Raw genomic sequence first — 71,628 nt, 5'->3', positions numbered from 1 at the left:
AGAGAGAATACAGAGCACAGACGAGAATACCAAAAAATTCAGAATACTCTTGTTTCTTAAACCAGAGCCAGATGTTTTAACTAAAACGAAGTCCTAGCAGGCAAGTCGTTATCATCCTGGGTTTTGATTCTGTGTGAAGGCAACTCAGATCAAGAAGCACATGTTAAAATCTTTGTTCAAGGTTACCAAGATGAAAAAAGAGTTTTAAAAGATCCATTCTGGTCCTACTTATTTATAATCTTCATGGAAAAGAAAAGTGACAAAGCAACCTCACTGATCTTCGATGTTTCGTTTAACATGTAGTCTTCAGGCTGGAGAGAAAGTACAGCAGGTAAGGCTGTCATTCTGAAATTAGCGGAGGCTGGAGAAGTAGTCCAGTGGGTAGGGCCCTTGCCTTGCACCAGGCTGACCCGAGTTGGATCTCTGACATCCCATAGGGTCTCCCATGCTACAGGAGTAACCCCTGAGCATCACCAGGTGTGGCCCCAAAGCAGGAAAAGAGAAAAAATGTAATATTTGTTTGCTCAACAAATATTTATTATGTTGCTCTTTAATGGCAAGCAGTAGTCTAGAAGTTGGAGACAGCTGGGTGAACAGCATCTGTTCCCTTAAGGCTAGTGACCGATCGATACAGGAAATATACAAAGAGAGGTGTGTGTTGTGCACGGGAAGAAAAATGTAGCAAACTAGAGTAGGACACGGGGAGTTAAACCAGACATCTGTGGACCAGAGGCAACACTTGATGGAAACAAGAAAACAGACCTTGTAGATCTCCAGGGGCAGATGTTCCAGAGAGGTCAAGTCAAAGTCAATCCCTGAATTGGACCCTGTCCCCATAGCAATATCAATGCCACTGAAGCCAGAGAAGTAGACCAGCCGAAAGAGCTAATAAAACCTCATTGGAGCATGGCAGAGGTGATTCAATCATGGGCTTTCTAAGTTAATCTTAAGAATCTTGGCTTTCATTTGCTCCTCCCCTTCTCTCTCTCTTTCTCTCTTTTTTTGGGTTTTGTTGGGGGGCCCTAAGCAGCAGTGCTCAGGGTTTACTTCTGGCTCTGCATTTAGGGGTCACTCCTGGCGGGCTTGGGGGACCATATGGAGTGCTGGGAATCGAATCCGGGTCTGCTGTACTACCTCTCCAGCCTCCCTCCCCTTCTCTCTGTCTTCCTTGCAGTGTCTGATGCTCTTAAGGATTTCTTATTTTGGTTTTGGGGGCACACCTTGCGGTGCTCAGGGCTTACTCCTGGATCTGCACTCAGATCCCTCTTGCCTGGGCTACACTGCAGTGTGGATCTGGGGCTCAAACCTGGGTTAGCCATGGTGTAAGACGAGTGCCCTATCTACTGTACTATTGCTCCAGCCCACTTCAAGCAAGAGTTCAAGCAAGAGTTTAAACACTCGCTTGTGATGCTGTCTTACATTATCTTGCTGTTTGCCAGAGGTCACAATCATACCCTTGTTATGCTGCCAGGGAATCCTAATGACAGTGCCACTGGGGATGGCACTAGGCATGTGGGGTGGTGCTGGGGATCGAATTTATGGCTTCTAGTCTGCAAGGCAGACTTTGGTACCTGAACTTCCCTTTCACAGGATTTTGGAAGCCACTGGTGGTTTCCAATGAAAGAAGTCCCCTGATCTGAATTAGGTCTGAAATAATTGCTCTGGTTACTGAGGTGAGGATAGACCGGAAGCAGGAAGACTGCACTGGAGGTCAGTGCAGGCATTCAGGGGGAGGCTGGACCAGAATGGGAGCAGTGGACCAGAATCGCTGGTGATAAGTGGACAGAGGCTGAACGTTATTTTGAGAGTAGAACCAATAGGATGCGCTTCTTGACAATACATGGAGGGAGAAAGTAAGGCACTGAGGATCATAACCCAAGACTGTGGTCAGAGCAGCTGGAAACGTGGAGTTGTGAATTGGAAGGGGAGAACAGTGGGGGCTCCGGGTTAGTGGTGGAAACTAGGAACTTGAATGAGACCGACATCTGGCTTGCCTGCTAGAGAACACGGGAATACACCCAGAGACATTTTAAGGGAACCATTTTTCCCCCTTACCATCTCCCCACCTTCTCCCGCTAAGGCCCCAAAAGAAAAACTTTATCAGCTGCTATGCTCTTCCCTTCCACTAAGACCCAAGAGCCACTAAGAGTTGACTTGCTTATGAGTCAGTTACTGGTACCTACTGGGTACTTTGGGTTTGTCATTAGGATGAGAGAGAGACTAGGACAAAACCAAAAAGAAAACCAAGGAAATTGACATTCTCTGCACAGGTTTAGTAAAACCAGCAGGAGGGGGAGATGGAGCAGGAAAAGAGGTAAGAAGGAATGAAAGAAAAAAGGATTTAAGTGTCAGGAGGTAGATGCTGTTTGCTCTGTGATTCAGATTTCTGCAACTTTAATGTTTGGTTTCTTTTACTAACTAGAACCCATTTATTCTTTAGTTTGCAACACACAAGGCTGTAATCACCAGGATGTTTTATAGTTTTTCAGTTTTAAGTATCTCCAGTTACTGAAAAGTTGCAAAAATACAATAAATAATTCAGACTCAGGGATCACAGGGCGGGGGGGGGGGTTCAGGGGAACATATGAGAGTGCTGGGGATTGAACTAGGGCCAAACACATATAAGGCAAGGGTCTTACTCCCTGAATTATCTCTCCAGCCCCATGTTTGCCACATTTTCCCATCATTATATAGCTATTCATCTGTCTTTCTAAACCACTTAGAGCAAATTGCCTATGGCACCATCTTAGCACCAATACCCAGAGTGCATTTACACGGGGCATTCTCTGACACGTCACCACAGTAGAATGATTTTCTGGAAAATTCCATACACCAAAGTACTGTTATCTAATCTATAGACCTGATTCAAATTGTGCCTCTTAGTATGTCTTTCCAACAGCCCCCCCCGCCCCCGCCCGTGCACGTTTCAATTCAGGATCATATCCTCTCAATAACCCTATTTAGTTTTAGGATGCTCATTTTACAGATGGAAAAACTGAGGCACCGGAGAGTCCAGCTGATAAGTGGTCAGGCAGAGATTGTATCCAGATCTTTGTGATTCTGAAGTCTGGACTCTTGGGCCCTCTTTTCTGATCCAGGATTAACACAAGAGGTTGCAAGAGTCGCTTTCAAATGCCAATCAAACAAGGAGGCCCTCTCTGGATTTTAAGATGCACCAACATATCTGAGGTTGGTCAGAATGCAGGAGAGGACACATCACGTTTTGCCCAGAGAATAATAAGAAGAGAAGCTAGACTCCATAAAGGAGCATATTAATGAGAAGATTAGTTAAACACTGGATAGAATACCCAAATAATGGAAAATTATGTAGCCATTAGAAAAGTATTGAGCAGATGTATTTTTGATGCTGTGAAAGAATGTCTGGGAAAAAAAAGGGGGGAAGAAAAAAAAGAAAGAATGTTCAAATACCTCTCAAGTGGAAAAAAATTTTCATAAATATTATAGTATCTCCCTGTGTAATAAGAAAGTGAGGCATGTAGAGACCATTTCAGAAGGGAATTTTGAGAACTATGGATAGAGATGATCTCTGGAGAGGGGCACTAACTAGTCCTTGACCAATTACATTTTTGCCAGAAGCAAGAATGACTTTTGTGGGGACTGGAGTGATAGCATAGTGGGTAGGGCGTTTGCCTTGCACACGGCCAACCCGGGGTCAATTCCCAGCATCCCATATGGTCCCCTGAGTACTGCCAGGAGTAATTCCTGAGTGAAGAGCCAAGAGTAAACCCTGTTCATCGCCGGGTGTGCCCCAAAAAGCAAAAAAAAAATGACTTTAGTATGTTTAAATATTTAAACTATTAAACTATTATTTTATGTGTTCCTCTCATTTATACATTTAATAATCTATCTGTTGATAATGGGGTCATGCATATGTGGAGTATATGGGAACTATTTGTACCTTCCTTTGAATTTCTGTGAGCCTCAGATAGCTCTAAAAACAGTCTGTTAGAACATTTAAAATACAAATGGAGACAAATGTATATGTGTACTTCTAATTAGTCTGTTTTCATGCCCAAGAAACATCACAAAAGGTACCCAAAGCTTTTGAGTGGGTGCCTTTGGAAGAAATAGAATGTAACGGTGCACTTGGGTTTCTTTAGAAAAAAAACAACTCTGAAAGGAAGTGAAATGTACAATCAAGACAGAGTAGAGGCACTTCCTGCTTACTTGCAATTGAAGGAACTCCTGTTCTTAAAGGGGCAGGAGGGCAACTACCACCGTGATCTGTGATCTATTGATTGCCCTTAAATCAAATTGACAATAGCCAATTATAACTAGAGCACAGGCCCAGGTCAGAGCTACTGTTCAAGGCTACGTGTGCGTGCCGCATTCGCTTTGGCTGAGTTGAGCCATGTTTTCAGAGAGCAGGAAGCTGGGATCATATAAAGGTGTGTTATTTGCTGAAGACTCATGTGCTGTGTTACGGATTGTGTGCTGGGGCCAGGTTGAACCCCTACAAGAGCCAATGTTTGCGAGGTGCTTTCTTGGCCAACACTCTCATCATCTTGCGTCCGCTGTTCCATTCTTGCTCCTGGCAGGGCAGCAGCTGTCCCTCCTGTAAACGAAGAAATGACCCACCTGTGAGCGCCTTGCCCTGAGGCCAGAAGTGGGTCCCAAGCCTCGCAGGTTGGCTCGTGGCCTGCCACCCTGTGGGGGAGGACCTGGGGTTTCCCGAGGTTTCATCATCCACCTGTCAGTTTATGTGGAAGTAACTTTCCACTGACTTCTCCTGTGTCCCGACTGGAGCATAAGTGCCGCGCGCCGACGGGGAGCCGAGGTGGGGGCGGCCCGGGGAGGAGGGGTGGAGAAGGAGGGGTGGGAGAGATCCAGAGCATGGCCACAGCCCCGGTGCTTCATCCTCTCCAGTGGCCACTTTCCCACAGGAACTACGGGATCATCGCCTCCATGGAAGCCGGGCAGAGCAGCTGCTCCCACAGTCTCTCCAAGGACCCTCGTCTGCCTTCACTGGCCTGGCGCTGCGAGGGCTCACCCCAGACGTTTGCTTCCCAGGGAGGCCCAAGGGGGTGAAAGTGTCATCCTCTCTCCCCTAGCCCAGCCCACCACACCCAGAGGTCGAGATGCTTAGGCGGAGAGACACTGCCCAGAGACACAAATGCCCAGCTACGCTGGGATGTCCCGTGACTAGCCAACCGCTCTCTCTGAAGGAATGAGTTCTTGAAACTCCATCTGAAACTCCATCTCCAGGGCCGGAGAGATAGTATCATGGGTAGGGTGTTGGCCTTGCACGCGGCCAGCCCGAGTTCAATCCGCCGCATCCCGTAAGGTCCCCTGAGCACTGCCAGCAGTGATTTCTGAGTGCAGAGCCAGAAGCCCCTGAGCATCGCTGAGTGTGACCCAAAAAGAAAAAAAAAAAGAAAATCCATCTTGATTGGCATCCCATCTATTCCCTGGCCAATTCTACCTGGGGGAGGCACTTAGACCTTTTCAAGACTGAGCATCACTTTGGCTCTCTGTCCTTACACACACACACACACACACACACACACACACACACACACACACACACACACACAGTCCTCTTAGTTCTTTGCCTAGGGTCTCCAGCCTACTCCTGGGGCCTGTGATTAGAGAGGGGAGGGAGAGAGGAAGGGGGGCCAGAGGGACAGTCCGAGGAAGGCAGCTTGCGGAGGGAGATAGCCAAGAGAAGTGAGAGGCGCCAGTATGATAAGTGAGCCCTGGAGGCCGCAGCCCACCCGCCAATCAAGGCCACGTTCAGCCGGGGAGCGCCGGTGTTGAAGTCTGCTCTGAGCTCCCCAAGGCCGGGTCCGTGGCAGGGCCGGAGCCATGCATTGAGCAGAGGCTCCTCCCCCACGGCGCTTGGCTTCAGCCACACAAAGGCCGGATTCAGAACCCAAGCCGAGAGAAAGCAACCGAGCGCTTAGCACTCCCCCCCCTCTGCCCGGTGCCACCACGGCCGGGCGTCAGCCCTGCCAACTCTTGGGTGCCTTCCACCTGCTTGAAGCCAAGCGCACCGAAAGCAAAGTGCGTGCATCGGACGTGTCTGTTTGGGGATGCTGACGGCATGTGTGACAGCCGTTGAGCTGGGCAATATTTTCACCAGAAAGCTCCCCGTCAGCCATTTTAGAGGCTCCTGCTTCACGAACGCTGCCTCTCCTGGGGGAACGCAGCCCTCGCGACCCTTGCCTGAGAAAGCCTCCCAGTGAGGGGGGTGGTGGTGGTGGAGGGTGTGTGTGTGTCTGCTGTTCTCAGTCTTCTGTGAGTGTGTGTCTGCTGTTTTCAGTCTCCTGTGTATGTGTGTGTCTGCTGTTCTCAGTCTTCTCTGAGTGTGTGTGTGTCTGCTGTTCTCAGTCTTTTGTGTGTGTGTCTGCTGTCCTCAGTCTTGTGTGTGTGTGTGTGTCTGCTGTTCTCAGTCTTCTGTGAGTGTGTGTATGTGTGTGTCTGCTGTTCTCAGTCTTCTGTGTATGTGTGTGTGTGTCTGCTGTTCTCAGTCTTCTGTGTATGTGTGTGTGTGTCTGCTGTTCTCAGTCTTCTGTGTATGTGTGTGTGTGTCTGCTGTTCTCAGTCTTCTGTGTATGTGTGTGTGTCTGCTGTTCTCAGTCTTCTGTGTATGTGTGTGTGTGTGTGTCTGCTGTTCTCAGTCTTCTTGCCCCTCAGGGTGCTCGAGGGATCTGGGCCCTTGGGGTTTTATTGTTAGCTTTATTGCAGCAGTGGCCCTGAGGGATTGAGGTCTGTAAACTACCCTTGGGGGCAGGGCTAGGAAGGGGGGGAAGGCGCCTCGCTCAAGGCCAACCTCACCACCAATAATCTGAGCACCCCCACCAGTGCCTTCCACACCAAACAAAAGCAAAAGGAGCAGAGCACCCCAGCGGGGAAGTAGGTGAAGGTTATTCTTCCGGAAGCTGCTCCTCCCAAGCCTGTATGGGTGTGGGTGAGCGGTCCCCTCTTTTCTCAGGCTTTCCGCCAGTTCCTGGGATTCTCTCAAGGGTCCCTGATTGGCAGAAGCCGGTGTGGGAGGAAGCAGGAAGCGCCCACAAGCCTTCTCGGGGCCCTGGGGGGGGCGGGCAGCAAAAGCAGCCTCGGAGCCTCAGCCCCTGAACCTTCCATTAGCATTTCCATGAAATCCAAATGCTAATAGGCTAGCTCGAAGAAAATGCTTGTGATTGTAATGCTTATGGAGTGATCTTTTGCTCGGGGCTACTCCCAGCCCAGTGCTGAGGCAGGTGGTTGGGGGAAGGTCACTCCCTGTGGTGGTCAGGGCTGCCGGTGTTTCCAGGGACTGGACCCAGGCCTCCTGCGTGCATGCAGAGTGATGTCTCAGGTCCGATGTTTCTGATTTTTTTTTTTTGCTTTTTGGGTCACACCCAACGATGCACAGGGGTTATTTCTGGCTCATGCACTCAGGAATTCCTCCCAGTGGTGCTCGGGGGACCACATGGGATGCTGGGAATCGAACCCGGGTCGGCCGCGTGCAAGGCAAAGGCGCTACCCGCTGTGCTATTGCTCCAGCCCCTCCGATGTTTCTGATTTTATTATTTATTTATTTATTTTTGCTTTTTTGGGTCACACCCGGCGATGCACAGGGGACACTCCTGGCTCATGCACTCAGGAATCACCCTGGCGGTGCTCAGGGGACCAATGGGATGCTGGGATTCGAACCCGGGTCGGCCGTGTGCAAGGCAAATGGCCTACCCGCTGTGCTATCACTCTAGCCCCTGTTTCTGATTTTAAATGCCAATCAGGATCGTGGGAAGACAGCTGGCGCGTGTACTGATAATGGACTTTCAGGACGTTTGCTTGTCTCGGTGCGTGTCATTTGGTGTCCGGAACAAGGGAAAATGGCAGGCACACTCCTCCGTGAACTAAAGCTGTTACCCACCCCTTTTACGGAGCTTGGGACCTTGTTCGTTTTGCCTCAAGGCTAGTCCTCAGAAGCTGGGATTTGAACCCCATCTGCGGGGTGTAGCATTTCTCAGGCCATCTCTGACAAGGAATCTGGGAGATTGGAAAAACTCACAAAGTTTTCTTTTGGCTGATCTGATTTTGTTGTTCTTGGAATTAAAACGAATGGAATTTAGACTTATTATTATGTTATAGAATCCCATGCCAGGAACATAGGCAGAGAATTGCCATCCTGTGAACGCTGCCAGGGAATATGGGTGTGTGTGTGTGGGGGGGGAAGGTACCCAAATGGAGGAATAAATGAATTAGCCTGAAACACCTGGGTTTTGTTTGTTTTCAGGAAAGTCAATTGATTTTCTTTTCTCCAAGAGTTGCTACTTTTGGAAGAAATCACAGGCTCTGTGTAGCCAATGAAGCCCCCAAGAGACACCTAATGGACCCCCAGCAAGGAATCAGCCTAGCAGGCACTGGAAACTTTTCCTCCCGGTCACAGCCTGCTCCAGTTGTGACCAGAATCTGGCGGTGCATTTCCCTGGGCACCGCCTCGCACCCCTGCCTCGGGGCAGGCACCCCCTTGTGCCCCTGCTCTGCTTCCCTCTGCCTCCTACAGTCACTTCCCTACGTCGGGGGCCCCTCCCCGCCCAGCCAGAGCGGGTCCCTCTAGATCCCCCGTTTAGAGGTGCCTCCGCTTCCAGTGTGCCCTCCGGGAGTGCCTCATGTCACCGCCAGCCTTGCAGCCACCTAGGAGACACCATGGGAGCGGGGCCGGCGGGCGGGCTCAGGAGGGCCCCCGCTTGCTTCCCTTGCCCGGCTGCGGTCCCCGGGGGAGGGGGGCAGGGGGGGCCCTCGGCGCCTTGGAAGGAGAGGCCCGGCCGGCGTCGGGGTGCAGGGCTCTGCTGAGTAAACAGGCGCAGGCGGCGGGCTCCCACGGCGTCACGTGACGGGAACGGGCTGTGATTCACTTTCACTTCCCGTGTGAATGTGAACTTGGCTGCGTAGCCCATGCTGCCCAGCACGTGCCGCCCTGCCCGCAGCCGTCACTGGCGGCCGTTTGCTCGTCTTTTGCACAAGGCGAGGCAGGAAGCGGAGGGGGCCAGAGCTGGGTTTGCTCTCGTCGGAAAAAAAGGAGGACAAAGGAGGGGAGGGCCCTGCTCAAGGGTCCTCAGCCGGTTCCCAAGGGCGCCTGGAGCCATCCATCACGCCTGTTCCTCTTCCTCCTCGCGCGCCGGCCAGGCAGTGGGAAGGCCAGCGGGCCGGGCCTGTCCTGTGGCTCCGGGCCGGCCGCGAGCCCCTCCACACGTGCAGTTTCTTCTGTCCCTCCATTTAGATGGCCTTTGGGCCCAGCAGTGCAGTGGACGGATTTGGTCACTGCTCACCGGGGCTTGCTCGCTCCTGGGGGGTGGGGCCGTTTGCATGCTTTCTGGGATGTTAACGTGTTCAGTGTTCAGTCCTACCTGGCAATTCACAGGGGGTACACCTAGTGGACCGGGGGGGGGGGGGGCGTCCCAGGCAGCCCAGCTGCTAGGATGGGGGCTCGTGCTACATACATGGCCATGGACCTTTGCCATTGACTAAGCTGTCTCCGAGCCCCCCAGAGCTGCCGCCTCTCTCCCTCCCACGCCCCTCTTTCCTCTGCGGGCCCCTCCCCTCTTCTCTCTGGCTCCTGCTGTGATTCCCCGGGCTGAAGAGCTGCCGCTAACGTCCAGGTCTCACCCTTGCTACCGGTCCCCTGCTCTGGGCTGCGGGGCAGAAGCGGGCTGGCAGACAGCGGTGCACAAGCGACAAGGACACGGCTGTCTCCCTTAGGCATCAGGGACAGGAGTGCCAAGAATTATAACGTGCTGGGCAAGGCGGAAAGCCAGGCATTCAGGACCTCAGCGAAGAAGGCAGGCGGCAGGAAGGGCGAGACAAAGCGAGCGCCAAAGGCCTGCCAGCGCCTAGCTGCTGTGAGCGAGCAGCCGGGCCGGCCACACCTCTGCACAGGCCTCGCAGCTCCCCTGCTCGCGGCTGCCCCTGTCCCGCTTCTCTCCTGCACCTGGAAGGAGCTGGGTGACCACACATGCCCCATCTCTAGACTCCTGGACGTAAGGCCACTTGACCGGCGGTCTCAACTCCAGCCGCAGACTTAAACTCCTTCTCAGGGCCAGGGAGAGACTTCCAAGGAATCTCAACCCCCCAAGTTTGAGCCCCAGTCCCACACACGTATCTGCCGAGCACTGCCAGGATGAGTACTGCCTGCTGGACCCCTGGGCCCACAAGCACGGCTGGAGAGACAGTAGAGGGCTAAAGCATTCGCCTCGCATGCAGTTGGCCCTGGCTCCGTCCCCTGCACCACACATGTTCTCCTGAGCACCGGGAGGAGTGATCCTTGAGCACTGGGCCAGGAGTCAATTCCGAGCACCACTGGCTGTGACCCAAAAGCCTAAACTCCTTCCCTGTCACTCGGTAACTTAACACTCTTGCGGGTTCAAGGGACTGTTGTAGGGGCATCACGGGACAGGACCGTGCTCCCGACTGTGTCCGTTTTGTAGGTGATTTGCTGCGTGGCCTTGCGCGATTTACTCGGGTCTCTGAGCCCGAGGCTTATGGTCAGGAAAATGTGGAACGAACACCCACGCCGCCCACTGACGGTGTGGCGCCAAGTCCCATGACAACATAGAAGTTCCCAGTTGGGGGTCGGGGGAGAGGGGGAGCCCCTCCAGGCGTAGCTGGTCCCCTGGGCCGCTACTCTGAGGTGGCCCGTCCTCGCCGAGCTCTTGGTCTCTGGAAGTCAACCGTGTGGGTATCTCCACGCTGGACATGGCCACATGGCCGCAGCACGGCTTGTCCCGATTGGCACGTCCCAAGCCACACGTCAATTGATCTCTCCAAGCAAGTCCCAAGGCAGTTTTTCAACATGTACCAGATGTGACCATTCCCCTAAGGTCGCGGACGGCCATTTGGGGCTGCGGCCCTGAGCTTTGCCGGGGTGCACGGAGTCACTGCCCACAGCGGCAGCCCCTCCAGGAGGACACGCCCACTGATTGGATCTAGAGGGCTGGCAGCCTCGCAGTCCAGAGCGGAGACGGCAAGAGGGGAAACTGAGTCATCTCCCGGATCCCCTGCCGAGGCAGGGAGGGAGAGGTTCCTCCAAAGTCACGTGGCCACGCGGCTTCCGTTCTGACAACCTGGAAGCATTGGAAGGTCAGCAAATAGAAGCACGGCCTTGGGAGATGAATGAGGTCACATGCCGGTTATCTTCGGGAGCCCTGAACGGTGGCGCTTGGACAGAGGAGCAAGCAGGAGCCGGGAGTGTGTTTTCGGCTCCGTTTGAAGCCGCTTCCTTGCTGTGCCCGTGACCCTGGGCTGTCTCACCGAGTTCTGGCTTTTATTGGAAGTGTGCTGTGGGAATCTAAACGAGCGGGATGTAATGAAACCTACGAGCATCATGGGATCTCTCCACACCCCAGCTGCACCCGGACCAGATATGAGCACCTCTGCGGGGAGCGAGGTCGGGGGGGGGGGACCTAGCAGCCCCCCCTGGAAATTCCCAGGTGCTGCCTAGGTTAGGCCGCGGTCGTCATGCCCTGGCACAGACGCTCCCCGTAACTCCCACTCGCCCTTGCTATTTCTCAGGTTTTCTCTGGCTTCGGAAGAGTCTCTGGGAAAAGCTTAGTATCCAGTTACAGCGGGAGGCCTGGCTCCAGGAGCAGCAGGGCCCGGGGTGTTTTCTAGAAGATGTTCCACGGAAGAAAGAAATCCCACACCTGGAAAACCAGTTCTCCCAGCCTCTGGGGGGTGACATCACCGGGAGCCAATAAAAAACTCCACTGGCGTTTACCCGTTACTGTCTGAACGGGTGAACCGTGCGCAGGCTGGACGGGCTCTGCAGGGCGAGAAGCCCCCCGACGGCACTCGGCCTGAGTGGTCCCCTAGCTGATGGCAGCAGTCTCAGCCTCAAGCATCCCTCTGGCGCAGGCCCTGGCGGGAGGAGGCCTTAGACAGGTGGGAAGGCGGCGTGCGGGGCAAACAATAGAATCCCACACCTTGAGCCCCGGGATTGATTTAGACAGACTGTTGCTGCCATCTGCTGACCTAGCTGGGTATTAACGCTTAAGAGGGAGTCTCACGCCCTCTGGTGGTGGAAAATGCCAGCTGGCCCCATCGCTTGGCAGTTGCTCCCCTATTTCGCTCAGTGCCCCATGCAGCATGGACGCTCCCTCTAAGTAGGTCACACGGGGGACGAAGACTAAGGAGATGAACTAATCAGATCGTTTGCATTCTCTTTGGACTGCGTGTGACCATCCTGGGGAGGGGACATAGCGGCCACATCGGGCTGTGCTCAGAGATCACTCCTGGTGAGGCCATCTGGGATGCCGGGGATCGAACCTGGGTCGGCAAGATGCAAGTCAAGTGCCTTAACTGCCGTGCTGTCTCTCCAGCCCTAAACTGCTCTGTTGAGAGCACACCCGCTGCTTCGTGCCTGTTGTCCTCGATCTCTGTTTCCAGCGTTTGCTTCAAGGTTCTTGACGTATTGGTAGGGGGAGGAGCAGAGTCTGCAGGCAGATGCTGAGCCCGGTTTCATGGAGGAGTGGGATTCCCACCTTCATGGTATTTGGGGTCTTGTTTGGGATGGGGCAAGCAGGCCTAAGGCCACCAACTGTGACCAATGCACAGCTAAGAAGGGCCATGGTTGTCAGAATGCACAAGGGAGTCTGTGAATTGGAGCAGAGTCCTGGGGCGCCTGCTTAGGCCAAGAGCTTCTCATCTCTCGTCCCCGGCCAGCATCAGCACCATGTCCCGGGAAGGTTCTGGAGCTGCCAAGGGCCAGGCTTGTTGCAGACTATTTTCACAGGCCCCTCAGGGGAAGTGTGGCAACCATTGCTGCTGGAGAGGAGAGGATAGAGGAGAGGAGAGGAGAGGATAGAGGAGAGGATAGAGAAGAGGAGAGGAGAGGAGAGGAGAGGAGAGGAGAGGAGAGGAGAGGAGAGGAGAGGAGAGGAGAGGAGAGGAGAGGAGAGGAGAGGAGAGGATAGAGGAGAAGAGAGGGGAGGGGAGGAGAGGAGAGGAGAGGAGAGGAGAGGAGAGGAGAGGATAGAGGAGAGGGGAGGGGAGGGGAGGGGAGGGGAGGAGAGGAGAGGAGAGGAGAGGGGAGGGGAGGGGAGGGGAGGGGAGGGGAGGAGAGGAGAGGAGAGGAGAGGAGAGGAGAGGAGAGGAGAGGAGAGGAGAGGAGGAAGGAGGAGTTGGAAGGACAGAAGCTTTTCCCTGCATAATCAGTCCAAGGTTTCGAAGGATTTTGTTTGGTTTGTCTCAGGGCCACATTTGGCTGTGCCCAGAGCTTCCTCCTGGTTCTGCACTCAAGAGTCAGACCCTCACCACTGTGCTCGCTCCCTGGCCCACACCTAGGGTTTTTGTATGCGTGGGCCAGGCGTTGAGCCCAATCCTCCCTGATGTTAGTATGTGAATCATACATCATGCCCTAACAGACCTGACCTTTCCAACATAAGGATATGCGACAGAGAAGGTCACCGGAAATGTTAAGTCTGGGTGTGAGGAGAGTTGGGATTCACCTCACTGACACAGAGCCGGGTGTGCTGGGCAAGTACCCCAACCCTCTCAGAGCCTGGTCTGTCACTGCGGGCATTTGCACAGGGTGCCATTGCTCGCCAAAGGGCTGGACTTTCTAGATGTTCATTTTAGAAACTCTAATGGCCTGTGAGGCAAGTCTAGGTAGCCGTGAAGCTGGATTCAGATGCGCTCCTAAATGTCAAGGCTCAGGGCTGGAATGATAGCACAGCGGGTAGGGTATTTGCCTTGTACACAGTCGACCCGAGTTTGATTCTCAGCATCCCCAGGGTCCCCTGAGCACTGTCATGAGTAATTCCTGAGTGCAAGAGTAATTCATGAGTGCAGAACTAGGAGTAACCCCTGCGCATCTCCAGGTGTGACCCAAGAAACAAACAAACAAAAAGTCAAAAAAGTCATAATGCCCAAAAGTAGAGAGAGGGTATGGGGGAAATTGTCTGCCATAGAAGCAGGGGGTGGGTTGCGATGGGGGAGGGAATACTGGGGACATTGGTGGTGGGGACTGTGCACTGGTGGACGGATGGGTGTTCGATCATTGTATGATTGAAACTCAAACATGAAAGCTTTGAAACTGTATCTCATGGTGATTCCGTTAAAAAATGTCAAGATTCCTGACTGGTTTCTTTCTTCTGGAGGCTTCTCCATGGGTGGGAGCTCTCCAAAGGCCTTCTGGCGGCTAACAGGTTAGAGGTCTGGGCTTACCGTTTCTAACGTGGCAGAGATACCACTGATTGCACGTGAAAACTGGAAGCCACTGAGGCAGGGCAAGAACAGAAGAAATTGAAAGCTGGGAAGTGTCGCCAGGTCTTGGTGGCACAAAGGCACCAGTCTGATTTTCCCTCAGTTAAACTTCGGAGGAACAGATACATAAACCCTCTTCTGTTCCGAGTTTAAGGGGGGGAAGTGATGGACTTAAAAAATGATAGCCATTGGACAATCCTAGTTGGAAATGATCTCTTTGGACAAGAACTGAGTGTTGAAAGCAGGTAAAGGGATCTACAAGATAACCTTTCAGTATCTGTTTTGCAAACCATAACGCCTAAAGTGAGAGAGAGCAGTATCTGTACTGCAAACTGTGATTTCTGAAGGAGAGAGAAAGCAAGAAGGAAGGTGCCTACCACAGAGACAGGGGGTAGGATAGGATGGGGTGGCCGGAGGGATACTAGGGACATTGGTGGTTGGAAATGTGCAATGGTGGAGGGATGGGTACTCGACTATTGTATGACTGAAATTCAATCAACTATTGTATGACTGAAATTCAATCATGAAAGCTTTGAAACTGTATCTCACGGTGATTCAATAAAAATTAAGATAACTACCTGCCAAGTAAAAAAAATATGAGAGAGAAAAAGAAAGAGAGAAGAGAGGTGTCTGCCATAGAGGCAGGCAGGGGTGGGAGGGAAACTGGGGACACTGGTGCTGGGAAATTGCACTAGTGGAGGGATGGGTGTTGGAACATTGTATGACTGAAATGCAATCATAAACAGTTCTGTAATGTTCTATCTCAAGGTGATTCGCTTAAAAACAATTAAAAAATGCTAACCATTGGGTAGATAGACTTGCACTCTGAGAATTGCGGAAGCTTTTCCTTTATGCATGTAGCATACCAACTAGGCAGGAAGAGCTGCTGACATGTATTGGATCGAGACTCGGGGTGCGCTGGGTATGCAGTGAGGATGAGAAACGTTCGGAGCTAAGCCTCACCCAAGACTCCTTGAACATGTGAGCATTTGTTTGTTTGTTCGTTTGTTTGGTGGAAGACTTACTGACATGGGATGGCATGGATTTCGCTTTGGGGAAATTCTGCTTTGAATGGTGCTGTCGAACCTGGCAAAGCACCCTATGCTGATGCAGTTCGACCCTGGATTTAGATTCACTGTGAAGATGGGTTGGTTTATGGACAGTCACGGCTTCCCTAGTCAGAGGCACTCAACTCAGTAATTTCTTTTTTTTTTTTTGCTTTTTGGATCACACCCAGTGATGCTCAGGGGTTACTCCTAGCTCTGTACTCAGGAATTACCCCTGGCAGTGCTTGCAGTCCATATGGGATTCTGGGGTTTGAACTTGGGTCGACCACGTGCAAGGCAAACGCCCTACCTGCTGTACTATCACTCCGGGCCTACAGTTCTATTTCATAACACCTACCTTGCCTCCTTCATCATTTCTCCTTCACTAGCCCTGGCATAACTCAACAACAGATCAGAATGCAAGTGAGGGTCTCGACAGATAGCACAGGGGTTAAGGTGCTTGCCTTGCATGTGACTGGCCCACACAATGTCCCCTGAGCACTAACAGAAGTGATCCCTGAGCACAGAGCCAGGCGTAAGCCCAGAACACTGCCAGGCATGCACCCCACCTCACCAAAAAATGTAACTGATTCTTGCCCTATCTCAGAGCCTTCTGGAATAAGCATACTGGCATCAAAATTTAGTGGTGCTGTATGTTACCTGGGAGCGGGCCGGGATGTTTGCTACCAGGCATGGCAAAGGGTAGGGGGAGGGAGAGGAAGTCCTACTGTTTAGAGGGCCAGAGTATGACACTGACTGTGGTCTTAATGGTGAGCAGAATCTCCGCCTCTGCTCTGTCACTCACTTGAAAAGTGTTCAGTAAGATTATTGTGGATCAGGCAGGGTCATGAGTATTGGCGATGGAGTGACGGGCAAGGAAGGCCCTTTTCCTGATCTTCAGTCTGATAGAAGACCATGTCTCCAAAGCACTCACTTCCATTCTGTGTCATCTGCTGAAACACACGCGTGACAAGCATGGACGTGATAGGACAAGGGCAGCTCAGGGAGATTCGGAAGTTGAGGGAAGTCTCTGGAGGAAACATCTAAGCTCTCCCTTCCTGCCCTGCAGGACTGCACCAGGGCAGCCTGGAGGAAGCAGTACGTTGTGCAGGAGCACAGGTGTAGGCCCTGAGGTGAGGGCTGAGTGGGTTGCATGTGTTTGTAGGAGCACCTGGCAGGGAAACAGAGCCCTGCCCACGCTTCAAACAGGCTAACAGCAGAGGGCCAGGAGCTGCCAAGGGACAGCTGAGTCCGGGTGATGTGATGCCCCCACGGAGTTCATTTGAGCTATCCTTGAGATGGACACAGTCTTGCTTTGTAACCAGGGTGCCCTTGGCCTTGAGATTGTCCTGCCATTGCTTCGCAGATAACATACTTTTCTGTTTCTGTACTCCCCTGCCAGCTGCCTGACAATGCCCACCCCCCGCATCTGATGCTCTGTGAAATGAAACTTCTTTTTTTTGCACTTCTTCAACACTCTTTTATTTATTTACTGAACTCTGTTTGAACTGGTACCCAGCGGTGTGAGCTGTGCTCTCCCACCCCAAACCCCGCACATGGAAAACAGAGAAACTGGCAAGACTCCATGGACCTCATCTGATGTGTTTACGTTGCCCTTCTTCTTTTTTTTTAATTAGTGAATCACCGTGAGGGTACAGTTACAGATTTATACATTTTTGTGCTCATGTTTCCCCCACACAAAGTTCGAGAACCCATCCCTTCACCAGTGCCCATTCTCCACCACCAGTAAACCCAGCAACTCTCCCACCCTCCCCAGTCCTGTCTCCCCCCACCCCACACTGCCACTGTGGCAGGGTATTCCCTTTTGTTCTCTCTCTCTGATTAGGTGTTGTGGTTTGCAATAAAGGTGTTGAGTGGCCATTGTGTTCAGTCTCTAGTCTACATTCGGCCCGCATCACCCTTTCCCCGCATGACCTCCGACCACATTTTACTTGGTGTTCCCTTCTCTGAGTTGCCCAGAATGAGAGACCAGCCTCCAAGCCATGGAGTCAACCTCCTGGTACTTATGAAATGAAACTTCTAATCTTGCTCGGGGCCCGGTCTTTTGGGGTCGCTGGCCCAATAGTCGTGAGTTCTCTTCCGAGCGTTGCCTCAGAGGGTGCTGCTCATCTCTTTTCACTGGTTCACAGTGAGCGTTTCTGCAATGTGACCCAAAGGCTCATGATGGGTGACTGACAACAGGCAAAGAGGAACCCTGGGGGGCTCATGGACCTTCTTCTGGGAGATGAAGCTTTAAATTCTAGTAGGAAGCCACAGTTTCATCAAGAAACACTGTCACTGCTGGAGGTGTGTGATCGGAGGGCCCAGAGCAGACGCCTGGAAATCCATGAAGGATTCTGGGAGCGTAGAGAGTGGAGATAGAGGATGGACAAGAGAGATTTTTAGGTCAGATCCAGAGTTCTGCATGATGGGCATGAGGGAGTAAGGGGAGCGGGGTGGGTCAACTCTGAGCCTCTGCTGCTGGCTGGGGAACTAAGTAACTAACTAGCTAACTAACTAGCTGACTAACTAACCTCAGAGGTCTCTCTGATCCATCCAGACATAACTCTGTTTTGTTCTGGGACTTTTGTTTTGTTTTGGGACCACACCCAGTGGTGCTCAGGGCTTACCCCCATCTCTGTCTCTGTGCTCAGGGATCACTCCTGGCCATGCTCAGGGGCCCATATGCAGTGCCGGGACAGAACCTGGTTGTCACGAGCAAATGCCCTGCCACTGTACTGTCTCCCAGGGCCCAGGCATGACTCTTGATCAGCATGGGTTCTAACTTCATCATTATGGAACTTCATTACTGAGATTTGAGGGAATTAGCCTTTGCACCATGAACAGAGAGGAAGACTTGGAGGATTGGCAGAGGGGTGTTTTCTTGCACAGATGCCAAGTTCACGAGAGAAGAGCCCCAAAGACTCTGAAAAGAAACCACTTCCAAATGGTAGCATTCTGCTGTTCGCTGAGGGGTTTGTGGAACCCCTCCGTCAGGGATTTCTGAGCACACACCGAAATCTCATTTGTCAAGAGCATTTTCCTTTCGGGGTCCCTGGCAAGTCCTGAGGTGTCCCTTCACATTCGCGGCACAGTTCCCCCTTGCCTTGTTCATCTAAGACACAATCCCTGGTTAAGCATCTCCCTGGTTTCCCGAGAGCCCTAAGGCATAAAGGAAGGGCACGAGATGGTATGAGCTTCTCTCGTACTCATTGGAAATAATGGACACCATTATGGATTTCAGTTCTACGATAAGGATGTCAGAAACCTGTGCTTCTGACTCTAATGGCTCAATAATAGCTGAGTGGAAACTTGACTTTATTCTTCCCAGCATTGACCTAAATCAGTAGTGGAGAATTCTTCTGAGGGAGAGAGACTCCACTTGACCAGAAAATATTCCCGCAGTATAGAGGAGGATCCGTCCGGGTCGACTCCTGGGTTGCTGATAAAATGCCATTCTGAGAGCTTCCCACAAAGAAACATTCCACACTTCCTTTGCCAAGGACAGCAGGGAGCACCTGGATTAGCTGGGCGTTCAAATAGGGAGGTAGATTTCAGGATCAAGAAACCCTAGCATTTCTCTGAACAGATATCAGATTTCTAACAGCAGAGGGGAAGTGTGTTTGTGTGTATCTCAGGTGCTGCATCTATTCATTTTTTTTCGGTTTTTGGGTCACACCCGGCGATGCACAGAGGTTACTCCTGGCTCATGCACTCAGGAATTACTCCTGGCGGGGCTCGGGGAACCATATGGGATGCTGGGAATCGAACCCAGGTCGGCCGCGTGCAAGGCAAACGCCCTACCCGCTGTGCTATTGCTCCAGCCCCTCTATTCATTTTTTTAAAAATAGGGGTCACACCCTGCAGACTTCAGGGACTGCCAGGGTCATACTCAGAGGTAATGGCGCAGGGGGTATGTGGGGAATGTTATGTGATCACACATAACATGCTTTACACTTTCGGGGCATGTGCTCTGCTACTTGACCTGTCTCCCCATCCATGCGGTCGTTCTTTCATTTTCTTTTTTTTTATTTTTTAAAATTTTTTATTAGAGAATCACTGTGATGTACAGTTTCAAACTTATGTAAAATAAGGACCGCTTCACCAATTTGCATGTCATCCTTGCGCAGGGGCCATGCTAATCTTCTCTGTATCGTTCCAATTTTAGTATACGTGCTGCCGAAGCGAGCACTGCATTCGTTCTTTCGGTGGGTCAGAGATCATAGGTAAAACCTGAAGAGCTGAAGTGACAGCATGTCACAGGCCACATGTCAGATCCCCCTACCACACAGCTGTCGCTCTTCCCATTAATCAGTTGATTAATCACATCAAACTGAGCAAAGCTGGTTTGGTGACTGTGACGTGCCGCCTCTCCGTGCTGTTCCTCCCTCTTCCTTCTTTGGGTCTCATCAGGCAACAGCGCTGTAGCGCTGTAGCACGGTCGTCCTGTCAGTCATTGATTTGCTCCAGCGGGCACCAGTAACATCTCCATTGCGAGACTTGTTGTTACTGTTTTGGCATATCGAATACGCCAGGCTCTGCGTGCGGACAGGATACTCTCGGTAGCTTGCCGGGCTCTCTGAGAGGCACTAGCATTGTATGATATTTTTCCTGCTGTAGTTTCTTTCTGAGGATAGTAAATGTGCTTTTCTAGCTCTGGCCTTCATGTCCCCGCCAGCCCCACCCTCCCAAGAGGGCTCTAGATTTTGGCATCTCCAGTGCTTGGAGTGTGTTCTGATTAGCAGGCCAAATCCAGGCCAAATTGATCCTTTCTTCTCAGGCCTTGAGAAGGAGCCTTAAGACTAACTCTGCACCAGGTGAATTTATTTGGGGGAGAGGACAACCATGAACTTGCTTTGAAAACTTTATTTTTTTTTGTTTTTTTGCTTTTTGGGTCACACCCAGCAATGCTCAGGGGTTACTCCTGGCTTTGCACTCAGGAATTACTCCTGGCGGTGCTTGGGGGACCATATGGGATGCCGGGGATCGAACCCGGGTCAGCTGCGTGCAAGGCAAACGCCCTACCCGCTGTGCTATCGCTCCAGCCCCCGAACTTGCTTTGAAATTATAATTCTCAACATATTCACGCTACAGCTCTTGGTAGAAGGAGCAAACCGTCTGCAGAAAAGTTGGGCAGTATTTCAAAGCATTTGATATGCATCAGGCTAAATAATTATACTTTTAGGCCAATACTTCTCAAACTGTTGTGGCAAAAGGTGAGATTTTACAAAAATTCTAACCTGTCACATACAAGTCACTGGTCATAGTTATTATGACCTTGTCAAATCGGAAACTGTATTAATCTCAGCACAAACCAGTATTATCTAGCCACAGGCAGAATTAATCTGAAGACCCTTTTAAGTATCTCTGTACTAAAATTTCATCTCATCAAAATATGTATATGTGACCAACCCGGGTTTAATTCCCAGCATCCCATATGGTCCCCTGAGCATTGCCAGGAGTAATTCCTGGGTGCAGAGCCAGGAGTGACCCCTGTACATCGCCGAATGTGACCCCAAAAGCAAAAAAAAAGAGATATGTATATGTGAACAGAGAACTAAGTGTAACAAAATTATTTATAGTGGCAAAAACCCAGAATCAACAATAGTCAGCAATAAAGGCATAAAACAAAAGAAGACACCTTAGTCACATTCGTAAAAAGAAGTATGATACAGTCATTAAGAGCAGGAAAGGTATTTTCTGAGATATTTTAAGTGAAGGAACAAAATATAGAGCTCTTTTTCAGAAAAAGAGCAATTAGAAGCACACTAGAAGCTTGTTGGAGTTGCGGCAGAGCCGTCTACCCATTTCTTCTCCCTGTTCTCTGTGGCTGCAGACTTTTCTAGCAGAAGTTTTCACTTATGTGAGCAAAAACAGCTCCCCGTGGATGGTAGGTGAGCAGATGTGAGCCGCAGTTGAGTCTGTTCTCTTCCTTGTTTGTGCCCTTGGCTGCAGTTGGAACCCAGCTGTAGTGCTGATCTAGCCTGGCCCACACGGGCAATGCCAGAGCAAGGGTCGGAAGGAGCCCGAGGTCTTGCGCGACGTGTAGAGCAGAACTGTTCTTTCTGGAAGTGTTCTTGGAATCTCGGGCTGTCCGGGCTGCTATCATGAAATGCCAGAGACGACTGGGGGTTTTATCGACAGGAGACAAGACTTTCTTACAATTTGGTTGGTTGGGAAGTCTAAGATCCTGGTGCTGGTAGATTTGGTATCTGGTCGGATCCTGCTTCCTAGAAAGCATCTTCTCCCGTGTCTTCACATGGCAGAAGGGGGCAAAGGAGTTCTCTGGGGGGTACTTTTATGAGCCACAAAATCACCCCAATGAGGGCTCCATCCTGATGCTCTCATCACCTCCCAATTCCATACCTCTGGTCATGCTGTATGAATTCTGGGAGTTGTTCAAAACTTTAAACCATAAGAATATGGGCTCAAAAAATAAACTTCTGGGGGCTGGAGCAATAGTCCAGCAGGTAGGGCATTTGTCATGCACGTAACTGACCCGGATTCGATCTCCGGCATCCCTTATGGTCTCCTGAGTAAATCCTGAATGCAAAGCCAAGAGTAACCCCTGAGCAATTAGTTTTTGGTGTAGCCCCCAAACCAAACCAAAATAAAACAAACAGACACTTCTGTGTTCTTGGCTATTTGTGGGGACACCCCTGTGGTGTTCAGGAGACCATGCATTGCTGGAAATCAGGTACTCCAGCAAAGTATGCACTTTAGCCCCTGAAGCTATTGTAAACCTATGTGTATGTTGTCTTTTTGTTACACCTCTAATACAGAAGGCTGCACAAGATTTTTTAATAGTAGTTGTCCTTAGGAAGCAAAAGTACATTGGACTGGAGATTAAAATTTCCTATACATCCTTTTGTAAAATTTGAATTTTAAACATTTATATGCATATAGTAGCATGCATTCATTTAAAAATAATTATAAAAGACGAAAAATGCTCACTTAAAATTTTTTATTGAGTCATCATGAGATATAGAGTTACAAAGTTTTCAGGTTTGATCAGGTTTCAGTCATACAGTGTTCCAACACCCATCTCTTCACCAGTGTACAAAAAATGACCACTTTTAAGATTGCAAAATGGACAGAGTACAGAGTACAGGGCACTTGACTTTATGTGTCTGACCTTGGTTCAATACCTGGCACCATATACGGTTCCCTGAACACAATGTAATCCCTGAGCACAGCTGGGTGTGGCCCCCAAACAGAAAAACAAAAACAAGAACAAAAGTTAAGTCCACGTTGGCCAGGCTTCAGGGTTATTCTGAACTCAGTGCTTGGGATTCACTCCCGGCAGTGCTCAGGAGGCCATGCTGTATGAAAGTTGTGTTCTAGGCCAATGAGTTCTCTCTGGCCCAATGCTGACTTTCTATTTAACACATTTTTGGTCTGGTTTGTCATATCAAAATATTAGTGAGGAAAAAATGAGATTCAGAAATAAACTGTTTATAATCCATTAAGTTCACAATGTTCACTTTCTAAAGATATTTGCTCAGAAGAAGCTTGAGCCTGTTTGTGACTTTCATTAACTTTTAGCTAAGGTGTGTCAACTTAGCACAAATACTTGATTACTAATGTTAATTCTTAAAATCTACATTTTTGTTTATTCAAAACTGTCAGGGGACATAGGAATGAGCCAAACAACAAATTAACATGCCATGTTATTTTGCTGTTTGTTATTAATTAACAAATTAACATGCCATGGTTTTAGGGTTTCCCTTTGTGAATGATCCTGCCTTTAAATATTTGTCCCCAGGTCTCAGTAAACAGAAACACAAATTTCTTTCTGTAAATATCAATATCACAAAAACAGGTTTCAGTGTGACAAAACTGAAATGGTCTTTGGCAAATGTATTGCTTCTACTTTGTCCATATTTAATAACTTCCATTTTGTTCAGCTCCTTAGAAACACAGTTTTCAAATTTCACTGTTTTAACTGTCTTATAATTTCATGACGGATTGTCAGAGGGTTAGCTTCAAACCTTTATGTAATTATCACTACTTGCACACCCAAAGTTCCAGGGTCATCCAACCCACAAAAGACCTCTGCTCATTCCTCCTACCCTGTCCTTTTTTGGAAAACACCAGAATTTTCACCAGGAGTTGACCTTGTTGTTGGAAACACATAAAGATAATTCTTTCTGGGGCTGGAGCGATAGCACAGCGGGTAGGGCATGTGCCTTGCATGAGGCCAACCCGGGTTCAATTCTCAGCAACCCATATGTTCCCCTGAGCACCGCCAGGAGTAATTCCTGAGTGCAGAGCCAGGAATGACCCCTGTGCATCGCCAGGTGTGACCCAAAAAGCAAAAAAAAATGATAATTCCTTCTGGAAGACTATCTTAGAGATTTACTTAAGGAAGAATTGTGTATTGCAGATTTTCCTACTTTACATCCTGAAAGAACTTTGCTTTCTTATGTTTGAATACTTTCAAGTTGCTTTCAGTTCAATTTTATAAAATGCCTCTTGGAGACTCAGACCCCCGTTGGAGAGAGGATGCTATGGATTGATATGAAGAACCCAGGGGAGTGTAAATGGTAAGGGGGTATGGGCCAGAATTGGGACATTTCAAAAGGTTACCAATAGGTATGACTTCTCACTGGGAAGAATTGGCAGAACAAGATTCTCTACTAATAATCTTAATGTTTGAAATTCATGAGATCTCCTTTCCTTTTGGTTTCTAGTGAGGAGTTGTGGAAGTATTCTAAAAATAAACTAAGTGTAGAAAATGATTTATTTTCTCTGATAGATCTATCTCTTCTCTGTACATCTATCATTTATATGCTCATCATGTAAAGTTAAGCATTTTAAGTATATATATATATACATATATGCACAATATTTTGGGGGACACACATTGCAATATTCAGGGCTTACTACTGGCTCTGTGCTCAGGGATCACGCCTGGTGGTGCTGGGGATCAAACTCCAGTTAACAGCATGTAAAGCCAGTGCCCTACCTTCTGCATTATCTCTCTGACATGAAGTGAAACATTTTATAACATCCATTCAAGATTTTCAGCCATGGCAATTGACAGATAAACCCAGTGTTTCTAATTTAGTTGCATACTTAAAAGAGAAGTCAAAAAACACTTGGAAACATATCCATTTAGCTCTAGAAATGAAGCATTAAAGACTTAGAAAACAAATTTTAAGGCCTGCCTTGGCCAAAGTAATTATAAAGGAAAGATGAATGCAGATACAACTTGATGTAACTGTGTTTCCAAGGAGAGATGATAAAGTTAAACAGCAGCATCACGTCAAGACTATAAGTTACAGCTGCAAAAGATGTAGTTAGCTAACTGCTAACTGGCTGTAGTTAGCTAACTGGCTCATGATAACCGTTGCCTGCTTTTTCACAGTCTACAACCATGATGACCAGCAGAGAACATCTGATACCCCTCCTCAGTCATAGATAAGTCTCCCCGAGCTGGGGAGACCTGTGACTGATTTACAACCAATAGAATTATGGGATGGGTTATCGCTTCCTTGATTGGGTCATACAATATAGTGACTTCCATCTTGCCAGCCATGGCTCTTATGGGGGTTTGGAGGAGGAAGCCAAATATAGTGTGGAAGAATTCCATCTGACAGAAATGAAGATGGTCTTTGGCCAGCAGCTCAGATACCATATGAGTGTGAACTATGAAGTGGATCCTAATTCCAGGAGATGCCTGTAACCCAACCTGATCCCTAGTGTGCAGGGTCTCTGAGGGAGTCTGAACAGAGGACATTGAGCCTAGACCTGGATTTCTGACTCACAGGGCCAGAGAGATAACAAACGGGCATCAGATGCAAGCCACTCAATCTGGGGGTCATTTGCTACCCAGCAATAGGGAACTGAGACACATGGGTAATTGCTCTGCATTTTATTATGCGGGTGAACTGTGACAACATCAGTTAATATTGCTTAATGGAATTCACATACAAATTATTGTATCGGGAATCATTTTCTGTTAAGACCACATTTTTCAGACTTTGCCAAAACAGACCTTCCGCCTTGGGGTTGTCAGGCCACTGGAGGATGGAACTCTTGCAGATCCGCTGCCGTAGCCTCAGATACTGAGAATGCTGCAGCACAGGCTCCAGCAAGATAAAAATAATCACGTCCATGTTCTCATCCATGAGTCTCTGCAAGGCCAAGTAGAACGCTGTTTTAAAGTTCCAGTTTCTTGCATAGTTTTTGGTTAAGACAAATATCGTTTTCTTGCTTTGGTTAATGCTCTGCATGACGTTATCGATGATGGCCAATCCTGGGTCCCAATCCCTCTCCTCCAAACAGAGGAGCACACTTTTTTCTTCACTCTCTTCAAGATGAAAGCGCAGTTCGTTGATCACCCAGTCAGTAACAGAAGCATCTTTGGTGTCATAGGAAACATAAGCATCATAGAAAGTTTGGGATGTAGAAAGAGACCGATAGCCTTTCACCTTAGCCAAAAACATGTGGTAGACGAACCAGACATCCCAGTAAAACCAGTGGTGAGCCAGGGCAGCCAGTATCACCGCGATGGTGATAAAGGATGTGAAGAGACACAGTGTGGCTGCAATGGTGTCCGAAACACAGGTTGTTAGCTCAAGACTCATAATGCTCTGTCCATGTTGATCTCCAGGACTGGCACAGGTGACATCTGCCAATCTTGGAATTCTGACCTTCGTGTTTTCATCAATCCACATGCGAAAGTCTCCAATGTCACAGGTACAGTCGAAAGGGTTTCCACCAAGATCCAAAATCTTTAACTTGGCACCGTCCTTAGTTTGAAGTGTGGATTTATTGATCATCTTTATCGAGTTGTGACTTAAATCAAGGTATGTCAGACTGCTGGCTTCGGCAAGAAAGCTGGAGGGCAGTTGGGAAATCCTGTTTTGTCTCAGTAGCAGTGTCTTAAGAGATGTGGATTCAGACAGGCTACCGTTTAAAAAGGAGAGCTTATTTCTACTTAAGTCAAGCACTTGGAGATTAGGAAAGTGCTGGAGTACTGTGCAGTTAAAGAAATGTAATCTGTTGTCATTTAGAAAAAGTTGGGTAAGACGAGGGGGCAAGTTATAGAACACTTCATCCGGGATATTCTGGAGGTTATTAAGGGATAAATCCAGCCTCGTCAGGTTTTTCAGATGCTGGAAAAGTTGCCTGTATCTGCTATCATCAGCATTCCACAAAAGGTCCAGGCGGTTGCCACTGAAAACTAATTCTTCCAGGGATGTGCTGTTCAGCTGGTACTCTGTCAGTGTGAAAATGCTGTTATGGCTCAAGTTTAAAACTTTTAGATGTGTTAGATTTTGGATGAAACCGAGACGGTGCGTCACTCCTGCAATCCGGAAATAGTGTGCATTGTAGCTGAGATCTAGGACTTCTAACTCGGTCAGTTCACTGAGTGCAGAGTCATCGGCAAAGTCTAGCCAATTGTTTGTCAGATCTAAATACTTGATGTGAGGCACAGCTTTAAATTCAGTCCCATGGAGCACTTGACCGTTGCCATTTGAAGATAGATTTAAGCAGGCAATGTCACTGAAAGCTTCAAATTGCTTTTCCCCAATAAAGAAAATATTGTTTAAGCTCAAATCTAAGACTTTCCCATAATCTGAGCACTGTGGCTTTACTAAAGGGTTGGTGTTATGATAAAAATTGGAATGAGGGTCAAATTCAAGATTTGTGAAGCGTGGCTTGCGGATGTGACTTTGGAAAGAATTCTGCCTGATGTTATTCACCAAAGGTGATATCCTATTTTCTGACAAATAAATGATGCTCAGGTTGGAGAGATTTTGGAAAATAGTAAAATCAATTTGCTTGATAAAGTTAACACCCAAGTTGATAGTCGTTAAATTTGGGAGACTCATCACAGGCTGGAAATCCTCTTTTCTGAGTTCCTGAAAGACATACCCTCGAAAATGCAGTATCCGGAGGGCTGTCAGATAAGAGAAGTTTCTGGAAATATTAACATATGTTGGATATTCCGTCTTCTTATAGTTATAAGATAAATCAAGTATTTCTAAGTTAGACAATTTTGTGAAAAAATCACCTGAGGCGATCTCTGGCAACAAATAGTTGAATTCTAGATGGAGCAACTTTAGGTGAGTCATATTTTCAAACCAGGTAGCAGGAATGTTGCGGAGGGACGTGCTGGAGAGGTTTAGGTAGCGAAGTTGGTTCAGGGTTTGAAAAGCCAAAGGATGTATTTGAATGGACGCATCTTGGGCACAAGGTGTACAAGGAAACGGGGCATTGAAGCACCTCGGACAGTTCCCGCTTAGATCCAGGACTCTCAAATTTCTCAGTTCCATGAAGTCTTCCTGACCGATCTTCTGGATCTTGGTGTTACTGAGATAAAGTTCTTCGAGCGTGTTGGGCAGTTTCGGGGGCACGTGGTAAAGGTTGTTAAAAGACAATGATAGCAGACTCAGTGTTTTAAGGTTTTCAAATGTCTTGTTTTTAATATCCAATGTTTTATTACAAATATTGCCAAAATAACAGTTCCAATCCAGAAAGAGAACTTTCAGTTTCTCGAGACCTGAAGTGTCATTTTCCGTCAGTGAAATAATGTTGTTCTGAGTGAGTCGCAGGCGCCTCAAAGAACCTGGCAAGGATGCAGGGATGTGCTGGAGTTGGTTATCTTCCAGCCATAGTTCCTGGAGATTTGGTAGATGGAGGAATGCTCCATCTGTGATATTCATGCCTTTCCTGTTCATCCTGGGGTTCTCACTCTGGCTGTGGAGCTTGACGTTGTGGTTTAGATTGATCTTCGTTAGGTTCAGCAGCCCTTGAAATGAGGTATTCGTTATGTGTGCGATGAAATTCTCAGACAAGTCCAATTCTGTCACATTATGGCTCAGTCTTTGGGGAACTTCTTTTAGTCGACGACTGTTGCACTCAGCTATAATAGAGTTATTTAGCATGACCTCATCGCAAGGATAGCTTCGCAAAAGAACCGGTTCAATGATGAACTCACAGGAGGTGAAGATGGGCAGGAAAAGGCAGGTCTGAAGCAAACGTTGAAGGACCATGTTTGCCTAAAGAGAAGCAGAAGTGGAGGGTGAGTGTTAAGGGCGGGGTATCCTTTGTCAGGACCTGGCAGGGCCTGGCTGCTTGGGTAGGTGGCATGAAGTGTGAGTTCTCTTCACAAGGCTTCAAATTCAGAAACAAACAACAAAAAAGAGGTTAGGGGCTGGAGTAATAGCACAGCGGGTAGGGCGTTTGCCTTGCATGCGGCCGACCCGGGTTCAATTTCCAGCATCCCATGTGGTCCCCCAAGCAAGGCCAGGAGTAATTCCTGAGTGCAGAGCCAGGAGTAACCCCTGCCCATCGCCGGGTGTGACCCAAAAATCAAAAGAAAAACAAACAAACAAACAAACAAACAAACAAAAACAAGGCTTCAAATTCAGTCAGGAACGGTTTTTAAGTTCTTAGCTCACTTGGCGTTAAATAAGAGGCTCTCTGAGATTCTGATGAGAAATCCTGGGGAGGGGGTGCTGGAGCACCCCTATGATTCATGCCAGTCCCCAATCCAGCCAGTGATGCATCTAGGGCTTTATTCTGCTAGCTTAGTTCTCCTTGAAACTGGGGCCAGTCCCAAGGAGAGCTATGACCTAGCTTCTGTGTCTGTCCCTCTAATGACTGCGCTTATTTGTGGAATATAAAATAACATAGTACAAGACTAAAACCCAAGGACAGTAGAGGCAAGGGCCAGGAGGATTTCTTCACAGTTTGGAGCCTGCCTCAAGAGCTGGCGGAGAAGGTAGCTGAGAAAGAGAAGGGAACACTAAGTCAGTGATAGCTGGAGGGATTGCTCGGGATGGGAGATGTGTGCTGAAAGTAGATAAACGACCGAACATGATGGCCTCTCAGTGTCTGTATTGCAAACCATAATGCCCCAAAGTAGAGAGAGTAAGAAGATACATAGCTGCCACATAGGCAGGGGGTGGGGTGGGGTAGGGGTGGTGGGAGGAGTATGGGGGACATTGGTGGTGGAAAATGTACACTGGTGGAGGGGTGGGTGTTTGATCATTGTATGACTGAAACTCAATCATGAAAGCATTGTAGCTTCTGTTCTGTCATCATGCAGCATATCCAAGTACGGCTATCTGTCCTCTCTACACAACTGTATTTCTTATGGGTGTTTCCTGCCATTGTCCAATGTCTCTGTGAATGTCTCTCATCTCCCTACTTGCCAAGAAAGTGGACATCTTGTATTTATAACAATAACAAAGTGTCAGGTATTGTGCCAAACAGAATCATATTCTCACCCAAGTGAGTGCTGAGCACAACACAGAGAGACAGACTCTTACTCTCCTTATTTGTTAATAAAGAAACCAACGCAGGAACTTACTGAGGGCTGATACATTGCTAAGCTGGGAAACAAGTCAATCTTTTTAAATAGCACATGCTGAGCGGGTAGGGTGTTTGCCTTGCATGTGGCCGACCTGGGTTCGATCCTTGCCTTGCATGTGGCCGACCCGGGTTCGATCCCCGGCATCCCATATGGTCCCCCAAGCACCGCCAGGAGTAATTTCTGAGTGCAAAGCCAGGAGTAACCCCTGAGAATCGCTGGGTGTGACCAAAAAAGCAAAAAAAAAGTCTCTTGTTCACAATAGCCAAAATATGGAAACGACCTGAGTGCCCTAAAACAGATGACTGGTTAAAGAAACGTCAGTACATCTACACGATAGAATACTATGCAGCTGTTAGGAGAGATGAAGTCATGAAAGTTGCTTATAAATGGATAAACATGGAGAGTATTGTGCTAAGTGAAATGAGTCAGAAAGAGAAGGACAGACATAGAGGGACTGCACTCATTTGTGGAGTGTAGGGTACATCACATGAGGCTGACACCCAAGGACGGTAGATACAAGGGCCAGGGGGATTGCCCCATAGCTGGAAGACTGCTTCATAAGCTGAGGGGAAAAGGCAGATGAGATATAGAAGGGATCACTAAGAAAATGATGGCTGGAGGAACACATTGGGATGGGAGATGCATGCCGAAAGTAGATAATGGACCAAACATGATGACCTCTCAGTGTCTGTGTTGCAAGCTATAATGCCCAAAAGTAGAGAGGGAGTATGTGGAATATTGTCTGCCTTAGAGGCAGGGGGAGGGTGGGAAAGGGGGGGATATACTGGGGATATTGGTGGTGGGGAATGTGCACTGGTGGAGGGATGGGTGTTTGATCATTGTGGGATTGTAACCCAAACATGAAAGCTTGTATCTATCTCACGGTGATCAATAAAATTAAAAAAATTAAAAAATAAATAAATCGCATGTGCTGATTTTAAAAAAATAGTATTATTATTTTTTGGTGTTTGGGCCACACCCAGCTATGCTCAGGGCTTACTTCTTACTCTGCACTCATGACTTACTCCTGATACTGCTTGAGAGACAATATGGAATGCCCAGGATTGAACCTGGGTTGGCTACGTGAAAGGCCAATGCCCTACCTGCTGAACTGTCACTCCAGCCCTGACATAGCATGTTTTTAATTACTGCTCATTGGGCTTCACAATCTCACTTTGCAATCTCAGAATTGGTGCTTCAAATGTGGGGTGTGGTCACATTTTATTTTGCACATAGGCTAGTACTCTCAAGTCCCTTGTCATCTGACCATTTAATTAATAGCTATTCTTTTGCTAATATTTTAACTTACATAGGAAACACATGATTTATATATTGATATAAGTCGTCTGTAACATTTATTAGAGTGCCTCTCTATGACTTTTTTAGAAAAGGACTACATATATTCCTTTTGGTCTAAAGATATATTCCTTTTGGGTTTATATATATGTATTTTCCCCAGGGCCCCTCGGAGGGGATGGGCTCCAGCTTTCCTCCCCACCCCGAGCAGAGCTCCCGGCGGCCGAAGACCACCGGAACCTAGCTACAGCCATGCCTGAGGCCCCTCTCCACACGTTCGGACAGGCCTCATGCATGAAGGTACTGGCAGAGGAACCCAGGTGTGTGCAATTCCATCAACAGCCAATATTCAGAGACTTAAAAGCAAGCTCCCAGAAGCACACGGCCGCTTTGCGACTGCGCGATATCTTGTAGCCTACTTCTCCCTCTAGGAGAAACTGGCAAGCTTCTGAGAGTTTCCTGCCCACATGGGACAGCCTTGCAAGCTTCCCATGGTGTATTCATATGCTAAAATCCAGTAACAAGCTGGATCTCATTCCCCTGACCCTGAAAGAATCTCCAGTGCGACATTGTTGGGAGGGCCAAGTTGAGAGAGACTTCTAAGATCTCAGGGAAAGGACGAATGAAAAGGTTACTGAGCCCACTCGAGAAATCGACCATAAAATGGGATGGGAATTTCGTGATTCGTGATATATATATATATATACACACACATATATATATATAATGTTACTACTGACACAATGAAGTAAACAGATTAATGTGATCAGATTGATCAACAGTTGTGTTATGAACACTTAAACTCTTACTGCACAGGGCATGGAGACTAACGTTTACTAAAGTGCATGTTTCACTAACCCTTAACTGCTTGTTGTGAGTTCAACCTAGTCTGTGTTTTCCGTTTAAATTCCTCTATAATTAAGAGTTGGGAGCTAAGAATTATGCTGCTACCCTTACTATGTAAGTTTTTATGTAGACGTTGATTATTTGGAGAATACATCATTTTTGCTCATCTGAAACACCCATAGGAAATAAAAATGGAGCAGAACTTCCAGAAAAGAGTTCTCAGTGAGAGATAAAAGACTTAGCCAGAGCAGTCAGAGCTCTGAGTGAGAATACTCAACATAGCCATAAGTGATCTTTCATACTTCAATTATTTCAACAGTAATTTTCTCTTTTTTGGGTTTTTTTTTTTGGGTCACACCTGGCAGCACTCAGGGGTTGCTCCTGACTCTGAACTCAGGAATCACTCCTGGCAGTGCTCAGGAGACCACATGCAATGCTGGACATCGAACCTGGGTTGGCCGCATACAAGGCAAATGCCCTCTCTGTTGTACTACCACTCTGGTCCAACAGTAATTTTCTTATCTTTTCTTCTAGTAGCTTTGCGATTTTATTCATTTATTTATTTTGGCTTTCGGGCCATACCCAGCAGTGCTAAGGGCTTCCTCCTGGCTCTGCACTCAGGGATCACTCCCGGGAGTGCTCTGGGATTACATGGAGTGCTAGGGTACCCTCTGCACTATCTCTCTGCACTGTCTCTCCAGCCCCTGTGATTTCATTTTATTTCTCTGAAATATTTTACACATTGGAATTGTTATGGCATAAAATGGCACAATTTCTAAATTGAGATCCAGTTCCCTCCCTCCACATTATTAACTGAAGGTTTTTTTTCCTTGATAGGAAATGTGCCTATATTGTCTACTAACTTACCTGTATACTCACATTTAATTCTAGACCCTGTTCTGCTATTTATTCATTATCTATGTGCTAGTCCTGGACAATTACAGTACTTGTGGATGCTAGTATCTTATAGTACCCTGCTTATGCTTGTTCATTTTTGAGTTATCTTTTATAGCCATAACTTAGGAAAAATACTTGAAATTCACCTCACAAGTATGAGAGTAATATATTTGACATCTAAAAATATTTTATGTGTAATCGAGAAGTAACACAACAGAAAAATGCCCAAAATATATTAACAAGATAGTTCACATAAAAAGGGAACATAGATTTTAGATGTGATAAAGATACTCAACATTGGGGACTGGAGAGATAGTACAGTGGGGAGAGCATTTGCCTTGCACATGTCTGACCAGGGTTCGATCCCTGGCATCCCATATCATCCCCCGAACACTGCCAGGAGTAATTCCTGAGTGCAGAGCAAGGAGTAACCCCTGAGCATCGCTGGGTGTGACCCAAAAAGCAAAAAAACAAAAAGATACTCAACATAGTAAAAATAATATACTGATGTACCATTTTCACCAATTCTGCTGCTCACACTTTGCTGGTAGGCATTTAAGCTCACACAGCATCTGAGACAGAGAACAATGTGTAATGCCTTATCTAAATGGAAACCTATCCATAAACTCAGCAACCTCATTTCCAGGAGTAGAGTCTAGGGATTGATCCTCATGTAAGCAGCATATACCAGGGTGACCGGCAAAGGGCTGTGAGCACTAAAAGGCTACGAGTGATGGAATTGCCTCTGAGGAGAGGTCTGGTTATTTGAACGACGGTGTGTTCATTCCTTTGATGCTATCTACCATTACGTAGACACAGGCCACTCTCTGCGCGGTTATGCCTTCAGGGAGTACTTCGTGAGCTCAGGAACTGTTTCCAGGTGGGCAATCCAGCAGGGATCAAAACAGATATAAATACCTGCTTATTTGGAGATTCCATCTCATTTGGAGATGATGAGAAATCTGTTTGAGATGCCCGTTTGGAGACAACGTTGCCCATGTAGAGATAGCACTAGGCAGTGGAAAGGGTTATGGGGATAAAGACGGATGGGAAGAGGGATGCTTATGTAGGGTATGTCACAGTTGGCGTTCGTCTGATGGGTTTTTTTTGCTTTTGGGGTCACACCCAGCGATGCTCAGGGGTTACTCCTGGTTCTGCACTCAGGAATTACTCCTAGCAGTGCTTGGGGGACCCTATGGGATGCTGGGGATTGAACCCGGGTCGGGCGCGTGCAAGGCAAATGCCCTACCCGCTGCACTATCACTCCAGCCCCATTTGCCTGATATTTTGGTCATGATTAGCCTGGCATAGTGGGTTGGGAAGAGGAAGACATCATGGATAAAGTGCCACTGTGGTCCTGGCATGCCAACACACATATTAGCAGTGTGACTTCCTCTGCTGATGCACGCTTGGGCCACCTGGTTGCCGACTGAAATGCTTGTCAGGTTCCTCGAATTTTTCACTCAAAGGTACAAGACAAGTTTGTTTTTTCAAAGGCTCATGGAGAGCACTTGGCAGGGTGAGGCCAGATTCCAGACTGTTCCCTGAGCACGGTAAGCAGCTGTGCTGACAGGGGGTGCCTGGGACGGGTCCTGAGGGCAAGGACTCCTGTGTGGCCTCTCAGACTTCAGGACGGGCCCTTTGCGTTCCAAGCTCAGCTCCAGCCAACACCGAGCGAAGGGGAGAAAGGCCGCCAGAGGATGCAGGGAGGCGGCGGCGGAGCCTGGCGAAATGTACTGAGTTTCCTGGACAGAAACAAGGCAAGAGTCTGAGGCTGCTTGAAGGAAAGGTCGGGACAGGACAGGAATGTTCGGTGGGGCATCATGAGTAAGGAATTGGAGGTTCCCAGTTCCACCTTCTCGAGAGAGTCCCTGGGAGAGACCAAGAGCTGACCAGTTCCCGAGTCTCTGAGGAGAGAAGTAGGGACGGGCCTAGGAGCAGGGAGGGCCACGCAGAGACCCCTCACGGTTCTAGCCTTGCAAAGAGGGACAGCCAGGCTTTGTCTGTACCCCGGGCACAGGCTCTAGGGGTCAGGCACTCCTCCGGCACTTCCTCTTGGCACCACAGGCCCCAAAGGCCTCAAATTTAGGCAGGGACAGAAGGTGAAAGGGAAGCAGAAGTGAGAAGGGGACCCGGAGCATTTACCGAGAAAGCGCCCAGCCGCCCAACCACTACCTGTGCACTAGAGACAACGAAGGAGAAAAACGCCCCATGCACCAACCACGTGGTGAACCCCGGAAGTGAATACTAGAGCGCAGACCCAAAGCAGTGATTGTCCAAGCAGAGAGAAAGTGCCAGAAGGCAGAGCCAAAGGCCATCCAGAGAGTGACGTGTCCTGCCAGCAGAGGGCTGCTGGCAGGGATGGTAAAGGATTATTTTCCCATAAGGGTGGGGGGCTCCAAGGGGACAGGATGTACCCCAGACCTGAGGACAGGGAGCACAGGTGGCGGAGCAGAAGGGACAGGTGTCTACAAGGATGCAGGAATGGCCGGCAACATTCGGCCATGCTCTGTAGCATGCCGAGTGTGGGAGTGAGTGTGAGCATATGTGTGAGCGTGTGTGATCATCCGTGTGACCATATGCATAAGCGTGTACTTGTGTGTGAACGTGTGTGTGTGCGTGGCATGTGTCTGTGAGAGTGTGAGTCCATGTGTGAGAGTGTGTGTGTGTGTTGGTGCAGAGTTGCAGCAGACAGACCCCTCTTGTCCTACACCTCCACCAGACACAAGCGATTTGGGGGTGACCTGGCAAAGACAGACCATGGTGTCCAGAGGAGAGTCGGTGTGTGGAGTGCCACCCTATCCTCTGCCTCAGAGCTGGTGCTGGGGTCTGGCCCCTGCATGTTGGGGGCTGTCCCACTCCAGCACCCTGGACGACACCAGCATGGGCGGGAGGAGCACTCGCAGGGAGAACTGGCACGATAGTGCATGTGTGAGAGCCAACACAAAGGGTACCCCAGGAGAGTCTCCTGGATGAATATTTCAAGGTGAAGTATTCCCAATGGTTCCCTCAGGGCCGGAGCAATAATAACAGCAGGTAAAGCCTTGTAACATTGCAGACCTGCATTCTATCACTGACGCTCCCCAAGCACCGCCAGGATTTACCCCTGAGCACAGCGCCAGGAGTCATCTCTGAGTGCCAGGAGTAAGCCTTGAGCCCTTCTGGGTGTGGCCTAGAAGAAAAAAAACTAAACAATAAAAAAACTTGGGCTGGAGCAATAGCACAGTGGGTAGGGCATTTGCCTTGCACGCAACCGACCCTGGTTTGATTCCCAGCATCCCATATGGTCCCCTGAGCACTGCCAGGAGTGATTCCTGAGTGCAAATCCAGGAGTACCCCTGTGCATCGCCAGTTGTGACTCAAAAAGCAAAATAAAAAAACAAAAAGAAAAAACTTTGGGGGTGCTGGAGCGATAGCACAGCGGGCAGGGTGTTTGTCTTGCACGCAGCCAACCCTGGTTCGATTCCCAGCATCCTACATGGTCCCCTTAGCACCGCCAAGAGTAATTCCTGAGTGTAAGCCAGGAGTAACCTCTGTGCATCACCAGGTGTGACCCAAAAAGAAAAAAGAAACAAAAAAAAACCCAAAAAAAAGAAAAAAGAAAAAAAAAACTTGGGGGCTGGATCAATAGCTCAACAAGGATGACTTTTACCTTGCATGTGGCTGACCTGAGTTCAAGCCTTAGTACCCCATGTTGACTCTGAGCCCTGAGCACAGAGCCAGAAGTGAGCCTGAGCACCACTGGATGTTTCCAAAAAATGAACCCCCACTTTTTTTTAGATAAAAAGTTTTCTCCCAGGGCTCATGGCTAAAACACTGGTCTTGACAAATGTCAAGCCACCAGTCCCATCCCTGGTGCCCCGTACATGTCCTTGGCAGCTCTACTGACTGTGATTCCTGGTACCACAAATGCTTTCCGGCCATACCATGGCCAGATGTGTGTGGGCTGTGACTCCAGGACCACAGTGGCCCAGTATGAGCCCTGACGCCTGATGTGTGACCCCAGTGAGCACCACCAGTAAGATGTGTGAGGACCACAGGCAGGCGTGTGTGTGACTGCATCACGGCAGGCAGAAGGCAGCAGGTAGTGTGAATCCCCAGGGAACAATATACCAGCACCTGGTTCCTTGCCTTGCTAACCCTCCTTCCTTCACTGCTAGGACAAGATTTGTTGCAGTGGACCATGGATCTATGGGCTGGACTTTGCCTGTTAGAATTTTCAAAAGATTATAAAGAGTTGCAATTTACCTTGATTTCTGAGCTTCGTGGCATCATCACTTCCTTAAAATTTTCACCCGAACTGCCACGGAGGTGCGGTGGGGTGGGGGGAGGGGAGGGTGGGGGTGGTGGGAGGGATGCTGGGACCATTGGTGGTGGCAAATGGGCACTGGTGGAGGGATGAACACTCAACCATTGTATGACTGAAACACAAGCACGGAGGTTTGCAAGTCTCTGAATTATCACACGATGATTCATTAATAAAAAAAAATTAAAAAATTCACCCTAAGCAAACCACATTACGGGGCTTTGCAGTGTAGAAAAGTTCGGTGAACACAGCGCATGCCCCAAACAGAACTAACTCACCCCCACTTCCTGGACTGAGACTCCTGCACAGAGAACAACTCAAACTTCCCTTCCATACCTGCTGCTTCCCTCTTGAGCTGCTGGCCTCCGTCACTCAGGGACCTTACCCGGCTCAAAAGAGAGATGAAAACAAGCCCAAACTGAAAAAAATCAAAGGCAACGTTTGGTCGAACGGAGGTCTCGTGGCTTAGGTTGTTGTGTATTTTCTGTGGTGCTAAGCTACACCCCCCAGAGGTGGATGATCCTCTCGGAAGTAGATTCTTCCTCACACAGATTCTCAATCTCTTCTCTGCAACTAACTCTCTGGAATTCTAAACTCCTTAAAGGTCTGAGCACTTTTAGATTTTATTTTCTTTTGTTCCATGGGCCTTCTGAGAAATGCTCAAGGAATTTGTGGACCACATTGTGCAATCGGCAGTCAACAAGGTCAGGCGGTTCCCTCTCAGGCCTGACCAGTAGTTCTTGGCGAGCTTCGGGGCTTTATCTGGAGGTGCTCCAGGGGCCAAGGAATGCGGAGCATTGAACTTGAGGACCTGGCCCTGAAAGATAGGAGCTCCAGGCCTTTGAGCTATCTCCCTGTGCCCTGTTGGTTTTGTTTATTTAAACAAACACCCTGTTGTTGTTTATTTGACAGCAAAACTTTATCTAAAATAACCTCTAACTACTCTAATATTTTATTGCCATACTCAGCAGAAGTGTTTGCTGTTATTCCACAATAAAAATAACTACGTTCATGACTTGGGCCCATTGAAGGTATATTGTAAGAATCCTGTACTTATGGGCCAGAGAGATAGCACAGGAGATAAAGTGCTTGCCTTTCATGTGACTGACCTGAATTTGATTCCCAGTACCCCATTGGGTCCTCTTTGTTCTGCCAGGAGCGATCCCTGAGCACAGAGCCAGGAGTAAGACCTGAGCACTGTCAGGCGTAGCCTGCAAACCCAACCCGAAACAAAAACAAAAGAATCCTATGGTGACCATATCATCTGGCTAAAATATGATTTTTTTTTTGCTTTTTGGGTCACATCTGGCGATGCGCAGGGATTACTCCTGGCTCTGCACTGAGGAATTACTCCTGGTGGTGCACAGGGGACCATATAGGATGCTGGGAATCGAACCTGGATCGGCCGTGTGCAAGGCAAATGCCCTACCCACTGTGCTATCACTCTAGCCCCTAAAATATGAATTCTGAACTCTGACACACTTCTGGTCTATAGGCTTCAGAAAATGGGATAGTGAATTAATGCTTAGATCCCATTTGTTGGGGGCACATTAGCAATTCCTAAATTTTGCTTGGTATAACAACTGAGTCAGAAAATAAGATGTGGAGGCCAAGGGGGGTGAATCTTTGGCATCCATGGGTTAAGAGCATCTTGACTTTTGTGGATCTCTTCCTTGCTCCATAAAAAAGTAAAACTGTGGTTTTGTGATGTTAAAGAGATAAAATTCAGCTTGGCTTCTACTTATTTTCCTGTTTTAAAAAGAAATGAAAATTTCTGCTTAAGATAATAGGGGCTCCTGGGACTTCTATGTCTAAAGAGAAGTCAGCCAGTGCTGCTCAGCATACTGGGGTTTAAATGCGGATACCACAGGTGAGCTAAGTAGCAGACTATTAGCTCTGGAATGATGTCAATGAAGTAAAGGACTAGGACTGAGTAGAAGTGGCAGAATACAGGGTCAAGAAAGGGAGTTTCCCCAAAAGATATGTTGCTTGCCATAATATGGAAACAACCTGAGTGCCCAAGGACAGATGAGTGGATAAAGAAACTATGGTACATCTACACAACAGAATACTATGATACTATGTAGCCATTAGGAAAAATGAAGTCATGAAGTTTGCTTGTATACCGATGGACGTGAAGAGTATCATGCTGAGTGAAATGAGTAGGAGAGAGAGGGGCAGACATAGAATGATCTCACTCATTTGTGAGATATTAAGGAAAAAGCCATACTATGAAAAACATACCCAAAGACAGTAGAAACGAGGGCCAGGAGGACTAGTACATGGTTGGAAGCTTGCCACAAGCAGTGGGTAGGGGAGGGGTACAATTAGAAAAAGAGAAAGGACCATTATGGCAAGGATAATTAGAAATGATCACTCTGGACAAGAATGAGTGCTGAAAGAACTTAACGTGATATACATGATAACCTTTCAGTACCTGTATTGCAAACCACAGTACCTAAAAGAAGAGAGGGGGAAGTGGAGGTGAAGGAGGAGGCGAAAGGAGGAGGAGGGAGGAGGAGGGGTGGAGGAGGGGGAGGAGGGGGAGGAGGAGGAGGAGAAGGAGGGGGAGGAGGAGGAGGAGGAGGAGGAGGAGAAGGATAAGAGGAAAATGGAGAGGATAAGGAAGAGGAAAATGAGTGTCTCTCATAGAGGCCAGCTTGGGTGGAAGGAGGAGGAAACTGGGGACATTGGTGATGGGAAATGTACCATGGTGACAGGATGGGTGTTGGAACATTGTATGACTGAAACCCAATTTTCAACAACTAAGGAACTGTAACTGTATATCTCATGGTGATTCAACTTGAAAAATACATGATGAAGGGGCTGGAGAGACAGTACCAGGCTAAGGCACATGATTCACATGTGCCCAAGCCCAGTTCTATCCCTGGAACCGCAAGGCCTCCCCACAGGACTTACCTCACTTACCTCGGTGGCTCAGGGGATCTATGTTACTGCAGGGCCCTCAAGAAGTACTGTATCTTTGGACCCTCACATTGAACCACTGCCCAGTTGGCCAGGACCCATGAGTACCTCTTGGGAGCCCCCAATCCCCACTGCCCCAGAAATGTGAAATTTCCAAGCTCTGTCTGTGGACTGTGACCTCCTCTGGAATCAGGGTCTTTGCAGAAAGAATCAAATTAAAATAAGGTTCTACTAAATTCGAGTGGGTTTCACTGCAGTGACCCGGAGCCTTAGCAGAAGCAGATGTTTGGACAGACACACGAAGGAACGGAGGTCGTGCAAAAGGTGGTGGTGAAGATTGGCATGATGCTACACCAACCAAGGGATGCCCAGATGTGCCAGTCACACCAGAAGCTTAGAGAAAGGCAGGGGGACAGATTTTTCCTTCAGAGCCCCCAGAAGTGATCAGCCTGGGAACGCCACCTTGATTTTAGGCTCCTGTCCCCAGAGTTGTGAGGAAACCGCTTTCTGTTGTTTTGAGTCCCCAGGCTTGTGGTGTTAAGGAACCACAGCCCTAGGAGACCAGGAGGAAGAATAGAGAAGAGGAAGTAAGAGGGGCTAAGTGTAGCCCATGTGGAGAACAGTTCTGGCTGCCAGCAGTAGTTCTTTGCACCACCCTAAGCTCAGTGCCAGCAATGTCTGATGTGCATGGCTGACTCACGGCCATCTTCAGCTGCCACCGGAAAGACTCAGCATCTTTTCATTTAAAGAAGACATGGATCACGATAAAACCAAGACCTGTGCAGTTTGCAGCTCAGAAAAGTCTGCCTTCACTAAGGACAACGTGGGAGGCAGAGGGAGCCCTGGGCCACCCCAGGACCCAGCCGAGGCAGGGCAGACTAGACATGCAATGCGAGCGGCCCCTCCAGTGAGGCTCATCAGTCCTGCAGGTTTTCCCACTCAGTTCATGGTGTTGGGGGGCTTCTAGGCTCAGCATCTTTCTGGACTCAACAGCTCCAGTGGCCTGAAACTCCTTCCCTTAGCTGCAAAAGGAGGTTTTGCAAGACGCTTCCTTCCTGGCCCTGTTCTAGCATTTCCTTCACATTCGTGTGATTACCCCACACCGCCCACACTCCCAGCTGTACCCCCTTTTCACAATAGGTCCTGTCCTCTGATACAAAAGCGCCAAGCGAACCTATTGCTTAGAAACTGTGATTAACCCCCCCCCCAACTGATTGTCTTAATTGTTTGGCCTTGATGATGTAAGATTGCACCAGAGTTGACTGTTCTGATGTTCCTCTCTTTGTTTGGTGTTGGGCCACAAGTGGCAATACCTAGAGCTTACTGCCTCTGTATTTAAGGATCACTGCTGGCAGTGTGATGTCAGGGATCAAACTGGGGTCCATTATATACGAGATAAGTACTTCGGGGTGTTTTTTGTTTTTTTTTTTGGCCACACCTGACAATGCTCAGGAGTTACTCCTGATTCTACACTAAGGAGCTATTCCTGGTGGTGTTCCGAGGACCATATGGGATGCCGGGGATCAAACCCAGTGAGGGTCTGGGAGCAAGTCGGACATTTTCTTATTTACTCCTCACGAAGGACTGGAGTGATAGCACAGCGGGTAGGGCGTTTGCCTGGCATGCGGCCGACCCTGGTTTGATTCCTCTGTCCCTCTCGGAGAGCCCGGCAAGCTACTGAGAGTATCCTGCCTGCAGGGCAGAGCCTGATAAGCTACCCGTGGCATATTCAATATGCCAAAAAAAAAACCCCAGTAACAACAAGTCTCACAATGGAGACGTTATAGGTGCCCGCTCGAGCAAATCAATGAACAGTGGGAGACAGTGCTACTCCTCATGAAAGCCAGTGAGGGCTGGAGCGTTAGTACAGCAGGTAGGGCATTTGCCTTGCATGCAGCGGACTTGGGTTTGATTCCCAGTATCCCATGTGGTCCCCTGAGCATTGCCAGGAGTAATTCCTGTGTGCAAAGCCAGGAGTCACCCCTGTGTGTCTCGGGGTGTGACTCAAAAAGCCAAAAAAAAAGAGAGAAAGAAAGGAAGAAAGAAAGAAAGAAAGAAAGAAAGAAAGAAAGAAAGAAAGAAAGAAAGAAAGAAAGAAAGAAAGAAAGAAAGAAAGAAAGAAAGAAAGAAAGAAAGAAAGGAAGGAAGGAAGGAAGGAAGGAAGGAAGGAAGGCAGGAAGGCAGGAAGGAAGGAAGGAAGGAAGAAAGAAAGAGAGAAAGAGAGAAAGAGAGGAAGGAAGGAAGGAAGGAACGAAGGAAGGAAGGAAGGAAGGAAGGAAGGAAGGAAGGAAGGAAGGAAGGAAGGAAGGAAGGAAGGAAGGAAGGAAGCGAGCCAGTGAGCTGGATGCTGCCATAAGCCCCAGTTTTCCAGGCTTGAGATCTGGGACCGAGACAGGCTGGCTACCCAAAAGGTCACTCACAGGGTAGGTGGCAGAGCGGAGACAGAGCTTCGATGTACTGGGGTTGGTGGTGAGTTGGCAGTGATGTGGTTTGCCTGAGAAGCAGAGGCCTGGTCGCCATATCCTGCCACCCGGGGATTCCAGTGGCCTCCTGCCTGTCTCTAAACATCAGGTGATGACAGAGCAACTGGTGCAGGGAGGGAGTGTTCCCCAAACAGTGCTCAGGAGGATCCCTTTTTGCGATACCTGGCTGAATGATTCAATGCTTCTCTTCCATGATGTGGCACTGCTCTGGGGACCATACAGTGCCAAAGGGTCACACTTGGATCTTTGAACATGCAGAGCATGCGCACTCCAGCTCTGGGCCTATCTCTGGGCCCGAGCACTGATTCTAGGTGCAGGTACCAACTAGCAGCCCTTTGTAGCCACCTGTAAAGTCAGTACAACCTGTGCTTGCTGGTGCCCATCCAGAGGGATGGGGATGCATTTCAATGCATTTTAGGGGGGTGAATAATAGTTTAAGAAGTAACAAATGGGGCCAAGAGATAGCACAGTGGATAAGGTGGCTGCTTTGCAGATAGCCAACCCAGGTTTCATTCATGGCACTGCGTATGTCCCCCTGAACTTTATTAGGCATGATTGCTGAGCACAGACCTAGGGTAATCCTTCAGCCTTACAGGGTATACTGCCCCCAATTCAATTAACATCAAATAAAATTAATAAATTAAATTAAAATAATAAGTGCTCAACTCTGTTCAATAGCTCAATTGAACTCAAAAGGCACATTCCATTGGAATGACGTTCCGCTCCATAGGCCTTGGGGGGGACACCAAGAATCACGGCCAGGGGCCAGAGCAATAGCACAGCGGGTAGGGCGTTCGCCTTGCACGTGGCCGACCCGGGTTCGATCCCCGGCATCCCATATGGTCCCCTGAGCACCACCAGGAGTAATTCCTGAGAGCAAAGCCAGGAGTAACCACTGAGCGTTGCTGGGTGTGACCCAAAAAGAAAAAAAAAGAATCAAGGCCAGGTGAGTTTCCAAGACCAGTTGTCCGAGACCAGTGAGGCTCCTCCTGCAGCTCTGTGCTCTGGGCCCGCAGGAGACTGGCTTGTCCCGGATGTGCCCTGGGTCTGGATGGTTCATTTAGGATGATTGCATGAAGGCACGAGAAACGGGGCTTAGAGGGGAGGGTGTACCTCACAACGGCTCTCCCGCCTCCCCACTGCCTCAGACAAGGGAAGCTGCTGCCCTCTGCAATCAAACTGACTCCCAAGTCCCAGTTGGTTGCTGCATTAGCACAGGGAATCCACGCTGCACTTCACAAGGGAGATGCCAGTTTGAAAGCGCCATATGTCTTTCTTTCCCCTATTCTCACTTTTGCCAGAGACCCAGCCAGAAGGGTCCTCACGTGAGTCTAGTATCAAGGCAAGGCTAAGACTCTGCTCTGAAGCTGGCCGTCAGCCAGATCCTTGGTCTCCACCAACTGCACGTGAGAGGCAGCAGGGTCTCTTTTTCCAAGTTTAATTGAATTATATATTCTGCCTTGCAATTCAATTAGACTGTTCCTCATGGCGTTGTGCAGCCATCAAATGGAAATCACTAACTTCGCTCACACGTCTGCGCTTGTCATTGTCACTGGTTCAGTTGGCCCAATCCCATTCTTGGCCAGTACAGTCATTTTGTAATGCATCATAAAATTTTACTGCAGACTTAATTTACTCTCAAGATCTAGAATGGGTACTAAATGAATGTTAAAAATTAACTGAAAAAATGTATGTTAAATGGGGGTAGAAAATCACTCTAAGAACTGTAATCAGGACTAAATGAGCTGGGGAAAAATACATGATAAATCTTGGTTATTTGCATCACAACTAGCAGTGCCTGGAGGTCACTCCTGATGGTACTCAGGAATCCATATGGTACTGGGGTTCAAATGTGGAGCCCCCACATGCAAAAGATACATGCTTCTATGAGCATTATCCCCGGGCAGATTTTGACAAGTCCTCTTGCAATCGGTCTTTTCAATTGCTTTGAGATATCATTGGATTATACAGAAAATATTCTTCTGAAAAAGATCAAGTCTGAGGCCAGTGGGGAAGGTGCTTGCTTGGATTGCAGCCAACCAGGTTCAATAAACCCCAGCACGGCATGTGGTCTCCTGAGTTCCCCCAGGGGTGATCCCTGAGCAGAGGCAGGAATAACCCTGAGCACAGCTTGGTGTGGACCATTAAGCAGAACCAAAACTAAAAAAAAGAAAAGAAAAAGGCCACGTTTGCTTTTTTATCTGGTAACTGTTGATAATAACAAAAATCGAAGACCTGCTCTATCCAAACACTGGAATATAATTATAAAAACGGTAACTTGTGCAGTTAAAACCCTGAAGAAGCCAAACAGCAATTAGGATGGAATCAAGCCTTTCATCACAAATTCATTCCTGGCCATAGGAGGCTGAAGCCTGTTCTTTCCTGCATGAGCAGACTGGAAACCCGGGCCCCCTCCACTTCCCTTCCCACCCTTTCTCACTTGGAATGGGCTGTTTCCTGTTCAAATACCTAGGACCACGGCATTTTGGTTTCCAGAATGTTTGTGCCCCAGACACGTTGCCTTTGTTGAGACTTTCTTTGTTCAGACCATTTACCACTGAACCATATGTCTAGAGAGGAAATCCACAGTGCACAGGAAGGCTGTATTAGAAAGAATACAAGTGGCTCACCGCAGTTCTGGCGTTGTCCCGTAGCTTCTCCGTGCTCTCTGCAGCTGTTCAGAGTGGTACGCTCGGTGCTCATGGAGGAAAGAAACTCATGGACTTCCTGAAATCAGTGGTTTTACCAGCAGCACAACCTCACATGCGCTTTGCAGAAGCTTATATGGGAAGAAGGGAACTTGTGATTTTTTAAGCATTGCCAAATTTTGGGCTTTAAAATTTCTAAAGTAAAATTGTGGGGGAGGCGAAGATTGATTTATAAAAGTAGTTTACAAATACTGCAAGCAAAGTATCTATGGTGTGTGTGTGTGTGTGTGTGTGTGTGTGTGTGTGCACAAGCCTATCACCCAGATATGAAGAGCAGTGAGTTCTGGAGAGCAGGAAGGTGGGGAGTGTAAATGGGGAATGAATTCCTTTAGTTTTTTTTTCCCCTCTTGCCACATATTTGTCCTCAATTTAGGATTGCCCAAACTCTTTTGTTATCTAATTTGAAGCTGCAGTTCAATGACAAGCACAAGGTTTTGTCATTGTTTTACACATTGCTAAGACAATGCATAGTACAAGTGTGCAAATGTGGGTGCCCTGCATGGCTGTGGCCACACAGAGAGATTACGTCTGGATGCCCGCACAGCTCAACTGGCAACGGACACATAGTATAGGCTCAATAAAAGTGCACTGAGTAAATGAATACGAAATGTTCTTGAGGTAGGAAAAATGTCCTGGTTTGTTCTAATAAGGGAAATTTTAGAGGTTGGGTACACACCCAGCTGGGTGAAGGGTTTACTCCTCGCTCTGTGCTCAGGGGTCACTTCTAGCAGGGCTCAGGTGACCATAGGTGGTGCCAAGGATCAAACATGGCTCAGCTTTGTGCAAGCAAGTGCCTTACCTGGTGTACTCTCTCTGACCCCAGTGGGAACTGCATTTTTAGCTCTCAACAGGGGACATCAGGAGATTTGCAGAGCAGAGGTCATCTACTAGGGCCCCAGAACCAGATCCTGCTTGGGAGCTAAGAAACACTTTCCCAGATAACAAAGAGCAGTAACGTTAAGCTCCAGCGGGGCAAACTGCTACCACCCTCCCCCTCAGAATTCTGTGCTTATCTGATTTACATTATAAAATGCACGCTTGATTCTGTGTATCTGTCCAGCTGGGGTTTGGAGTCACACCCGGCAGTCCGCGGGCGCTGCTCCTGACTCAGACAGTGCTGAGGCTCATATGCTGTACTGGAGATCGAACAGGGGTCAGCTGCAGTTTGTTACTCGAGTTTGGATTTCACGGGTGGAAGAATCGCAATGTCTCTTTATGGAAGTCCTTCTGTAATGCCATCAATTTGCCCATTGGTGTGTTGAGTCTATAATACACAGTGGTTCTTGACTGAGAACATTTGCTGACCTGAACCAGCCAGAGAGTAAAACCTGGATTGCGTATAGTGTATCCATCTTGCCTGGGACAGGGTAACATTGCACACACACACACACACACACACATTTGATGATGATGATCAAGCCAGTGCTGCCCCTGCAAGAACCTCTCTGCCAAGAAAGGACTTTGGAAGCCCTTATTTGGTAGGAGTTGCCCCCTTGGAGAAGTTATGGTCTGAGGTCACCTTTCATAGGGTCTGGTGCATGTCTGGGAAGAGGTGCGCATGGAATCTGACAGAAAGCCTTGTAAGTCCCCTCAGATTTTCATGATAATGAGCTCCGAGACTCCCCTGACCACGTCCCAGACTCTTGGTAACCCTTGCGGCATTTGCTCGAGTGATCTGCTTTTCGAGAAAAGCCAGCCATGCATGCTCGGGTTTCTAGGTCACAAAGAGTCGGTCAGAGGTAGACCGGTCACTGGCATCTCAGAGTATGATGCATCCAGGGCTTCTGTGTTTCAGGTGAAGCCAAGGGAATGAGCTGTTTGGGCAAATCAATCAGCTTTGCTGCTTTGGATGTCCCACGCCGCTGGGGACCAGCCCTGAGAAAAGGAAGAGTCGAAGCAGAGAGGCTGCAGGGATTAAAGAAAAGGAGCTAGATAAGAGACAAAAGCATGGGGTCAGGAGGCTAACAGCCTTGTGGACTGAGAGCCTGGACTATCCTTTTCTCCATTTATCTCTTAGAACAAAGAATCATTACCAGAGAAAGGGAGGGTGGACATTCTCTTTTTCATTTTGGGTCATACCCAGCCATGCTCAGGGGTTACTCCTGGCTCTGTACTCAGGAATTACTCCTGGTGGTGCCTTGAGGAACCTTATGGGATGCCGGGAATTCAACCTGGGTCGGCCACATGCAAGGCAAACATTCTCCCCGCTGTGCTATCGCTCCAGCCCCAGGAGGGAATTCTTTAGCCATCTCGGCAAGCTAGGCTAACCTCACCGGGCTAAAACTTTTTCCCATCCCCAATGACCTGCATTTGGGGACAAGCATTTTTGCCCTTCTTGCACTGGCTGCCTCCTCAGGAAGGTGGAGCAGACACCAAACAGTCCCGGGCCCGCGCCTCAGTGGCTGTCTGGGTTTCAGTGATGCTGGCAGCTCGTTCCAAGGCCCAGCTTCTCCTGCCATGGAGCTCACTGCCAAGGCTTCTCCAAGGCAGCATTTCAACTGGGGCCAGAGGTGCTCGGAGGCCCCACAGGATATTTCAAGGGAACTGCAGGTAAAAATTGCTGAAAGGAGAGCATGGCACAAGACTTGGGGGTCATCGGGTGCGCAAGGGGTGCACAGGAGAGAAGCATGGTCAGGAGGAAAGCACCTTGGGGCATGGTTTGAAAAATGCTGAGCTGATCTTGAGGCGACTCTTTTTTATTTGGGGAGGGTCACACCCGATGGTGCACAGGGTTACTCCTGGCTTTGCACTCAGGAATTAATCCTGGCGGTGCTTGGGGGACCCTATGGGAATCGAACCCAGCTTGACCGAGTGCAAGGCAAATGCCCTTCCAGCTGTGCTATCGCTCCAGCCCCTGGAGGCGACTCTTCCCTGGGCAGATGCGGCTCTGAATCAGGGCCCAGAGCGAGGTCAGGGGAAGAAGGGATGGTTACTGCTATGCCACAGGGCCATGTACCGTTGAGCAGGGAACAGCCTGTGCCACCCCTCCCCACCCTAGGGCGGGGGGCAAGAAGGAACCGAGGCCCAAGGCTGGGAGTGCAAGAACGGCTGCACGGATTGGAGACTCACTGCTACCCTTCCTGGATTCTTTCTGCTTCCGCCTCCATGAAGGTCCTAACTGAAAACTCAAGCACTCAATCCCCTGTTCCTGAAACCTGGATTGTCTCCTAGCCGGCCTTGCTTCTTCACATCTGATCAAGCAGATCCCGTTCACCGGGATTGAGGATCTGCTTCCTTGAATTCTGGCTGTTGCAGGTTCACCAAGCTGATTTCAGGTTTGCTGTGTCTCCGGAGTGGAGGAAATGAATTAGTGAAGCAGGATGTTCTAGGTGAGGGAGCGAGACACACTCGGCAAAGTTGAAGTCAGGAATTCCTTATTAGCCAATCAGAGCCTGTTGTCTCTGCCCAGATTTTTTTTTTTTATTGAGTCACCATGTGGAAAGTTACAAAGTTTTCAGGTTTAAGTCTCAGTTATACAATGCTGGAACACCCATCCCTTCACCAGTGCACGTATTCCACCACCAAGAATCACAGTATAGCTCCACCCCATCCCCCCGCACCCCTAGATCCCCCACCCCTAGCCCCCCACTGTGTAACTGATAAATTTTGCTTTACTCTCACTTTGATTACTGCCCAGAATTTGAACAGGAGAGCAGCCTGCTCTTGGGGCAGGCTTGGGAGGAGTTTGGGAAAATTGGAGACAATAGTGGTGGGAAGTTGTAAAGGTGGTAGGGTTGATGTTGGAATATGGAATGTAATAAATCCTCGTGAACAACTTTATAAAAATAAAATTTTAAAAAGCAATTAGCAAAGCAATCTATTGATTAGAAAATAGCACTATTACTAGGATGGTAGGTGAACAATTCATTGATTTACATTGAAACCTCCAAGAATAAAAACCAAAAACAATGGATTGATGAAGAGGCTAAAAAATAAAGTATGCTTCCCCCCTTTTTTGGCTTTTTGGGTCACACTCGACGATGTACAGGGATTACTCCTGGCTCTGCACTCAGAAATTACTCCTGGCGGTGCTTGGGGATCATATGGGATGCTAGGAATCGAACCCTGGTTGACCGCATGCAAGACAAAGCCCTACCCGCTGTGCTATCACTCCAGTCCCTAGGCTCCCCTATTTATTGATCCTCCATGTCATGGAGCTTGTTTTTCTGCCAAGTGAGCACACATCTTGCCTATCTGCCAGACGGGCACACATCCTGCTTTCCTGCCAAGCTCACTTGCACACATCCTGTTATTCTCCCATGTAAACATGTCTCCATCTCATCTGTCAAAGGGGCTCACCTTCAATATGGGGGCTCAGTTCAAAATGGATTTGGAGCCAGAGTGATAGTACAGTGGGGAGTGTGCGACCAAGTGGGGTTCAATTCCCTGGCATCCCACATAGACTCCTGAGCAGGCCAGGAGTAATTCCTGAGCAGAGAGCCAGAAGTAACACCTGAGCACTGCCAGGTATGGCCCCCAAACCAAAACTATTATCTAAAAAATAGCAATAAAAATGGATGAAGTAGATGAAATGCAGCAGGCAGCATTTCCTTTTCCCGACAACAGAAAACTGAAGCCAGCTAGAGGACACTTGGAACGCCCAGATCAGTTCTGGGAAAGCCCGTCTTGAGTCTTGGGCAGAGGCCCTGTGAGGGATTTTCCGCATCCCATGGCTGGCGGGTGAGCAGGGTGGAGCTTTGAGGCAGAGGCCTGAGAGCTGCACTGATTCTTCTGCCTCAGTGAGCCTTGGGAGGAAGTGCTGCAGAAAGCGTCAGAGCCAGCCAAAAGACTGAGTGGGGATCAAGGGCAGTTTGAGGGGAGCAGTGGGTGGCAAAGGAAACTAATGGACCACAGTTGAGTGAGTTGGTTGATGAAGCAAGACCATCCGGTGCGATTGTTCCATGATGCCTGCAGTCAGATGGAATTTTTTTTTTAATATAGAACTTGTCAAGTTTTCTACACCTGCCAGCCTGCTGGCAGTGGGGGAAAGGGCAGAGCTAAAGAGGAAGTCTCAAGTGTAGGTGGTGCCAAACAGAGATTCTTTGGGTGGGGGAGCATGACACTTGTGACTTGACTTGGAAAGCAGCCACCAGCGTGCATCACCATTGAGCTTCCTAAAGATCCTGATGAGTATAGGAAGGGGATTTTGAGGTGAATCTGCAACCCTCTGGGGCTGTGTCAAGAATGGCACCACCTATGCAAGACTTCCTCCTCAGAAACCGTGATTCCAGTCTAATAATGAGAAAGTCACCAGAAAAACCTGATCTGAAAGACCATCTATAAAATGCCTGAGCAGTAGTGTCCCTCAAACACTATGAAGGTCCCATGAAACCATGAATCTGAGTAACTCACAGCTCATAGATGGACACCATAACAGTACGTGATCAATGACAAGATGTCTGTGCTCATATAGTCTGTAAGTGAAGATGAATAAAGATTAAACAAAGTGTGGAATTAAATGAATTCTTGTATCTCAGTATTGGTTCATTACTTGTGACAAGTGTACCACAGTCATCTAAGAGGTCAATGGCAGAGGACCCTGGGGAAAAGGATACAAAGAACTCTGACAGTTTTGCAACTCTGCTGGCAAGCTGTTCAAAAAGAAAAAGTTCATTTATTTAAGTTTAAATTTTTAAAATTTTTATGTTTCTTGCCCGCACGCCTGGCTATCTTCCCCGGGGCCCCTTGGAGGAGATGGGCTCCAGCTTCCCTCCCCACCCCGAGCAGAGCTCCTGGCAGCCAAATACCACCAGAACCTAGTACAGCCATGCTGGAGGCTCCTCTCTACACCTTCGAACAGGCCTCATGCATGAAGGTACCGGCAGAGGAACCCAGGTGTGTATGATCCCATCAACAGCCAACATCCAGAGAGAGACTTAAAAGCAAGCTCTCAGAAGAGAGTGATGCAGAGAGTCTCTTGCCCGCATGCCTGGCTGTCTTCCCCGGGGCCTCTGAAGACCACCAGAACCTAGCTACAGCCATGCTGGAGGCCCCTCTCCACACGTTCGGACAGGCCTCATGCATGAAGGTACCGGCAGAGGAACCCAGGTATGTAATCCCATCAATGGCCAACATCCAGAAAGAGACTTAAAAACAAGCTCCCAGAAGATATCTTTAGCTTACTTCTTCCTTTGGGAGAAACTGGCAATCTTCTGGGAGTTTCCTGCCCACATGGGACAGCCTTGCAAGCTTCCCATGGTGTATTCATATGCTAAATCCAGTAACAAGCTGGATCTCATTCCCCTGACCCTGAAAGAGCCCCCAGTGCGATATCATTGGGAGGACCAAGTCAAGATAGACTTCTAATATCTCAGGGAAAGGACTAAATGAGAAGTTACTGAGCCCGCCTGAGAAATCGGTGATTAACGGGATTTTTTTATGATTCGTGATTCATGATGTTTTTATGTTGAATCACCGTAAAACACATAGCTACGAAGTTGTTTGTGATTTGGTTTCAATCACACAATGTTCCAAAACCTGTCCCTTCACCTGTGTACATTTCCCACCACCAATTCCAATGTCCCCAGTATCTCTGCCCCCACCCACCCCCAAGCCTGTTTCCATGGCAGGCACTAATTTCTCTCCATCTCTCTCTTGTTCTTTTTCTCTCTTCTCTCTCTCTCTTTTTTCTCTCTCTTTCTTTGAGGGCATTATAGTTTGCAATGCACGCATTGAAAAGTTTTGATTTCATTTTATTTTAAGTTTTGTTCTTTGTAGACCAACATTTATAAGAAGTGGAAATGACCCTAACGTCCATCAGTTGATGAAGAGATAAACAATATGTAGTCGACACATGCCAGAGAATTCTCACACGGGGTATCCCCTGAATGATCTTGATCTTGCAGGCATGAGGTTAATTGAAGGAGGCCAGACAAGAAAGGACAGATCCATATTGTTCCACTTGTGTGGTACTTAAACAGGACAAATGTGTAGATAGAGAAAACTTACTGGGGGTGGGAGGGAGTTGTTGCTTCATGGAACGTTTCAATTTGAAACTATGCAAAGTTCTGAAATGGAATAACAGTAGTGGTTGCACAACAGTGGGGGTATACTAATGCTGACTGTGCGTCTACAAAGGGTTAAGATGGTGCATTTCCCATCATGTGCATTTTCCTTTGGCTTCGCTTTTGATTATTGATTCAGCCTCCTTGCTAGTCACAGGTTTTAGATTTTCTGCATCTTCAGTCTTGGTAGGTGATATGTGTCAAGGAATCTGTCCATTTTCTCTAGGTTATCTGGTTTCTTAGAATCTTTTTCATAACCTATCTTTTTTTCATTTTTTGTAATAGATAGTCATGTTTCAGTTTCACTTCTGATTTTTCTTATAAGCCTTCCTGCGTGTGTTTGTTTGACCGTTTGCCTAAAGACGTCCCAATTTTATCTGTTTGAATAATTAAGTTTGGTCTCGTTGTGTTTCCTCCATTTTTTTCTACCCTTTATTTATTCCCTGACATTCCTCCCTTCCCTTTCTTTTGTTGTTGTCATGTCTGGAGGTCACACACTTTTGTGTCTCCCCTTAATCTTTACAAAACATTTTCACTGAGAAATGCACAGTACCAGAACAAAAGCCTTGAATGTAAAGGGCAACCTGGTAGGGAGTAATACAACAGGCCCACTAAAGTGTCACCAGGGCAGAATGGAGCACAGGCAACAGAGCTTTTTGTTCAAATTCCAGCTTGCATACCAATGACCTAACCTTTGCAAGTACACTTCCTCCTGTGACGAGGAAGATGAATAATCACGGAAGATGGCTGTGAGATATAGGTGGGATGAGCCCTGGCACTTGGTAAACAAGGAGGGGAAGTTTAGATTGATTCTTTTTTATTATTAATTTTTGCTTTTTGGGTCACACTTGATGATGCTCAGGGGTTATTCCTGGCTCTGCACTCAGGAATTATTCCTGGCAGTGCTTGGGGGACCATATGGGATGCTGGGGATTGAACCTGGGTCAGCTGCGTGCAAGGCAAATGCCCTCCCTGCTGTACTACTGTCCTAAACTGATTCTGAGGAGGAAGGGGGGAGGAAGGAGGAGAGAGTGGTGGAGAACCAAGAGGAAGGGGAAGTGGAGGAGGAGTTAAACTAAAAAAAAATTAAACTTTTTTTAGTTTGAGGATTGAACCCAGGGAGGAGGAGCAATCTCAAATAATCTAAGTACATGAGCAACTGAAAACAGAAGAATTCATGGAAGTTGGCTTATGGAAGAAAAAGAGAAAAGAGTAGAGGCTCTGGGGATGGGACTCAGTGGCAGAGCGCCTGTATTACAGGGATGAAGCATCGAGTTACATCCTCAGCATCACCCACATGCCCAGGCCTTAACTCCATTCCCTTTTCAGATTCCTCGCACCAGAGTAAAATGTGGGGTCTCCAGTGCCTCTCAGCCGAGTGTATGTGGAAGTTTCCTTAGGTGATTAGTCTTGCCTTTCTGCTTGGTTCTCTCCCAGTTGGCACAGTGTTCTCCAGCATATTTGGGAACTACACTCTAGCTGATTCCTTACCTATACTTACCTCAGTGAACAAACCTGCCATGCTACAGCCATTCCTTTCTCAAAGAACTTGGCCACCATATTGTTTCCAGATATGGGTCTTAGAGGCCATTCTTGTTGTATTTGTTTTTGTTCTGTTTTGTTTTGGTCATTCCTGGCTCTGTGCTCAGGTTCACTCCCGGTGGTCAATCCTCAGGGGACCGTATGGGATGCAGGGGATCAAACCTGGGTCATCCATGTCCAAAGCAAGCGCCTTCCCCACTGTAGTATCTCTCCGGCCCCCTGTTTTATTTTTAAAAATAAAACATTGCTGTTTTATATTAGTTGACAAAACTGTATGATTTTCCAACTTGGTACAGGTGTAGCCCTCACTACACCCGTCCCTAAAGTTCTTGTGCCAACCATATTGTCAAATTGACCCTTTCAACATACTCTTCTTACAACCCTCTTCCCCTCTGGCATATACAGTCTTCATAACTCAGGTTATTCTTGCTTTTGCTTATCAGTTCTTTTGCCTTGGTTCTTCATATTCCATGAATCAGGAAAATCATCTGGTAATTGTCACTCTCTGAGTTTTTTCTGTTAAGCGCAATAACTGAAAGTTCTATCCATGTTGTTGCATCAACAGCTTCATCTTTTCTTTTTTTTCCTTTTTGGGTCACACTTGGCGATGTACAGTGGTTACTCCTGGCTTTGCACTCAGGAATTACTCTTGGCAGTTCTCAGGGGACCCTATGCGGGGAATCAAATCCGGGTCGGCCACATGCAAGACAAATGCCCTACCCGCTGTGCTATTGCTCCAGCCCCCAGATTCATCTTTTCTTGATAACTGAGTGCTAGAGTTCCACTGACTGTATAATTTCTTTAACTTCATCTACTCATCTGTGAATGGGCACTTAGGTTGTTTCCTTGTTTTGACTGTTGTAAAGAATGCAGCTTTGAATATACAGGCCCATACACCTCTTTGAATGAGTGTTTTCAGAACCTTAGGATAAATGCCTAGGAGTGATACTAACGGGTTATCTAGTATTTACATCTTCAGATTTTAAAGATTTTCTGTAAAACTTGTATTTATATTTATACTTATATACTATTTATAATATATATTTATACTTATATTTATACTTATACTTGTATTCCCATCAACATCACAACTCCTTTTCATCTGCATCCTTATAGTACTTGCTGTTCCTTGTCTTCATACACTGGATCATTCTCTTACATATCTGGTGATATTTTGTTCTAATTTTTATTTGCATTTCCCTAATAATATGGAAAGTTGAACATTTTCCATATGCCTACGTTCTCTTTGGAGAAGTGTCTATTCAGGACTTCTGCCTTTTTTTAGTTTGAGGATTGAACCCAGGGTCTCACAAATGCAAGGCATGGATTCGACCGCTGAGTCATGTTCTCATCCTTTTGCCCAATTTTTTTTGATTGGGGGATTTGTTTGTTCTATGAGTTATAAGACTTTTAAAAATATATTTAGGATATTCGCTCCTTGTCAGACTTATGGTACATATCTTCTCCTATCAGTGGATTTCCTTTTCATTTTAGTGATAGTTTCTTTTGCTGTTCAAAAGCTTTATAGTTTCATCAGTCCCATTCATTTATTTTAACCTTTGGTTCTCTTTCATCCCATTTTGTTGTTTTGTTTTGCCCTACCTAGTGGTGCCCAGGGTTTTCTCCTGGTTCTATGCTTAGGGATTACTCCTGGTGGTGCTTGAGAGACGATATGTGGTGCCAGGGATTGAATCAGGGCCAGCTGCAGGCAACACAGGCACCTTCCCCCCAGAGTGATTTGTGGTAGATGTCAATGGTGACATTGGCTAAAATTTCTTCTATGCATTTTTGTGATTACAGCTATTATAGCCAAATTTGTAAATGTGTTTTGAGTTTAATATTGTTTATCCTATTAAATAATGATCTAACATTGGACAAGAACTGAGTGTTAAAAGTAGATAAAGAAATATTCCTGATAACTTTTCAGTATCTGTATTTCAAAGCACTATGCCCCAAAGGAGAGCGAGAGTGAGAGCGAGATCAAGAACGAGAGTGAGAGAGAGAAGTGTCTGCCATAAAGGCAGGCTGAGGGCGGGGTGAGGGTGATGAGAAGAAAATTGGGGGTACTGATGCTGGGAAATGTACACTTGTGGATGCATGGGCGTTAGGACACTGTATGACTGAAACCTAATCGTAAACAGATTTGTAAGAGTCTATCTCACAGTGATTCAATTAAAAAATAAAAAATTAAAATAAATAAGGAAATAAAAGTAGGTAAAGGAATATACGTGACAACGTTTCAGTATATGTATTGCAAACCACTATGCCCAAAAGGAGAGAGAGAGCAAGAGGGAGAGAGAGAGAGAGAGAGAGAGAGAGGGAGAGAGTGGGAGAGAGAGAGAGAGAGAAGTGCCTGCCATAGAGGCAGGCTGGGGGTGGGATGGCGGTGATGGGAGGAATATAGGGGGGCACTGGTGCTGGGAAATGTGCACTGGTGGAGGGATGGGTGTTAGAACACGGTATGACTGAAACCTATTCATGAACAGCTTTGTAAGGGTTTATCTCACAGTGAGTCAACTAAAAACAACAAAAACCCCAAACAGAAGACATCTTGCCACCAGATGGCGCCCTTGCCCCAGTATTGCGGGCTTTATAAAGATAATAATTACATGGTGACCCAAATAAAATCAGTATGGAATTTTTAATTTCTGTAAACGCTAATAAAATCTGCACATGTACAAAATCTTTATTTCTGTTTTGGGATGGGGAGTTTCAGTTAAGTCAAACCTAGTTTCCAAATAAAAACCATGTTCTGTTGTTTTTGTTTTGGGTCCACACCTGGCTATGTTCAGAGATTACTCCTGGCTCTGTGCTCAGGGGGGATCACTCCTGCTGGGACCATATGGAGTGTTGGGGACTAAACCTGGGCCACACATGTGCACGGCAAGTGCCTTACCCGCTATGGCCCAAAGAAAAGCAATTTTTATTCATAGCCCCGCAGGCTTTAGAGTATGCAACTGAAGAAAATCGAACATGGATGAAACAATAAGTCCCACTCTACCACACACACACACACACACACACACACACACACACACGGGACATTATAAAGGATTTTGATGAAGAACTAGAGAAGGGACAGGTTAATACATGATGAATGACAAAAAAAAGTTTAATACATGATGAATGATGAAATACAGCTCACAATTCCCAATGTATTTTCTAAATTCACATGCTGTGTTAGACTTGGACAAAAAATAGGATGGTATTAGAAATAGATGTACACTGTACTACAAACCATAATGCCCGAAAGGATAAAGAGGAAGGGAGCAGCAGGAGGGAATCGGGGGGACATTGGTGGTGGGAAATGTACACTGGTGGAGGGACATGTGTTGGAACATTGTATGACGGAAACCCAATCATGAACAACTTTGTAACTGTGTATCTCATGGCAATATAATTTAAAGAAACAAATAAATAAAATGTTAAAAAAATGGGGGCTGGAGCGTTAGCACAGCGGGTAGGGCGTTTGCCTTGCACATGGCCGATCCAGGTTTGATCCCCAGCATCCCATATGGTCTCCTGAGCACCACCAGGAGTGATTCCTGAGTGCAGGAGCCAGGAGTAACCCCTGAGCATCGCTGGGTGTGACCCAAAAAAGCAAAAAAAAAGTTAAAAAAAAAGAAGTAGATGTAAATGTGATGGTATTCAGCCACGCTGCAACTTAGAATGGGAAGAAGTCATGCTGAGTGAAGTGAGTCTGAAAGGAAAAAAAAAAAGCAATTACTAGATGACTTCGCTCATGTGAGGAGAATACAGAAACTAAGGCAAGGATTGGACATGTCGGTGGAGCTAGAATCTGGGGGAGCCAAATGGGGGGCAGAGTAGGGAAAGAGCCGGAAGACGGCAGAGGGTCCCTGGCTCTCTGCTGCAGGCTTGGTGGAACAGCGCTGCAATATAAAACAATAATCATGGGACTGTCGTGAAAATAATGATATTTTAAGAAATAGAAGAAACCTGAGTCCAGTTGAGGGTCTTTGGCATTTCGATAATGATGGAGATGCCATGACTTTTTATACTGAACACCTGAACATCGACACTATTTTAACCACGCTGCCTTAATTCCGAGAAAAGAAGCACTAGAGTTGTAAAAAAAATAATAAAAAAAAGAAATAGAAGCAAATAGGAGAATGTTTGGCTAGTCTAACATATTGGCAGTGAAGATCAGCCTCTCTACCAAATGTGCAGGTACACGACTCACTTCTGTTTCCATTGTCTGAGCTCTACGCTCTATGTCTGTGCTTCTTCTCCACCCCCCTGACCCCCCGCCATGTGACCTCTTGAAGCTGAATTCAGAAAGTTGGGGGATCTTTGCCTCCCAAGGCGTGTGCAGAGTTTCAGGGTCCGGCAGTAGAGAGTGTGCGTATGTACATAGGTGCACGATCCATTTCTTTCTCATTTCGTTTCTCATTTCCCATGTGAAGCTGGTGAGTGTTGTCTTTTGTCAGAACCAACAGACCTCCCAGCATTGCTATTATCTTTCCTCTTCCCTTCTCTCTCCCAAAGGGGCGGAAAAGCAGCCTCATGCCCACCCCTGTTTGTCTTCCTGGAGAGATCCAAATGTTTTCAAGTCACTTTGCCCCCACAAGCACCCCCCCCCCCGCCTCCTCTGAGCCCCTAAAAGCATCTGGACTTTAGTAGAGCATTTGCCTTGCATGCGGCCTACCAGGGTTCGATTCCCAGCATCCCCTATGGTCCCCCGAGCACTGCCAGGAGTAATTCCTGAGTGCAGAGCCAGGAGTAACCCCTGCCCATCGCCGGGTGTGACCAAAAAAAACAAAACAAAACAAAAAACCCCACCAAATTTAAACTGTCTATGGAACAGCGTTTTGCAATGGTTTGGCATTAGGTTACTGGTAGGGGACCAGCTGGTTCTTACAGAAAATGCAGAACTCATAGGGGATGGGTTGGTAGCTTAGTCATAGATTACTTGCTTTGCATGTGTGAGGCCCTGGGTTTCATCCTTGGCACTGAAAAATAATTCCCGGTCTTAGGACTCAAATATATGGACATTGGAGCTCCGGACAGGATCAGTGAATCCAGTGAGCATGAGAACCACTCAGTAAAGCAACGGTTCTCTAAGTATATCTCTCCCTGCTGAGATGTGCAACTGGAAATCTTGGGGTTCTTACCATTTTTATTTTATTATTAACATTTGAAAATTGTTTGCAGTTGATCATATTCATAATTTTCATTATTTAGTTAAATACTAAAGCACAACATGAGGAAAGTTGTTTTTCCATTATCTACTTATGAAGCAGAGGTATGTAGAAGGACTGCACACATATTTGATTATTTTTTAGAGGTTGATTCGCTTTATGCACATTGTGAGAAAATAATACTTTTCCTAATGTCAATACCTTTTCTCTATCTTTATGGATAATTAATAAAGGGATAAAAAATAAAAATTGTTGGCCTCCTGAGGCCAGAGAGATAGTACAGCAGGTAGGGTGCTTGCTTTGAATGCTGTCGACCCAGATTCGATCACCGGCACCCCATATGGCCCCTCGAGCCCAATAGGGGTGATCCCTGAATGCCGAGCCAGGAGTAAGCCCTGAGCGTGGCCAGATGTGGGCTTTAAGCCAAAACTAGATCAATAAAAATCAAGAAATGAATTTTTTGGCCTTCTAAGCAGTGCTGGGAATCCAGGTCCATTCCCAGAGATACCTACGCAAGCAGGTCAGTCTGATGCTTGAGTCCCATAACGCGATGGCGACAGAGCCCAGTTGTGTCAGCGGCTCCCAGCATCATCCCAGCAGTGCTAGGAGGACCAGAGCTGCCTCTGTGAGTCCTGTGGGGAGGAATAATGTCCCAGGGCCTCATGCATGCATGGCACATGCAACACCCTTTGGAGCTCTCCCAGCTTCTAGAAATCTGCGTTCTAACAACCCCCTTCAGTGAGCGGCATGTGCCTGTCTGAGAAGCAGCAGCAATGGACTGATGGTCACACGGTGGTTCACAAAAAAAAAGTTCCCGCGGATGGAAGATAGCGACAAATTTCCGTGCCCCAGAACAGGATTGGGGGCTGCATGTAGCTCCTAAGATCAAGGTGGCGCTTAGTTTAGGAAGCAGTGTCAGAGGGGAAGCTGATGGCTGCATTCCTTGGGGGGCTTTACAGGAAAGAGGGAGGGCTGGATCCCAAGCACTCCGAGGCTGACGTGTGGTGTGTCCAGTGCAGGGCAGATGCCACCCTGTGCTCGCGTGGGTTTTAGCTTTATCTTGGGTGTGATTAGAACGATTTGTTTTGCGGAGGCCACACGTGGTGGCGGTCAGGACTTATTCCTGATTCTGCACTCAGGAATCACTACTGGTGGTGCTGGGGGACCGTATAGGGTGCATGGTCAGCCACGTGAAAGGCAAACACCCGCCCCACTATACTATAGCTCCGGCCCCAAACAGTTTCAGCTTTAATGTGCCATGAAAGCCCTTTAAGTCCTCACAGAAATCATAGCAGTAAAGTTTCTGAGCATTCGTCTTAAAAAAAAAAGATCTTTTTTGGCAGACACTGGCAACAGAAGCAACATTCAACCTAGTGGGAATACAAGCAGGATAGCTGCTGAGAGCAAAGCAGAAAAGTTCTGAGGAGCTAATAGTGCTTATAGCTAAGAACATTGTATTGTATACTGAAATTTGCTAAGCAAGTAGATCTTAAAAAAGAAAACTTACTGTACAATGTGATATGCACATTTGTTAGCTTCAGTGTGTGAACCATTTTGCAAAGTATATCAAACCATCATATTTTATAAATACATATAATTTGTAGGGGTACTCAACTGGCAGTGCTCAGGGCTTAGTGATGGTTTTGTGCTCAGGGATTACTCCTAGTGGTGCTTGGGGCACCATATATGGTGCTTAGGATGGTGTCAGAGTCCATTCGTTTATGAACAACGGAAACACCTTACCCACTGTACACTCTCTCCAGCCTGATAAATATAAGTTTGGAGGGCACACACCCAGCTTTTCTCAGGACTTACTCTTGGTTCTGCACTCAGTGCTCACATGGGGGACCACATGGGGGACCAGGAATCAAACCTTTGTCATTTGCATGCAAGGCAACGTTGCCTACCTGCTGTAATATTACTCCCACCTAAATACAATTTTTATTTATCAGTTATATCTGAATAAAGTTAGCCAAAAAACCCACAATAAGGGATATAAAGTTAGCCAAAAAACCCACAATAAGGGACTGGAGAGATAGTTTATTAAGTAGGGTAGATGGCTCACGCGGGCATTGATCTCTGAATCTGCAAGGAATAATCCCTGAGCTCAGGGCTCAGAGTAAAACCTTAGCACAGACAGGGATGACCCCCAAATAAAATAAATAAAATAGAGGAAAGAAACCCTAAGAGCTAGTCTAGAGTAATAAAAGTTCACTGAGTGGAGGAGGGGCTTCTGTTTATACTAAACTACACTAGATACTCTCTTATGAAAGCCAAGTAGCTGCAATCACATTTTCATTTGCTCATGGGAACTGCCTGCCTGGGCAGAAGTAGAAAGTGAGAAGTGTATTTGACAACTTAAAATATCCATGACATTTTTAATACAGCAAGTATCTTGAAAGCAGGAGCACAGCCCACCCGTGTTCTGATTTAGGTTTGTAAGTCGCCTATTTTCTTTTAAAAACAGCCTTGACGCTCATTTGTCTGTGCTTCTTTCAAATCTATTTGTCGGAGGTATATTTAAGGCGCTAGCGTGTAGCAGACACAGTTATACAATGTCTGTTTCTTGCCTCTCCTTCACACCAAACTAAAAAGTTGCCTCTCAGTAGCGTTTCTCAAACTTGAATGTGTGCAGGCGTCAGTGTGTGTAGGACCCAGTGGTTTTTGTTCAAAGGCAGATTTTGACTCAGGTCCCTAGTGCGACCTAAAATTCTGCGTTTTGAGAAAGTTCCCAGAAGATATTGCTAATGCTGGCCAAGAGGCTGCATTGCTTTATAAGAACAAAAAACGGGAACTCATTGCCCAACTTTCTCTGTTCTGAACTTCTCTTCTCCCTCTGCTGAGAGTTCATTGTCCGGTTCCAGCTATTTCCACTTAACTCATGGGACTTTTTTTGGGGGGAGGGGGTCAGACCTATTGATGCACAAGGGTTCCTCCTGGCTCTGCACTCAGGAATTACTCCTGGCGGTGCTCAGGGGACCCTATGAGATGCTGGGAATCAAACCCGGGTCGGCTGCATGGAAGGCAAATACCATACCTGCTGTGCTATCGCTCCAGCCCCCTCATGGGGCCTTTAGTGCTCACCTTCATCTTCATCTTTCTCATCTGCATCCTGGCAGCAGGGCAAGCTGTCCTCGTCTTTGTCTCTCTTGAATTCTTAGAGCCTTTTAGTCTTCCTTGCGTCACTGTCTCATTTGTTTTTCCTTTTCGGGCTTGTTTTTCACCAGTGGTGAAAGACGAGAAGAACCCAAAGTTCCCTTGCCTTTTCATTTATACCTACGATGTCTCTAAGCCAGTGGCTCTCAGTGGGGGAGTAGTGGCGTTTTGTGCACCCAGGGACATCTGGCCAGGCTCTTTGGTTGGCACCACTTGATGCTTCTGGCAACTAGTGGGGAAAGGCTCGGCCTGCTACTGAATACCCCACAGAAGTGCTTGGCAGCCACTGGCCCAAATTCCCTGTAGGCTCTGCACACAGCACCCAACAGCACTGGCGCTTTATCCACAGGGTGTGGAGAGCCTCCACGGGACCGTGCTTTGCAACAACAGTTGCACTGTGCTTGTAAATTGCACCTTTCTTGGTAAACAACACCTGTGTGCTTCGAAAACCATTCCTAATAAGGAAACAGGATGTCTTGCCACGCCCATAAGCTGTAACTAACCTATCAGATGCTGACACGTGGGCGAAAACAAGCAGCGAGAGGTATATAAGGAGGGAAGCTGCCTAGCTAGGGGTCCCCCCTGGTTCCTTTTCCTTAGTTCGTCCTTAGTCCATGCTTCGTTCGTCCTTTTTTCTGTTTGCATGAGAAGGTTTCTTAATAAATAGCTGGAAGAAGAATCTCCGGGTTGCGTGTTTTCTTACAACAGGGTGTCCCGGCCATGGGTCTGCCTGGCAGATATGGAAAGGTTGAACCCCATTACCCTACAATGCACAGAACAGCTCCCCTCTACAGCCCCCATGCCCCCAAACAAGGATTCTCTGCCTCCAACAGTCGATCGTGCTGAGGTTGCAAAGGTCTACTGTAGAACAGTGCTTCCCAATGGGCCATGCCCGTGAGCCATGGGGCCGCGAGGGACAACCTTGAGTTGGCAGGCCTTAGGGGGGACTGGGGAGACTGCATGCTTAATGTCCCCCAAAGAGATGCTTCTGTGGTGGGCCCAGGGGCCACCTGAAGATGCCAAAGTGTCCGTCCCTGCTATTGTCACAGGGGACTTCAGTGGCATAGTTACAACAAAAGCAGATTTTTCTCTGCTGGTGGGTTCTGAGAATTGTGGGGAAGATTTGCATCCAAAATTCGATAGATTAAGGACTAGAGTTTATTGTGCAGATAAAGTAGCTGGGTCCGGGTCCCTCCCCCGATGTCCAGGCCTCACTGGTCCTGTCCTTCTCTGGTCTGTGCAGTCTACTCATTTCCCGTGAACGACGGCCAGGTCCTGTCCCTGCACCACTCTTTGTCCCATGAACGCTTCCCCCAGTCTCTGGCCACGGCCACATGCACACGGACAAGGTCCCTGCGTCGTGAACCAGTCGCTGCGCCTCCCAGCTGTACCCCAGCAGTTCTGTCACCCAGTCCCAGCCTTCCTAGTCTCCAGCCAGAGCCATGTGCGCATGACCGTCCTGCGCTCAGCACCTGGGCATCCAAGCCCTGCCTGACCCTTAGCTTTCCTGGGCGTCTGAGCCCTGCTGTGTCCTGCCCCTGTCTGGGCCTCTGCAGCCTGCCTGGCCTGGGACGTGGTTCTGGGTGCGCAGCCCTACCTGATTCTGGACGCTCTGGGAGAGAGGAGAGGGTCCAGAGTGTGAGTGCTCGGGGAGAGAGACACAGAACGTGTGAGATGGGGCTGGGGCCTTCCTTGGGTCTCCTGGCATATCCTACCACCAGCCGTCCTGTTCTCTATTCTGATTGGCTACCCGCGCCATGGGTGAGATTTAAAGTGACCCGCTGCTCCACACATCAGCTCCTGCCGCCTTAGGATCTCTGGCTTCCTTGAATTCCAGAGACAAAGGCCAAGTTCTAGCTCCGAGCCTGGAGCTGGTGCACTGGCAGCCCCCCAGCTTCACTGGGCCAAGAGCTCCCCTGACCCCCCACACCACAAGGTCTTTCAGTCCTACCATGTTTGGTAACCCACCTCACTCTTCTAGCTCGGCTCTGGGGATCTTCCTGGGGGTCGGGTCCTGCCTGTCCCCCAGTCTTTGTCCCTGCCCTGATGTGGACCTTTAGAACTCTTACAGGCCCCCTTCCTTGGTTGTGTCTTCTGTTTGGTTTTAATCTGGGGGCCACACTGGCAGTGCTCAGGGCTCACTCTTGGCACTGTGCTCAAAGATTACTCCAGAATGGGCTCAGGGGACCATATGGGATGCTGGGGATAGATTTGGGGTCAGCTGCACACAGGCCAACTCCCTGCCTGCTGTACTGTAGCTCCAACCTCTGCCTCTAAGCACTGGCATATCCCAAGGGCTTAATCTGGCACAATGGGGGATTTTTTGCGATTCCTTTGATTTGTTTTGTGAACCACCCAAGGGGCTGCCTGGGGACCACTCACTGTGTTGCGCCCAGGTAGGTGCCAATCCTGGTGGTGCTGGGGATCAAACCTGGGATCCCTGCATGCAGAGCTCATCTATACCACGTGATTTGGTATAGATCATTAGCACAGATAATTTGAGATATTTTTTATAGTTTCTCATAACTTCACAGTGGTACTTCTGGAGTTTTCTCTTCTTACATGTTGACACCAAGTCCTGAAGTAGAGAAGCATCCTTTTTCTTTTCCCTTCCTCCTTTCTGGACCCCTCAAAAAGGAGCTGATGACTGGCCAAGAGGACCCGTGAGTGGGCCTGGCCACAGTCCAGCTTCTGGCTAGTTTTTCCTTAGAGCACACATATGCAGGACATACTCATTCTCTGCCTCCAAAGCCCTAACGCTGGGTGGGCTTTGCGACAGGAAACCCTCACTCTAGAATGAAGACGGGTGTTTCTGCTTTCCAGCTGTGACTGGAGGGGCAGCTCAGTTCACTGGGAGGATAGTACCAAGCTCTAGGGAATCAGGTTAGCAAATGCTGACACTGACCCTGGCATGGCTTGCTGAGCTGGAAAGAAATGTAAGGAACTAACTCCCTCCATCTCCAGCAATTCTGAAAACTCTGGACTCCCTGAGGACATTCTAAGTTCCTAGAAGAGCTTCCCTGAGGTCGGACCTCGTGCCAGCTTGGTGTGCAGAGATTCGTAGACAGAGATAAAACTTGCCCATGGAAAGGTCTGGGGACAGTGCAGAGAGGAAGAAACAGAGTCCACGAGGAGATGGAGGCTGCCATGACGTTTGTTGGAAAGAGAGCGCTCCTGGGATGATTTCACAAGTCCTTCGAGGGCCCAATGAAGATGGCACCTGCCAGTGTTTTAGGGTGGGTTTATGTCGAAGTAAAGGTGGCCTGGGGTGGGGGTTGGTTACCTCGCACCCAGGTCAGGTAGCTAGACTTCTGTTGTGGTTCCAGGGATTCCTGAGGTGAGAAATCCTGTGTGTGTTGGGGGATGAGGTGCGGGACAGAGGTCGAACTGCATATTCAGGTTTCAAAGCACCCTTCTCTGGGCTGACCCAACACCCATCACATTTCTTTTTTTTTTTTTTTTGCTTTTTGGGTCACACCCAGCGATGCACAGGGGTTACTCCTGGCTCTGCTCTCAGGAATTTCCCTTGGCGGTGCTCAGGGGACCCTATGGGATGCTGGGAATCGAACCCGGGTCGGTCGCGTGCAAGGCAAACGCCCTACCCGCTGTACTATCGCTCCAGCCCCAACACCCATCACATTTCTAAAAGAAATCACTTTATGTGTATGCTCATCAATCTTCTCAGCAAAAAAAAAATGTTTTGTTTTCGGGCCATAGCAAGTGGTAGTCAGGGCTTATTCCAGGCTGTGTGCTCAGAGATCATGATTTCTGGGAGGGCTGGAAGCAGGTCAGCCTAGGTTAAGCAATGCAAGGCAAGTGCCTTGCCTGCTGTAATATCCTTTTGGCCCCTCTCAGCAAGCTTTTAAAATGAAGTTTGATGATTGATGCTATTCTTCATTTTTTAATGAAATTTTATGATTGTTTGTTATTTGTCCATAGAAGGAAGAATGTTAACTCACTTGTGACAATGAAATCGGCTGATTATACAGACTCAGAGGAGCCATGAAGAGGGAGAGGGAGTGGGGGACAGTGAAATAGGACAATCTTGATCTACCTACAGGCAAAGAGACATGTCCTGGCTGTAGGTCACCCAACATTTGGGTACTTCTTACCTTTACTTTCCAGAAATTACCATAGCAACAGCAATAGGATTTTCTATAATGGAGTTCATTGCTTTGTGTGTGGGATCATAGGAAAAAAAGCAGGACTGAAGCAATTGGGAAACTTGGATCAATGAAGAGGGACTTTCCTCCAAAGGGTTTTCAGGAAGAAGTGGTCAGTGTTGTCATGATAGAAAGAAGATTTTGCAAAATAAAAAAGTATGTTTTAAAAATAAGCATGCAGAAATGCTCTCTGGCTATGAAACATTTCTTGAGAGCATGATGAATTTAAATTTAAAGACAACCAGAGGAAACCAAGCAGTGATTGGCAGTTTGTAATAAAAAATAGCAAAATGGAGTATGATTGTTTAGGTAAAAAATTCTTAAAAAAATAGGTGAGGGCCTGTGTGATTAACAGGGGATTGCAGACAGCATGCATCAGCTAATGCAGGCTCTAAAGGACTCATTGTGACTGCTTGAGAGATGTACCAAACCTGATAGAAAAGAATTCCAGAAATTGCCATGGCAACAGCAATAGGATTTGCTATAATGGGGTTCATTGGCTTTGTGTGTGTGAGATTGATCCATATTCCTATTAATAACCATTGTTGGTGGCTGACTATTTTAACAGAGGAATGGGGAGTAATGAAAAAGCAAGAATTTGAGAGGTTGATGGAGTGAAAATTTGCCAATATATTATGCGGGTTTCTTTGTTTCTGCCAGGTGGTTTCTATTTGTAAGTTAAAATAATTTTAAAATAAAAGAATAGTGGGTAAAGGGTAGGCAAGATAGAGGAGGGATCAGTATGACAATAATAGTTGGAAATGATCATGCTGGACAAGAACTGAGTGTTAACAGTAGGTAAAGGGATATACACGATAATCTTTCGGTATCTGTATTGCGAATCACAATGATCAAAAGGGGAGAGAGAGAGATAGAGGAGAGAGAGGGAGAATGTTAAAATGTGTGCCATAGAGGCAGGGTGGGGCGGAAGGTGATAGGAGGAAAACGGGGAGCACTAGTGATGGGTAATGTACACTGGTGGAGGGATGGGTTTTGGAACACTATGAATGAAACCTAATCATAAACAGCTTTGTGAGGGTCTATCTCAAGTGATTCAATAAAAAAAGGCTGGAGCGATAGCGCAGCAGGTAGGGCATTCGCCTTGCATGTGGCCGACCCGGATTCGATTTCTCCACCCCTCTCAGAGAGACCGGCAAGCTACCAAGAGTATCTCACTCACTTGCCAGAGCCTGGCAAGCTCCCCAGGCTTATTTAATATGCCAAAAACAGTAACAAGTCTCACAATGCAGATGTTACTGTTGCCCGCTCAAGCAAATTGATGAGCAATGGGATGACAGTGACAGTGACAGTGATTTAAAAAATTAAAATAGTATGTGAGGGACCAGAAAGATAGTATAGATAGTATTGTCTTGCATATGCCAGACTCTGGTTAGATCCCTTTTACCACATGGTCACTGAGCCCTGCCAGGACTGATTCCTGAACACAGAGAAAGGAGTAAATCTGAGCACTGCTGAGTGTGGCCCCCAAAACCCTATAACTAAAAACTAAAAGCTTTTGCTTAAAAATAGTCCCTGTGTTAGGAATGTATAGTTAGTATGAAGAGAGTAAACTGATTATACATCTATAGTAATAAAAATAATAGAAACTATTATTTATGGAGCACTTGAGAGATGTCAGGCATACTCAGCAATTTTCATGGATTAAGCCGCTTAGTTTCACCACTAACTTATGTTGAAGGTGAACTTATTATTAACCTAATACTTGCATACATGCAGACACATAAACACACATATGCTTAGAGTTGTATTCTTACAGATGTATAAACATACATTTACAGGTATGCATATTTGTGTATATATGTGCATAGTGATATAAATATAAATCTAATGTATGCAGTATATAAAATTGCAAGTGAACATTCTGTCATCTCTAAATTGGGTAACTATGTAGGAATCTGACAGGAAACTCCAAGCATCATAGCCATCAATAGTTTTCATGAACCCACATCTAGGTAGAATAAAAGGGATCATTATCACACTTTCAAGTTATAGCAGGCTTCAAATATACTATTTGTGAACTAGAGTTGTTCCTTTGGAAGAGAATAAGAGAATAGTTGGAGATAGATTATTCAGAAACAAACATGGGGATGTGGGCCTGGGTGCTTCACAAAGGAGATCAAGAGCAGGATAGCAATAGAGAGAGGGAGAGAAACTCCACGAGGGATTCCATCCCTAAACAAACCACAGTTTCATGTTGGAGGAGAGGGAGGGTATGTTCCAAGCAAAGACATGATATACATTAGGGGAATAGGGACTAGTCACTTGGATAACTTGGGGTTTCATCTGTGCATTTTATGTTTTTAGGTATTTCGGTCAAGCTTTTGATTCATTTTTGAATCAAAATGAATCAAATTGAAATAATTTTGTGTACGGTGTTAAATCGCGGTCTAGTTTAATTCTTTTGCATGTGGCTGTTTGGATTTCCCAGCACCAACTACAAGCGACTTTCCTTGCTCCATTCCATACTCTGACCCTGACCCTAAAAGAGCCTCCAATCATTGGGAAAGATGAGTAAAGAGAGGCTGCTAAAATCTCAGGGCTGGGAGGAATAGAGACGTTACTGTTACCTGCTTGAGTAAATCTATGAACAATGGGATGATAGTGATACAGTGATGAGTGAAAAGGCAGAGAATCTTGCCCCCGCACCGGGCTGTCTTCACCAGGGCCCCTCGAAGAGGGTGGGTTGACTTTGCCTCCCTGCCCTGAGCAGAGCCCTGGCAGCTGAAGACCTCCAGGACCCAGCCACAGCCATGCTCAAGGCCCCTCGCCACATGTTCAGCCTCACGTATGAAGGAACCGGCAGAGGAACCCAGGTGTGCGGGACCTGGGGCTGAGATCTCAAAGTCTGCTCAGGTTGGGACTGGACCTCTTCCACCCAGATCCCCCATTTTCCAGTAGCTAGGTGATCACACCCAGAAACTGCCCCCGGCTCCGTGTAATCCCATCAATGGCCAACATCCAGAGACTATACAACCAAGCTCCTGGAAGCCTAGAAATTTTATTGCCTAGTTCTCTCTGTCAGAGAACCTGGCAAGCTACCGAGAATTTCCTGCCCACATGGGAGAACCTGACAAGCTCCCTGTGGCATATTCATATGCCAAAACCAATAACAATGATGGGTCTCATTCCCCTGACCCTGAAAGAGCCTCCAATGTGGCACCATTGGGAAGGAGGAGTAAAGAGAGGCTTCTAAAATCTCAGGGCTAGGAGGAATGGAGACGTTACTGAAACCGCTTGAGAAAAGAGAAAATCGACAATCAACGGGATGATGATGATGATGATGTGTCTTCTATTGCTTTCGGCAATGTCTTACAGTTTTCTACGTACAGGCCTTTTCATTCTTAGGCTTAGTTTATTCCAAGGTATTTGATTCCTCTTGATATAATTGCAAATGGGGTTGCTTTCTTAACTTCTCTTCGTACTAGTTCATTACTAGCATATAAAAATATGCCAGACTGGGGCTGGAGCGATAGCATAGCGGGTAGGGCATTTGCCTTGCACGTGGCCAACCCGAATTTGAACCCCAGCATCCCATATGGTCCCCTGAGCACAGCCAGGAGTAATTCCTGAGTGCAAAGCCAGGAGTAACCCCTGTGCATTGCCGGGTGTGACCCAAAAAGCAAAAAAAATATGCCAGACTTTGTAATATTAATTTGTAACCTGTCACTTTACTGAATTCATTGATGTATATTAGCTTTGCAGGGAGGAAACGGTCAATCACATTTTTACTAGCAGTACTTAGTGTGATGATAAAGGCTTCAGACTGGTGCTTCTGTGTTTTGTTTCTAAGTTTGTCCATTTTTCTTCTCTTCTTTCTTTCCCTTTATATTAAGAACAGTTTTCTTTCCTCTGATAAACTTTTAGAATGTCCTACATTTAGAGGGAAGTAAAATTAACTCCCTGCTTTGGTTTACTGATATTCATGAAACTGTGATTTAAATTTTGTCTTTTCTCTTATTAACAGAATGCATGACTCAGAGTTTTCTTTCCATCAGTTCAGAATTATTAAATGTCAGAGCAAGCTGAATAGCATCTGTATTTTCTAAGAGCACACACTCCGCCTCCGACTGTTTCTCATCATCCTTACTGTCACAATACAGCAAATCTTGGGCTGGAGAGATAATACAGCAGGTAAGGTGCTTGCCTGAGCACCGACAGGATTAATTCCTGAGTACAGAGCCAGTAACAACTCCTGCGCCTTGCTGGGTGGGAGCCAAAAACAAACAAAAACCAATCTGACAAACCTTCTTTAATATTAGATTCTTCATCTTCGAACAAAACATATCCCACAAATACTGACCTTTTGTCCTACCTGAAGTCTCAGTAGCTTGGCTGACCCTGCTACAAAATGCATCTACAGTGTGGGATCTTCTTCAATTCCTTTGCAATAACACTTTTTTTGGTTTTGATTTTTGGGCCACACATGACTCTGTACTGAGAAATCACTGCTGGTGGTGTTCGCGGACCATATGGGATGCCAGAGAATCAAACACGGGTTGAAAGCAAACATCCTACCTATTATACTATCGCTCTGATCCCACTCTTTTTTGCTTTTTGGATCACACCCGGCAATGCTCAGGGGTTACTACTCCTGGCTCTGCACACAAGAATTACTCCTGGCAGTGCTCGGGGACCATGGGATGCTGGGAATCAAACCTGGGTTGGACGCATGCAATGCCCTACCCGCTGTTCTATCGCTCCAGTCCTCAAGTACATTTTAAAATCTGCTGCTTTAACACCAGTTGATATATTTTCTTTTCTGCTGCATTTACCTAGTTAAGTTCTCCCTTATCAGTATCACCACTTGCTGGAGAATTTTCTGTTTGTCATTTTTTAATTCACAAACACTGTATTATCTTTCTAGCTCTTCCTTTGCAACAGAAACTCCATTCTTAAACACAACATAAGCATTCATTTTTTTTGACTTTTTGGGTCACACCCAACAATGCACAGGGGTTACTCCTGGCTCATGCACTCAGGAATTACTCCTGGTGGTGCTCGGGGGACCATATGGGATGCTGGGAATCAAACCCAGGTCTTCCACATACAAGGCAAATGCCCTACCCACTGTGCTATTGCTCCAGTTCCGCATTCATGTTTTTCTGACCAGAATGAATTTTACATTTTACTGCTGCCAACATTTTGCATGCAGTCTTTTCTGCTGGAATCAGAGAATGAAACTGTAGAGATTCTCTTTGTCCATACTCTTTTAAAAGCGTGACCTCAGATTCTGGTGTCTCATGTGACAGGCAAATTCTCTACTAAAAGAGGTTTCTCATTCTTGAATCTTTCCTTTTATTGCTGGATTTGAATTTTCTTTCTCTGATTTACTGTGCGGTCTACATCATCAAGCATATATTTTTGTTGCTGTTTTGTTTTTGAGCAATGTCTGGTAGTGTTCAGGGTTTCTCCTGGCTCTGCACTCAGGAATTACTCCTGGCGGTGCTCAGGGGACCATGTGGGGTGCCAGGGATCAAACCCAGGTTGGCCACATGCCTGGCAAACGCCCTACCTCCTGCACTACCACTACCATTAA

General features: G+C 47.4%; 1 protein-coding gene and 1 non-coding gene across 2 annotated transcripts; both read right to left on the bottom strand.

The window, feature by feature from the left end:
* Window positions 1-19,339: 19,339 nt before the first annotated feature.
* On the bottom strand, window positions 19,340-19,446 carry LOC129400415 (U6 spliceosomal RNA). Its single transcript, XR_008627658.1, has one exon. It is a non-coding gene; the product is annotated as a U6 spliceosomal RNA (small nuclear RNA).
* A 5,447-nt stretch (window positions 19,447-24,893) lies between these two features.
* TLR8 (toll like receptor 8) lies at window positions 24,894-45,028 on the bottom strand. Its single transcript, XM_004612186.2, has 2 exons — window positions 44,970-45,028; window positions 24,894-28,267 (listed from the first exon to the last, which is right to left on the bottom strand). Exon 2 carries the CDS (start codon window positions 28,259-28,261, stop codon window positions 25,163-25,165), a length of 3,099 nt encoding a protein of 1,032 aa, XP_004612243.1. The 5' UTR covers window positions 28,262-28,267; window positions 44,970-45,028; the 3' UTR covers window positions 24,894-25,162.
* Between the last annotated feature and the right edge of the window lie 26,600 nt (window positions 45,029-71,628).

The sequence above is a fragment of the Sorex araneus genome, chromosome X (assembly GCF_027595985.1).
Source record: "Sorex araneus isolate mSorAra2 chromosome X, mSorAra2.pri, whole genome shotgun sequence".
Lineage (NCBI taxonomy): Eukaryota > Metazoa > Chordata > Mammalia > Eulipotyphla > Soricidae > Sorex > Sorex araneus.
This window is presented reverse-complemented; position numbering and strand designations above follow the sequence as displayed.

Coding starts and splice junctions, on each gene's coding strand:
- TLR8 (XM_004612186.2), bottom strand. CDS start 28,261: ATGGTCCTTCAACGTTTGCTTCAGACCTGCCTTTTCCTGCCCATCTTC.